Source organism: Cottoperca gobio, chromosome 8, assembly GCF_900634415.1.
Source record: "Cottoperca gobio chromosome 8, fCotGob3.1, whole genome shotgun sequence".
Taxonomy (NCBI): Eukaryota; Metazoa; Chordata; class Actinopteri; order Perciformes; family Bovichtidae; genus Cottoperca; species Cottoperca gobio.
Window position 1 is genome coordinate 7,397,395 of NC_041362.1, and position 71,240 is coordinate 7,468,634.

Genomic DNA, 71,240 nt, shown 5'->3' on the forward strand with positions numbered 1-71,240 from the left:
GACCACCACTCTTCCAGCCAAGCCCTTCACTTCCAGTGCCAGCCCCTCTACCATCCGCCCTCTGGCCCCCACCTCACGCCCAATCGGCTCCATCAACAAGCACCCTGATCTTCGACCAATCACAGCCACTGTGCCTGTCACCCGCCGACCACCCCTCTCTCCTCAAGGCCCGGAGCCCCATGTCTGTGATCCCAAGCTGGTCCGTGGTGTGCAGTGGCCCACCACGCAGCGAGGAGAAACAGTAGATCGTCCTTGTCCCAAAGGATCTCTAGGTGAGGACATCTGCATGTGTGTATTTTTAAACGTGTGTGATTTCTTCCACTCCATGAAACAAACATGTCTGTTTCATGTTGAAGCGGGTATGTCCTGTTTGTGCGTGCAGTATATCTCTCAGCATGTGCCCACGTGATCAGCATGTTTGTGCTTTCACGCATGTTATTTTCCACTGTTGTCTTCGCCTGTCCCTACGTTGATCCCACCAGCAGGCACGGTCCCTGTGGACTTGCAGATGAAAGCCCGTCCTCCACATATGAAAGGCTCATCTCCCACAGAAACAGAGCTGATTGAAAGTGGTGAATAATGAAATGAAAGGCTAGACAACACAGGCTTCCCCCCCCTTCATGTTAGTTTCTTTACCTCTAAACATGCAGCAATCAAAAAGCTGTCTTAAGCCACAACAATATAAATATCTCCCTCCATCTTCCTCTCAAACACCTTTCCCTGTTTCTGTATGTTCTCTTTGTGAACGGCAGTAACATTAAATTAGCAGCTGGCTTAATCGCCACGTCTTGGCAAAGCTCTCAAACCCAATCTGTGGTCGATGGAGGAGGAGAGAAAAATCAGTGGGAGAGAGAGAGAGAAGAAGGGGGTATGAGATGCCACGCCACATCTGCTCTGATCCTTCTACAACTGTGAAGCGTTACTGCATTGTCTCTGTCATCTCTGCGTTTTTCTTCTCCTTCTCTCTCTCTCTCTCTCTCTCTCTCTCTCTCTCTCTCTCTCTCTCTCTCTCACTCTGTTGTCTCTCTTCTCCCTTTTCCCCCTGCCTTGTATTTGTGACATGACGTTGGTTATTTGTGTTAGCAGCAGCATATAGACCATTTTCTGGCTTTATCCCTGTGTGGTGTCCTTTCTCTGAACCCAGGTAACTAGAAAAACGTAGCTGGAAATGAAGGTTGGGGGAAGGTGCTTCACTTTAGGTGTTTTTATTTGACAGTGAGGTATCATACCTGATGTCTTCAGTGTGTGTGTCCGTGTGCGCACAGTAAATGTTATGTTGTACGTCTGTATGTATTTATTTGAAACTGTTCCTTTCAGAGCATAAAAGCACGGTCCGCCCCTGCCGTCTTCTTCTTCCTCCCTTTCTCTTCCCTCCCTTTCTCACTGCCTTACACTCCATTATTGAACCTTTTCCACTTCTGACCCATTTTTACTCTGCCTCCTCCCTCCGTCTTCCCTCTCATCTTCAAACACTTTGTGCGTTACATTTTTAAAATTAATTTCATTCCGTTTCCGAGTAGAAAAGAATTTATATCGTTTTTATTTTTTTTGCTCATCCCTCTCTTCCACACTTTCCTCTCTAATTGCAGACACCTAATGCTTATTATCTCTCCATTACTTCCCCCTCCTCTGTTTCCTCTCTCTTTTGCTCGTATCCAGGCATTGCTTCGTTCCAGTGCTTGGTGGAGCAGGTCATGTGGAACCCACGGGGTCCTGACCTTAGTAACTGCACCTCCCCGTGGGTCAACCAGGTGGCCCAGAAGGTGAGACCTGGAGCCCCCTTCCTCTGCCCCACTGCCCCGACCATCCTCCCTGTCCACCTCCATACACACATTAACATATCTCCAAGGCTGGCCTGATTAAAATACAGACTAATTTCAACCGACCCTTTATTACAAGGCATCTGCTCTTGATACTTAATTAACTCTCATTTTTTCAGTAATATACTTTAATCACAGCTAGGTTAAATTATTTTTAAAAATCAGGCTGAGAGCTCCACCGCTTGCAAAGTACTCTGCCACTTCTATTTCTCCATTACGGTCTCACATAATGCATTATACCTGTGTGGTAGCTAAACATCATGGTCTCTAGATGATGCACAATGATATTACCTTAGCTCACTGCTATTTAAATGGCCAAACAGTGTTACTATATACACTGTAGTAATCTGATCAATCCAGATTTGGGCAGTAATCAGATTTCAGTCCATATAAATGTGAAGTCAAATTAAGCTGGTTAACGCGGCTTCAATTATGAAGAAGAACACCCTGATTACTTAGCCACGCCTTCCCCTCATCGACTCTCTTAAAGGTTTTCAAAGTGTGTGCCTGGTAGGGAAAGCAGCATCCCAGTGAAAAGTAACATCGTTGGAAGAATCCATTATACCTTCTCCTTTAGGCAAAAATCAATTCCAATTGCAAAGTGGTTGCTAAGGGTGTGATTTGTAAGTGAAACAGCACCAGGGAGAATAAAAAGTTCACAATGTGTTCTACAAGGTCCATCTTTGATTACAAATGATGTAAGAGGGGCTGATAATTAAGATACTCTTTTTGGAGGGGGTCTGGGGAAATCTGATCGCTGAACACACTAGTCTAATATTGAGAGTAACTTAAAATGTGGTTTCTTGTAATGTTAATGTACATATAAACATTTAATAGACTAATTAAAGCAGATGTGTTTGTATCATACTTACACTATCGCTGTATGTAAGCATGCATGCGTTCGTTTGCGTGTGTGTTCACGTGCAGATCAAGAGCGGTGAGAATGCCGCCAACATAGCTGGAGAGCTGGTGAACCACACTCGGGGCCGGATCCAGGCCGGTGATGTCAGCTCGTCCGTGCGACTGATTGAGCAACTGCTGGACATACTGGACGCCCAGCTTCAGGCCCTGAGGCCCGGAAACAAAGAGTCCGCTGCACGGAACTACAACAAGGTAAAAGAAAGGGTAAACAGACGCATACAAACACACACACACACACACACACACACACACACACACACACACACACACACACACACACACACACACACAAACATATAAATTTAATTTAAGCATTAGAAAGGGATGCTGAGGTTAATGCGAGTTTACCCCCCTAGTGCACATGCAAGGATGAGTGAGTTTTTAATTTACAGTTTTTTTTATTTTGCTGTTTAATTCCATGCTTTGTTTTCTCCCTTCCAGCTCCAGAAGCGAGAGCGGACCTGTCGCGCGTACATCCAGGTAGCGTTTCTCTTTTATCTGCCTGCTTTACATGCCTGTGGAGTAGCACTGCTCTGCGACTTAGAATAACTGAGGGAAGATAAATCCTTGAGTAGACTAGGTTTGTGGATGAGATTATTTGGCTCAATGCTCTGTATAATGATTTATATGGCCTTTGGAATAATAATAATTACTTATAGAGGGTGTTTTTTCTTGAAGAGCAGCGTGAGTTTTGGTATAACCCCTGGCAGACGTTGGTGTAGTATTTCCCAGAGCAATGAAAGCTGATTGGTAATTTTTCAATTTTCTCATGGTGTACATGCGTTTGAAATATGGGTTCATTTTATGTGAAACTCATCGCTCATAGATGTAATCTAAGTTTTGTTGGACTGTGATTGAGCCTAAGTGTATAATATTGGCCGCGGCATCAGTGTGTTGCACAATACGACACGATATCTGTGGCTCTGAGAAGATGCAATTTGACGATAGTACTGTATGAAAGGCAACAGTTTGTGTTACTACGCCCTTCTGTTGTTTTCCAATATTTGTGCAATATCTCTGCTTCTGAGAAAGCCGTAATCTAATATCATGAAAAGGCCTCGTGTATGCTTCTCTGTAATGATGAAATGCGGCGCTCTGCAGCACACAGTCTTTCGTGTATCTTGACCTGTCTGCAGAATGCTGTAATATGACGCCACATCTTCTGATCTCCGTTGGTGCAAGATGAATTTAAAGGCTGCTGTGTAGTATGTAACCAGCCATTACTTTTTGTCATTCGCTGCAAGTTACCTCAGTTCTGTTCTGAGGATAAACCAAAAACACCCTCTGTCTTTTTCTTTTTTGGAGTAGATAGAGTGCATTCTGATGCTAAATTCATTTTGTGAACGGCAATGGTCTTTATTCCACACAGCAGTCAATCTTTCATTTTGAGAGGCCTGAGCAAGAGAATTACATGATTCATCAAGCAGGCTACTCCAATAAATTGGATAGCTGATACAGCCGTCAAAATTGCCATTAAATGAATTGTAAGTGTGAAATAGAAAGGTAATATGTCTGACATAGCTCAGTAATAAATGTAGTGCAGAGGAGTGGAGAGTTTCTCGGAAATTACAGTGGAATCTGAGTAGCTTTGTACATTAAAGTGGTCAGGTAATAGGGTTTCACTTAACAACGAGGTACACAAAAAGAGTAATTAAAAAGGAACGGGAGACAAACAAATCAAGCACTAACAGATAATTACTGAATTATTAATAGCTAATAGCACTTCCTTCAAAACCTCTTTAGATTGTCTAATGAATAGTTATTACTGAAGTGGTAGAATCTGCATACTAACCCATTTCTTTAAGCAATTGTTCCAGATTTACTTCCCGAACATTAGGAACATGTGATTTTGTGTCCCATCATGTGCAGTACTTCTTGATTAACTTACCATTACTTACATTTTATGTGTCTCCTCACATAAAGTAGAGCAAAATCCCAGTGAACTGAGAAATAGCTTCTAAAAATTAATTGGGAATGAGCTGTTACTTCTCGAATTACCCAAGGATGAGAAAGAATACTAAAAAGATTTTTTTTTAAGACAAATAAAACATCATTATTTAGAGCATTTACTCATGTATTCACACCACATCTGTAACTATGAACGGGCGATTCATTAGTTATTAGTTCCTGATTAGTTTGTTACTCCTTCATCAGCTAATCAGGTGTGTGCATCTTGTAGTGAAGTGTTCTCAGTGATAGTAATGAATGCTACGCCTCCTGCGTCTGCCAGGCGGTGGTGCAGACAGTGGACAACTTGCTGCGTCCCGAAGCCCTGGAGTCATGGCAGGACATGAACAGCACAGAGCAAGCCCACACTGCCACCATGCTACTGGACGTCCTGGAAAAAGGAGCTTTCCTGCTGGCCAACAACATGTATGGGAATCGCTTCTCTGATCGAGCGCCAAGCATTGGTAAGAAACCAATTTTGATGGTGCTAATTATGGTGGGTGTATGAATAGGCCTGTCACCAATACTGATTTTGTTGGACAATATATTGTCCCAGAAATAAACAATATTATTGTCATTTTAAGACCGTTTTATACCACGTTTTATATTAATGGTAATATAAAAGCATAATAATGCAAGAGACAAAAAAGCAATCCACTTCCTAATTATTATAATAAAGTATATTCAGATTTCGGAAATTGGAATGTGAAAAGAATGAAATGGACTCTCTGGCTTTGTTAACAAAAACGTCTCTGCCCACGTCTTATAATGTTAGAAAAAACCCTGCTGTTTATTGTTGCATCAAGGCCATGTCCATATATGGTATGATAAGTCGATATGGTATGGATGTTCCACATGTTCTGACCACTGTTTGTGTAATTAAACCTCCAGTTGTGTTTCCTCCACCAGATCTCGAGGTGCATGTCCTGAACACAGAGATGGACCTGCAGGACTTGTCCTTCCCACAGAACTATGCCAGCGACAGCACCATCCATCTTTCAGCCTCCACTATCAAACAGTACAGTCGCAACGGTCAGCCTCCCTTGCCTCACCCCATCCTCACCCCAAGGCCTGAAAGATGTTACTGTCCTGTGTAGCCCGCTCTTATGTTTCCCTTTCATTTTCCGTGCAAGCTTAAAACAATCTGCATGCAGTTGACTAAGTTATTGGTTCATAATAATAGGCTAATCAGATTAACAAAAGTGCTGAGACAATTTCTTTTCTTGATGGTTTCTTAACAGCAGTCTTAATAGAATAGCTGGGGAGGCGTGTAGATTACAATCGTCCCCAGTCTGACAGAGCAATCTCAGCACTCCCTCTCTCTCCTCTCTTCCCCATTCCATTCCCTCGCTCCGTCTCTTCGCCATCTTATCCCCCTCTCTCATCTCTCTTTTTTCTAACCCCCCCCCCCCCGCCCCTCTCCCCCCACACCTCTGTCATCCCCCCCCCCTCTCCATCGCTCCCCTCCTCCCTCCGTGGCCCCTCATCCCATTCCCTTTTCTGTTTTCTGTCTCCGCTCGGCTCTGCAGTGGGAACGAGATTAGAATGATTGAAACAAACGCACATGAAATATTCATATGGAATAATAAGAGATCTGTGAATGCTTGAGGGATGAATGTTCCATTGCCCTCCACATTAAATCTCGCTCTCTTCCACCAGTCAAAATGAAACGGTCCTTACCATCATTCTAACCTTCACTAACTCTCTCTCTCTGTCTCCCTCTCGCTCACCCTGTCACTCCCCACTCTCTATCTCTGCCACTCTCGCCGCCATTACCATATTATGCCCCCATTTCTGTATTTGGTCTTTCGCATCCCCCCCCCCCCCCACCCTCCTTCCACTCCTCTTTATTGCTCTGTCTGCATCTCTGTTTTCATATAACGGCTACCTTATTTATTTATTTTTTGCTTCCTTTCTCTTCGGTCTTGTACTCACATTTTCTCTCTTTCATTCTCCTCCTCTTCATCATTCTCTACTCTTCACGTGCAGGACAAGTCAAGGTGGTGTTCATTCTCTATAAGAACTTGGGATCCTTCCTGTCCACTGAGAACGCCACAGTGAAGATGGAAGTGGATGTGCCAAGCCACGATAAGAGGCGCCTGGCGGTCAACTCCCATGTAATTGCTGCCTCCATCAACAAAGAGTCCAGCAGAGTGTTTCTCATTGACCCGGTGGTCTTCACACTCAAACACCTACAGGTGGCCTAATTCAGTCGTTATCGTGCTTAATTCACATTCTATCTCGTAGAATACTCTCGACATTTTCCATCATCCCTCTCTATGTTTTCCTTTTTCCGCAGTTGGATAATTATTACTCTCCAAATTGTTCCTTCTGGAATTACTCTGAGCGCTCCATGACGGGCCAGTGGTCGTCGCAGGGCTGCAAGCTGCTGGACACCAACAGCACACACACCACCTGCTCCTGCAGCCACCTCACCAACTTCGCCGTGCTCATGGCTCATCACGAGCCCGATGTAAGTAAACAAGGGCGTGGCAGGCGCACGGTTAAAACGGAAGCCGTGTAATTTATGCAGACGTTCATTCGTGCGAGCATTAGCGTTCGCTCACTCTCAGTCACACACCCTCACACACATGCACATTAATGTACCCACTCAAGGCTGACAAGCTCTTTGTTTTGAATTTTCTCTTTTCCTCCTTTCACTCCGACATTCAGGGAGGCACATGCTTACAAATTCATGTCCTGCTACTTCGAGCTGACATTCACATCAATTTGAATGTCATGTATTTTTTCAGGACGTCTTGTCTCTTGTCTCTACACTTTAGCTCCTTGCATATATTTACAAATATTAAATAAAGCAATTTTGCTCTTTTTCTCCCCTCCCCTTGTTCTGTCTATCTAACCCCCTATTGTTTCTTCTCCCATCTATCTCTGTACTCCTCACCTCCCATTCCCCCGCCTTGTCCAATATCTTTCCCTCTTTATTTGTCTGATTCTGCTACGTATCTGTGTCCCTCTGCCCTCTGTTTTCATCCTATTCCCCTCCACACTCTCAACCCCCCCCACCCCACCATCTTTGTTTACGCGACACGACCCGGACTTCAGTACCAGGGGCGAATGCATGAACTGATCCTGTTTGTGATCACCTGGGTGGGGATTGTCATCTCCCTAGTGTGTCTAGCCATCTGCATCTCCACTTTCTGCTTCCTGCGGGGCCTGCAGACCGACCGCAACACCATCCACAAGAACCTCTGCATCAACCTCTTCATCGCCGAGCTGCTCTTCCTCATCGGCATCGACAAGACAGAATACCACGTGAGTTCGTAGCCGCGTGTTAGATACCTGCCGAAGACGTTGGGGTCTGACTCATGAGATTGCTTGTTTTCTTTTATAAAGTCCCCTTCTTTAAAGCTCAGTTTATGAAAGTGAGTCACTAGATAAGGTCAGTTTCTTGAAACTGACAAAGAAAGTTCCAACATAACACAAATGTCAACTTTCTTTATTATATTAATAGTAACTGCGAAACTAAAATTGATGCAGTGTCTTACTACTTTACTAAAATATGTCCTGCCCTAAGTAATGAATTACCGCTCAATACAAACCCAGGTGGCTGCTCTTTATTTCTTCTCTGTGAATGGGATCTTCTTCCTGATAGTTCCTCTGTTCTGTCCTCTCCGGTTATACGCCTTGATCTTAACTGTTTCTCTTTCTTCATTTTAATATTCTCATTCGTCCTCTTCTTCTATTCTCTCCCTTGCTGCTGGTCTCAGATTGCCTGTCCCATCTTTGCTGGCCTTCTGCATTTCTTCTTCTTGGCTGCCTTCTCCTGGATGTGTCTGGAGGGTGTGCAACTCTATCTCATGCTGGTGGAGGTCTTTGAGAGCGAGTACTCCCGCAAAAAGTACTACTATCTGTGCGGCTACTGCTTCCCCGCACTGGTGGTGGGCATCTCTGCAGCCATAGACTACAGGAGCTATGGGACCAAGAAAGCGTACGTGTGAAGACAGATCTTTTGCACCTGCAGATTGAGAAGTAGGATTATGCTATTCCCCCAGCTGGAAATGTAATATGCAGTGCTGTGTGAACGGCTCTTGCACCTCCCTGCGGACTGGCTTTTCTGAACACACTTAGCCAAAGCCTGATGATTAGCCTTCATAAGATAATCCGCTGAGACAGGGAAATAATGTCTGCATGCCTGAATGTGTGTGCGTGCGTGCCCATGTGTGTGTCCGTGAGCTTAGTTGTGTGTAACTCTCTCTCCTCCTTTGTGCCACTCCAGATGCTGGCTGCGAGTGGATAACTACTTCATCTGGAGCTTCATTGGACCTGTTTCATTTGTTATTATGGTATTAGCTTTACTGTCAGACAGTATTATTCCCTTCTCCATTTTGATGTTACCCAGTTGAACCAAATGTATTTCACCACGCTTGCTTTATGAGGTTATTAACATTGCAAAGTCAGTATTTTTGGAGCAGACTGTAAAGTTCACGACACATTTATTTGATTCTTCCTATCTTCCAGCTCAACCTCATTTTCCTCATGATCACTTTACACAAGATGATTCGCAACTCTTCAGCACTCAAACCTGACTCCAGCCGCCTGGATAACATTAAGTGAGTTCAGTTTTTTTTAATTGGAGTCACACTGGAGTTTTAAAAGCAGAACATAAGCTCATGATAAATAAACCAAATTGTTTTAGTTTCCTGTGAACATTCCTTTGTCCACCTCCCTCAGGTCATGGGCTCTGGGGGCCATTGCTCTGCTTTTCCTGCTGGGGATGACGTGGGCCTTTGGCCTCCTCTTTATCAATGAGAACACGGTAATCATGGCCTACCTCTTCACCACCTTCAACGCCTTCCAGGGCATGTTCATCTTCATCTTCCACTGCGCCCTGCAAAAGAAGGTAATACTACAAGGCTTTGAAGACTTACTATTAATGGATGTAATTATAATTAAGCAGATGAACTATTGTGAAGATGGATAGATATGCATGTGTGGTTAATATTAAGCATCCATGTTTGATTGCATTTTGCTATCGCCCTGGGTTAAAAGCTTCACGTTGGGTCCAGGCTGTTGAAACTAAGTGTTTGGGTTTATGAGTGGCTTTAAAACCTGTGCCCGCTGTGCTGGTGGTGTTATTTCTTTACAGGTCCATAAGGAGTACAGCAAGTGTCTGCGTCACTCCTACTGCTGCAGCCGCACCTCCACCACCAGCTCCCACGGCTCCCTGAAGAACTCGGGCTTGCGTGCCAACAACCGCTACTACAGCGGCAGCCAAGCTCGCCACGCAGCGGCCCACCGGCAGGTGCGAGCAGGGCAGACCCACACACACACACACAAAGCAGTGAACACACGATGCAGGCACACTTGTTTGTTCATCTTTACAGATCCACCAGACCACTGTTGAGTTTTAAAATAGTTTTTTTCTCTGAACAAATGAAGAGTATATCTGCCTCTGCTTTCAGTGGCAATCAGCTTGTTTTGGTGAAATGAAACGAAAAATCAATGTTCTTGAATCAAATGACTCTCTTGATACTCACTGACTTTCTTTTTTAGAACACTGTCAAACAGGGTGTCAAAACAAAATAAATAGCTTTGGAAACAAGGGGACATTTTAAAAGCTCCGTTATGTAAGGTTTTAGAGTACAAAATGATAGCGCCTGCGAGGGTTTGATTGCTGATCAATAACAATGAGTCAGCGATTACTTTGCAAAGCATTTGAATTGACTTTAACTTTTCAGACCACAGTCGCGTTATTTCCATTTGCCCATGAAAAAAGATGTGCAGAAGGTGAAACACCGTCGTTACGAAACATTTTGTTCTCCGTGACAGAGCGGTATTAAAGTATGTTACATCATTATATGTGACGTGTTCATTAGATCTTTCTGTTGCACAGCCGCTCTAATTAGCCGGCTTGCTCACTGTCTGTTGTAAAGTTTTTACTTTTTTGTTTCCGTCCATTACTGGCAGCCCTGTGCTTACCAGAGTAGATGACTCATTAAAAAAGATATCGTTTGAAGTCCATGTGCTATATATAAACACAAGCCCCACACAAGACATTTGGAAATTGCTGTGAGCTCTATGGCACAGACACATACTACACACACATTGACACTCCACACAATCAACAAACAAGCTTTCCCACACTGTAATGAGACGCTTCTAAATAACAATAGAATCAGCTACTGCAATCATGTCTGACACAGCTCGAGTTTATTAGCCCGCCTCATGATAACATGACATAGCTGTGTGCCTCTTTACCCAACGCCTCAATCTCTTTGTCTACCATGTTTGCCTTTTGTTCTTTACGGATTAGAGCGAGCCCCACAGTTTTGATTACAGCAGCCCCACTGAGTTACAACGTCTACCCGTCGCGTTTCTATATTTATCTTGTTGTCTGTTTGCTGCCACTCACTGAGCTCTGCTCCTTCTTCCAGAGTCGGATCCGCAGGATGTGGAACGACACGGTTCGAAAGCAGACGGAATCTTCTTTCATGGCGGGAGATATCAATAGCACCCCAACACTCAACCGCGGTGAGGCCTCCCTCCATCACTGCTCTGCTTCCCCTCCTTTACCTTATACACACTTAAATGCACACACACACGCATAGATTCTAGCACACACACATTTAGACTTACACAAGTGAACACAAATAAATAAAGCATTGGAATAGAGTGGACAGAGCCAAGGCAAAGCGTTGTTATCCATGTGCACATGTGACAGTATACAAGATGATGAAATATATGTTCCCATGCTCGGTGTATTAAGGTTAACTAATGATTCAGATTGCCTTGCAGCAACTGGGCCAGCCAGCAAATAGCAGTTAGCAGCAGTAATAGCTTAAATTGAATAACACAAGGTTGAAGGCTGGTTGATGGGTTTCAGTTCGCAGTGCAGCGGCTGCCTCTGGTCAGTGAAAGCGCTTATGTAGTAAATATATGGAGCTCAAACACTGTGAATATGTGTGTGGGTGGGTCGTAATAAAATCCTCTTACTGAAATTAAGATTTAAATGTATTTCTAATCTTTCAGTATATACAGTTAGTGATAATAATTAACTTAAGGAAAATGGTAGTGTAGCCACTTGACCACATCATAAATCACATTTATCACAGTATAGTTCTTTGACAGGAAAAATAGTTTGCAGCCAGTTGCAGTGAAATCTTTCATTATCGAAGACGATCCGTCTTTGCTCTATTTCTTTATTTACTTTTTTGAGATTTCCAGTTTTTCAATAAATAAAAAAAAGTCATTTGAACAAGGATCGAGACAAATATTCAATATCACAATATAACCACACGTTTCTTTCTACTCATATAGGTTTGAATTCCGCTTTATAAAAATGTTTTTCATTATCTTCCACATAAGTCGTGTCTATATATTATAGAATTGCATGTGTTGTGATACCATTACTATATAAATACATATTGTAATAGCTGCCAGTTAACCTGAGATTGCCAGCACTGGTTTGAACTCTCAGCCTTTTTATAGTATCAAGGGATCGATTGCATCCACATCTTCTTGACCTGAATGCAGTGACGCATGCCTTCTCCTCTGAACTCCACACAGCACATGAATAGTGCACTAGCAATTATTTAACGAGTAAAATAAATAAATAAATGTGTGCGAAGTCACTGACGCTCTCAGCCTCAGCAACTGGTGCCGTCACCGCTGCAGCCATCAGTAACATGGAGACGATCGAGGTTGGCTCAGGTTCCGGATTGGGGGGGGTGGGGGGGTAGGTTGTTGATGATGACAACAGAAGCAGTTGCTAAATCAGCCGTCACTCTCTATGCTAATTTCATCCATTTTGTTTTTAATGAACTGATTAGCGTGTGAGCGAACAGGGGGTAATTATTCTAATTGAGGAGAGTGACAGGAGCAAGGCAGGGGGTGAGAAAGAGGGTGCTACGAGTGAGCTGCATGGATGAGAGGTTTGTGTGTGTGTGTGTGTGTGTGTGTGTGTGTGTGTGTGTGTGTGTGTGTGTGTGTTGGGTTGGATTCCGGGGCTTTTCGTCACGACAGAGCAATCACCAGGGCTGTTGGAGACACACATTGTGGATCATTTCATGTTGTGCTGTCAAACACACAACAACTGTGCTGGAAAGCCTTTATTTTCTGTGCTTCTGAGAGAAGTTTGTCAGTTGGCAGAAAGTGAAAGACGAATGGGAGCGTGAGATGGAGGGAGAGGGAGAGGGAGAGAGAGAGAGAGGCGCTATCATGAAGGAGTAATTAAAGAGGCCAAATCTGGAGAAGATACGCTGCGGCGTTATCACTGGCATCTCGGATCTCTTTGATTTCTCCACTTCACTTCTTTATAAACCGCAATCTCTGAAATAAGTACAATAGTAATGTGTCCAGAAGACAAGGCGTGCAGTACACACACACATACACACGCACACACACACACAGCCTCCCATGATTCCCCTTGCCCTACTTTCTCTCCCCACTTAAAGCTACTTTCTACAGGATATTCCTATGAGATACACAGACAGCTAATCCCAACTAATTTGGTGTTGTTTATAAACATTCTGGCGTGAGGAACTGAGGGAAATGTGGTCGAGTCAAGACACAGCAGAACGAGCCAGAAATGATAGAGAGAGGGTTTGTGTGGCATGCCAAAAAGATGGACAGCGGAAGTGTAAGAGGAGGTAAAATGACAAATAAATAGCTGTGTGTGAGTGCATATTTGACTCTTTTAGAATTCCCTCGCCGTGTGATGAACGGTAGGCGTGAGACCTGAAGGTTGCACTTTGCCTTCGACTACTCTCCGTCATGCTGTCCTATTTTTAATTTCATGGCATTTCTGTTTGAGTTGCCTCAGGCTGGAGCCATACATGGGCATTATACAACATTCTCTCTGTCATTTCTTTGAATTATATTTGTCTTGTAGTGGCATTCACATTGCACTGGGAAATTAACTGTGTTTCAATGGCTGCACACCTCGACTACATAATGACATGCATTACTGTTCTACCCCATCTGACTACACTGTCAGGAGCCAACAGGGAAAAAAATAATGGCAATGCTCCAAACAGTACCTTTCCCCTGCAATTGTATTTTTACTCAAAGGTTACAATCAGCAGTCATAAACATTGAGGAGAACTGTGAAATGCATTACTCCATAAAGCACCGGCATAACTAAAATAACCCCATCTGAATAAACAGTAAATATTTTTATGATGCCAGATGTTATTACTGAGTCGGGAAACCTGAATTTCAGAGTGTTACACCTATTGTGTGCCGTGTTTCTGCTTGTGATTGCTTTGCATACATTTGAGGCAAAGATAAGAGCCTATTTATGATTCTGTTTTATTTTTTAAATGTTTGTGCCTTGCAGCGACCATGGGCAACCACCTTTTGACGAACCCGGTGTTACAGACTCGCACTGGAACCTCTCCTTACAACACTCTGCTGGCCGAGAGCTTCACCCCACCCTCACCTGGCGTCTTCAACTCTACCGGTTAGCTCCTCATAAATACTTTATGCTGTGTGTGCAGTCTTGTCAGCACGTGTGGATATGCAGTATTCAGGCAGCTTGCTTGGCCTCCTGTGCGTTACTACGTCAGTGGTTTGACATCGTACTCGCAAACTCATTAATGTATTTGAGTGATTTTGCACTGTTTGCGTGTTGTTTTTTCCAACTTTGTATCTGTCAGACAGATTCACGAGGCTGAACAGAACAGAGCCAAACAGTGCTTACGGCCTAAACAGCCATCTGGTCAGATCTTGAATCTTGTATGAGAACAGCCACAAATTGATTTGGAAGTTTAGCTACAGCTGTGACTGCCAGAAATCTTGAGGACAGTTTTCCTATTTTCCAAGCAGAATAAGTAGTCTGCTTGAATCATGATGGCCATAGAAAGGGATCGGACAGCTCGGTGTGCCGGGGACGTTCCATCTGGGTGTGGGTCAGGTGTGAGTGCCAGTGTGTGTTTTTATACCTCTCTCTCAGAGTCTCTTTAAACAGCTCGATGGCTGTTTTATCGCATTGCTGCATTCCCATACCCCTCTTAGGGTGCATATAACTGCTGAATTTTAGACATGTTCTGGTAATTGCTCCTCTACAGTCCCAATATACGCTTGGTAAGGGACTGCGTGTGTGTGGTTGCTGGCTGAGCTGTGCACCCGCAGAGTATCAGGCCCCGTGTCTGAGGACTGAAATTTAAGGCGGCGTTTCTGTTAAATATTTTAAAGCCTCTCCGCACAATACGTCAAGCCTGATGGCCACAGGCCTGGCAGCCAAGACATTTTTAGAAGAGAGTGGGAGAGGAAGTATGGAGAGCACTTCATTAGAATGTCTAATTACCCACACCGCCACCGAAGAACGTTGATTAAAGTCATACTACGCATTACATTTTTAAAAATGAACACGCATCTCACTTTTTGGGCGGCTGTGGCTTTTGCTTCGCTGTGTGATGTTATTTGGGAGAAAAAGCACATCTGTGGTGTGTTGAAGGAAAGTCATAAAATAAACATTACTGCTACTGTACAAGGTTTTGCATGAATTATGTATGTATCCAGGTATCAGTGACAGCAGTAAATACATATCCTGAGTATTTTCTGTGGCTTAGATTTAAATGTTGGAGGAATATGGTGTCAAACAAACAGGACCACGTCTGCATAAATCAGAGTTAATGTGACTGTGCATGTGTTTGTGTGTGTGGTAAGAGTTGGAGGGTTTGATGTCGAGTGTGAGGGAGACGGAGAGAAACAAAAGGGGCCAATGGACAATATATTTTATTCTGTTAATGGTTCCCTTTTGAAATGTCTTAAAACGAATACATCAAGTTAATGTTGCGCCATTAAAGAACACTTACTGACGAGTGTCTTTTATTTTATTCACTCCACATGACTTTCTCTGGGACGCACAGGAACCTTCCGTGACCCAAGTAAGTGTAATTCACCTCAGTTAACATCATTTTACCATCTGATATTTCTTCTTCTCCATCTCACACTTGAATCTGACTTTATGATAATAATGCCAAGCCCTTGTGTCTCCTGTGTCTCTTTTATTTGTGTTATGGTCCAGAGAGTACGTTATCAAAGGCCCGCGACCCCTGTGGGATGGAAACCCTTCCCTTGAATGGTAACTTCAACAACAGCTACTCCCTGCGCAGTGGCCCAGGGGGTGTAGGCGGAGGCAGCTGTGACTTCCTTGGTGGTGGGGGAGGAGACAGTCCCCCGCCCCTCATCAATCCCCGCAGCTCAGAGGCACTGGGAGGCGGAGGCATCCGACGAAACCTCTCTGATGCAGCGGCCTTCGAGAAAATGATCATCTCTGAGCTTGTGCACAACAACCTGAGAGGTGGTGGAGGAGGAGTCGACGTAGGAGACAGGGTGTGTGGCAGCCTGGCAAGGGGACGTCCTCATGGCGGGGTTGGTCGGGGGACAACGGGTGCCGGGCCAGAGCCGTCTATGATGGATGAAGACGAGGACTTTATGAGAGAGGGGCGGCAGCGCACCCCGCAAGATGTGGAGCTGCTTTATAAAGCTCTGGAGGAGCCCCTGCTGTTGCAGCGAGCCCAGTCGGTCCTCTACCAAAGCGATCCAGAGGAGTCAGAGAGCTACACGGCCGACCTCACCGAGAGCCTGGGCCACAGCGGCCACAGTGGCCAGAGTGCTGGTGGCCAGGCAGGCAACAGAGCGCCAGACTCCCCTGCCCGTGACTCCCTGTACACCAGCATCACCAACCTGCGAGACTCACCCTACCCCGACAGCAGTCCTGAGCCCCTGGAGGTGGTTCCCCGTTCAGCCCAGCCCCCTGAGGAGCTGTACTACAGCTCTGGGAGGCCCGCCCTGGGCTCTCGTGGGGCCCCCATGCAGACCTTCTACCAGGTCCCACACCGGAGACCGAGTGGGGAGGGACACCAGGCTCAGGAGCCTGCCCATAATGAGGGAGATGGACAGATGCAGCTGGTCACCAGCCTGTGACTGGAGCCTGAAGGAGGAAGTTGGAGACTAATGTGATGGCCAAAGCCACCTCCTAGCCCGCCTCGTTCTCACGTCTCTCCACTTTCTGCTTGTTTGGTTGCCTTTCTTTGTCTTGACTTTTATTTAGCTAACAGATGAGCAAACAGTGACCTTCAGGATGGAGTCGTGGCTGGCTCTGCAGAATCAGCCTTTATCTTTAACCCTCCCCCGTATTCTGGAAATGAGTGATGGGAGTTTTTCCGCAGAGCATTCGTCATGCTCTCTCCAACCCCAGTCCTCCCTAGTTCCTTTGGTACCCTTAGGCCAAGTCCAGCACTCTGAATGTACCACAATCCACCCCGTTTACCTTCAGATATTTCAAAACTTTGTTAAAGTTTTTTATGTAATTTCTCTTTAGACCTGCCTACGGAGATGGGAGTATCATTTTATATTTTATCTCGTTTCCCTTTCGTACCATCCATCGGTCTTTTTTGAGTCATCATTTGATAGGAGTAGTTAGCTGTGGAGACAGGGCATATAGTACACTATTAAAACCTAAAAAGATGTCTCACAGAAAGCTCTTCATTGTTGCCAAAAATATCTTTTATTGAGCCAGAACAGAAACTAGAGCATTCACAAACACACAGACTCACGCACACTCACAATCCAGAAGTGCTCATTACTGAACATCAAAAGTGAGAACCATACTCCATCTAAGTAAAAGGGAACAAGAGCGTATGTTCCAAGCAGGCAGTGGAAGCTGATTCAGAATAGTTGCCTTCATTTTCTTTTGCTGTGAATCGACGACTATGTACAGAAGTGGATTAGAGGCAGAGACGGAGACTCAGGAGGTGCTGCACCACCCCTCCAGAGCAGGAGAACCTGCACCCATAAGACTGGCCAATCCACTCCACTGTTCTCTCTGGTTGTTTGCTTTAGGCATTTGAAAAGTTAAATGACTGCCTTGCTATTGTTTTAAAGAGAGTATTCAATTTGTTGACTGTGGGTCTGCATCCTTTGGGGGCTGCAGAGAGCGGATTGTTGTCGCCCCCTCCCCCTGTACTTTGCTGTTAGAGCCTAGCCAGTTGAAGTGGACTTGTTTCCTGTGTGTGGTTGTGACAAGCAAGACTGTAAACACCGCAAACGCACTGGTCGACCAATTGGTATAGCCGTGTACATAGGAACCACACATGAATTTACTTTATTCCTTCTATGTAAATAGAGACACCAGATGATCAAAAGCAACAAAAAGTAACAAATACTATGAAAAATGACTTCTTGTACTGCAACAAACCAACGAAAGAAAAAAATAAAATGTTTTGGAGTTTGTGAACTGAATGATAAACTCGATCTCTCTCCCCCGTAGCTTGATCTCTCGCTCTTCTGTGCCATTCAGTGGAACATTCTTAAGGGGTCCAATGGAGAGAGAAATGCAGAGAGAGAGAGAGAGACGGATTATAATGTCTAGTAGATTTTATTTATACAAATGGAAAAACTGTAAACAAAAAAAATCCTGGCACAATTTTCATGTAATATAATCCATTACATGTTGTTAATGTTTGACCTTTGACATTCCCAGGGTGGAATTGCCGAAAGCGGCGGGAGGTGCGCGGAAAGCGAGATAGATGTCGCCAAATGTCATACTGTGCCTCACAGGCACGATAAAGCATTGTGGGTGAACAACAGCATCCATAAAGGGATTTGGATTGTTCTTGTATTATTTGGAAGATGCAACCAGATTACATACTTTTAACAACATGAGTTTCCGCATGTATGATATTGACATTTGTTTTCCTATCAGAGAATATTGCATTTTGCTGTTTCTTAAAAAAATAGTTTCAGCACTACTCCAGAGCCTAATGTGACAATTAATTCATTTCCTGTGTGCATGTGTTTGTGTGCATGTGTGTAAGTATGTATGTGTCTGAATGGCCGGTTGTGTGCGTGTCCAGTGTGTGAGTGTGTGTGCGTGCTGTGCACCAGACCTTTGTAAGTGCACACACATTTGAAAGGCTATTTTTTGTGACATGACTTGAATGCTCATCAGACAAGGGGGATACTCATCTCAGAGAGCTGCCATAACTTCTCCGCCTCAAATGAAAGTTTCTCTTGCCGTGCTGTTCAGGTACAAGGAGGACAGGAGAAATAAGACCGCCTCGGGAGACGCGAGATAACCATACACCATGAAAATGACAAGCAGGGTTGACTGATCGGGAGGAACATGTTTCCAATATGCCACCTTATGCAAGCGATACATTTGAGAAATTAGCTGTCAAGAGACAGCCGCTCATGAGGCTCCTTTCATCCAGCTGAAATCTGTCTGACCTTTAAAAAAAACTGAGTTTGCCTTCTCAAACGCTGTATTTATCGGTATTTGTTATGGTTTATTTATCAGTTTTTATGTATGTTTTTGGAATATTTATTCACATTGATGCATTCATGGCATTGTTATTATTTTAATTTTTTTTTAATGTCTCCCTCGTAAACCGGCACCGAGCAAAAGAGTGTGATGTGAGGACGGAACGTGAGCAGAAAATAGATGCGTCCACTGCAGTGTGACATTTGGCTGGGGCCTGACTGTCCCACTTCTAAGAGTACCCAAAGGACAGCTGTTAGCTGCGGCTCCTGTGGCTGAAAGAGAGAGAGGGTTAAAGACAGATAAGGGAGAGGGATTACAAGGATTTGCCATCATGTATTCTTGTTATTCAAATCACTCGTGTAAGTATCATTGTAAGGGCCGCAGAGCGCGACGAGGCTCATAAAGAAGACCCTGGTATCATTGAGCCATAGGGGGAACATGTGCAATACTGCTTTGATGCTATATGACTTTGGATTTGAACTTGGGCATGTCCTGTGTTTACAAATGAAAAGACAATATGCACATGTGTTCTGCTCTGCTGCAGTGCCGGACAATGTGAAGCACGGATCTCGTGGCTCGATGGTGGGCCGCCGCACCGAGGTAGCACCCACAGGTCAACTGAGGACAAATGAATGTATTTTAACAAGCAGGACTGACGATAACACAATTCACTCCGGGCTGGTAGTGTTAATGGGAAACACAAGACGGCCATCATCATCTTTATCCACATCATTCTCATCACCATCATCATTAACTCCATCCCTCCATTAATTGTATTTGACATAATGTGCTGACGCTGATCTCTGCTCAGCTTGGACCCACCCCAGGGAAAAACACTGTTTAGACAGGCGCTCCCCATGAGAGGAGGAATGTGCGTCACCTTGGGCCTGCGTCTCTCTTTTCCAGCACCTCCTACCTCCTTTTCTTTTCCTCCCTCCCTCCCCCCACTCCCATCTCATCCACATTTTAATATCAATCTCAATGGACTCCATTAGTGCAGCACTTTTTTGAGAGTGTTAATTTGTTTTGTCAAAAGCTTTGTTTATCCATGATTAATATCTCAATAAACAGAGAAGTGCTGTACTGTGGTAAATGATAGTGATTATACAGTAGAAGATGCGAGGCCCATGCTGTGGGACAGAGGCTCACACAACGGGAGTTACTCCACCATTCAAAGTCCTCCAAACCTGTGATTACAATAATAACACACAGTGGTTACTAATTTACTGCAGTGAACTCGCCCTCGCTCTCTTTTCTGCTTTCTTTTCCCGCCTCTTGTCTGTTATACAACATTCCTGTTCCATGCTGGTGGCAAGCATGACATGCATGTGCTCCAGTGGTTAGGTAGGGAGTTGTTTAAAAGGTGGGATGCCCAACCTTTGACACATTGCTGTCTCACCCTTGAGGCTTAGTGTCAGTGGAGAGTAAACTATTGCTCAGTCTATCATTAGACAGCGGAGGTCCCAGCAGGCCTACAGCCCGTTTACTCGCAGTCGACCCTTTCACACACAGACATTTTTCTTTTTTTAACCAGTAATTTGTGTGGCCAATATCACACCAGGAGAAAGATTGGGAGGGGGAGAGAGTACTGGTGTGTGAGTTCAACAGCAGCAGGGGAGCAGGGGGTCATTACTGTATGTCTGCAAAGACTGGCCCAAGAGGGGACAGAGTGTGGACAACATCAGCAGAGATGTCACTGATGTCACAAATTCAGAGAGAGAGAGAGAGAGAGAGAGAGGGGGGGGGGGGGGGGGGGGGGGTTACTGTGAGGCTCTGCAGGGCTGGATCTGGAGATAAGGAGATGGATGAGCTGCTTTTTTTTTTGATGGCTTTCTGTTGGTGGTTTGCAGTCCAGAGGTTATCACTTTTTAAATTGATCAAGCTGGCGTGTCAGATCTCACGTTTGTTCATTGAATAAAACAAATCTGCCTGTAGAGGAAGAAAGACAGATGGATGCTTCCTTAAAGAAATGTGAAAATGAATCCACTGCCGCATCAGCCGATTAAAGCGAGATTTTTAGAGTGCTAACAAATGCGACAGGATTTTCCTATACAGATTTTTAAAAAGCAAATGTAAACACTTATAAAGTAGTACTATTTTGTTATCGGTCTCTTGTTACGTGTCCACATGACTACTGAATACAGTACTAATAGAGTAGTTTTAAGAATATATAGGGGTGTGGCAGAAACCCAGTGACGAGGCTTGTGCTGTTTCTCTTTTGTGTTAAATATGTGTCCGTAGAGCTGTGCCAGCAATTCAGGCCATCTTTGATGCACAGGGTGGGACCAACATCAGAGGGGTTTTTTGTGTGGGATGAGCTTCTCCAAATGTTAAACCTGTGAGGCACATTCTACATAGAGACCCCAAGGTCCAAAACCAAAACAAACATATCTTTTGACCCACATACAATTCACATCTTCAATCGGGTTAGGTAGTTTTATACACTGAAGTGAAGACTTGTATCTGCTGTTTACTTGTTAACAACATACAGCAGGAGCAGGCTGAATCTGTAGGCATGTTTCTTTTCTTTCCATATCTTCCTTTTCCTCCACTGAGTCTCTGAAAGTGGTGAGGAGCTGAACTGTGCCTGCATGTGCCTGTCCATGGCTGTAGTGATATCCATCCCATGATCGTCTATGGGACGGGCCAGGAAACGCTGCCCAAGACGATCTGTGTCCATCATCAGCGGTAGAATAGCTGGCTATAGCAGGTGTGAATGGGATAATCTGAGCATCAGCTAAGGGCTGTAATAATTAGCTCAGTACAGTAGAACCTGGTCAGTATTGGACATCCCCGAAATGCTTAAATTTATGGGAATAGACTGGGTGCTAATGGTTTTACGTAACATGCCGTAGGCATTGGTAGAAGCAATGTACTGACATTGTGCCATGTGGGGCTCTACATATAGCACCATTTCCAGAGCTTTCTGTGATTTTTCTATGAAATAAATAATTTATCATGTACCACTGAGACATTTGTAAACTGAGGTTAATATAACACCTTGATACTGTTTCTATTTTCTTTGAGGGATAATGTTCTTTTTGATTTATTTTCTCACGACCATTGCTTTGACAGCTGTCCGGGCCAAAGGGGATAATTTTCTGTGAGTGTTTGCGTCATCGCAGGTCAGACCGACCTTGTATCAGCACATATTAATAAAAAACTATGGAAAATATGCAATGTTTATGCTTCAGGGTTTCTCTGGGAACATCTTAAGGGGGCTCAATATGTGTGTGTGTGTGTGTGTGTGTGTGTGGTTGCACGCTTAGGTTCAGCAGCACAACTGCTTACAGTATGTGCTTATGCGTGTGTCGGTCAAATAAAAGCATAACTGCACACAGAAATTATTCAAAAAATCAATCTCTTGCTGTGCCAGATGCATATAAACTTCAGTATACCTACCTCATGATTCAAACTGGAAATGAAAAGACATCTTTAAAGCACTAATACAGTGGTTATGTTTTATTCATGGCGTGTCCTGCAGGTTACGACAGCATTGTGCTGTACAATGGGAAGCAGGGGACTGAAGCCAAGCAACCCAGCCCCTTCCTGAGTCAGCTCCCCTTTGAACCACACTCTATAGTATGCATATGCAGATTTGTCCTGGTGCTTTGGATGATGATTCTGTCAAATACTGATCTGTCCAAAGCATACTACACAGAGTGATCAAAGCGATGCAGAAAAAAAACAAGCTGTCAGTTTAGGAGACAAAACCCAACACTCTCAGTGTTTGGAGAGGGACTAGTAAGAGCTTTACGTGCCAGGGTGGACGAGAGGGCTGAGAAAAGCGAGGCTTTGTTTCGCTACAGCAACCCTGAGTCGGTAATACCGAGACCAGCTACTGTGACACTTTCAACCATCTCTTATGTATCTGTATGTACACGCAGACCTGTGGGCATACTTGCTCAGCTGGATTCTTCTTTACGAAGCATCAGTCAAGGTTAATTAATCATACAGTGTGGTGTGATCCCCGATGTAATCTTTTAATAACTGCCGCGTGAGTGCAGCTTACTGACTTCTGAATGCAGCACTGTTTGCTCGCAGCTGTCTGTAAAGCTGCAGCAGTACACAACTGTAGGACGCCTTTAGTACACTCCAGAGTAAGCATAAAGATTGTGATCAACTAGAGATCAGTTATGGATAACACAACTAAGTGTCTGGCCTGGGTTATTGCAGCCCATCTAGCTTCCCTTAAGCCTTCGTATCCCCGATGTGGTGCGATCAGTGTTCAGCTTCCACTGACTTTTGTTTCCTTGACTGCTCATAATTCTGTTCACAGAGGAGTGCGATTGGTAACTAATTAGCTAATATGTAATTATTATGTGCATTAGAGCATTCTTCCATAATTACAGCCTCTCCCATGCCCCTTTCTCCCCCATGTCCTACTGTACGCTGTACGTGTATGATGGTATGTGACGAGCCACTCATCCTCTCATCTGCCCAGCGCCTGCTGCCTCGCTCATGTCCCCTCGGTGAAACTCCCTGAGAGAGGAGGCTCTGAAGCCATGACCATTCAATCACCCTCTTTTCACTGGTAGTACAGTAACACTTTAATAAACTGACATACCAAACATGCACAACAAAGCCTCTAACCTCTGGCACAATCTCCTCTTTGTACTCAGTCCATCTGAGAGGTAAAAAGGGGGCTTTTTCAAAGTCATTGAACATTTAGAGAAGCTTAGAATAGAAACATTGACTAACAGCATCTATCAGCAGATCCTATGAGATAGAGCAAAGAGATGGATTCAATTCAGCCCGAACCCCTGTGTGTTTGTGTGTCACTGTGATAACTACAATATATCAAGCCACAGGGGCAACACATCTTTTTAGTACTGTAACATACTTTAAAATTAACAAGTGATGTGTAATGTACTTAATGTTCCTTCAATGGTTTATTAATAAATCCAAACGCTATACTAGAAAATTACAGAGATCAACCGAAACATAAAAACTGAAAAAAAAGAATCAAACAATAGTCAATCAGCAGCAATATTAGGGGGCCTTGATTTATTTAAACAAAAGCATTTGTAGCTCCACCCATTGTGGTTGGTCATAGAAATACAGCATTTAAAATATATATTTCGTAGGTGTAGGTATAATTATAAATCGTGAAGCTATTGCCATCTGGAATAAATCTGCATTAATTGCGTTTGCATCATTCAACAAAAAGTAATAAGAAGTGTAATTATGTTGCCTTGCACCTCAGTGGTGGAGAACCATGACTATTTACTGCCCCCTTGTGGTATGAAGGTGATACTCCAGGTGCAGGGTTGCCTTTAATAGTTTAGGAACCAAGTAAAAAAAGATCAGGCAGTGAAATCCAGGGTGGAGTAAACAATTTATTTAAAACTCATGACAATGCACTCATCATATTTATTCTTATTCATATTTAAATTATAATTATACTGTAATATGTACTCCATTCATGTCATGCAATATCATTTTAATGAGGTATAATATAATAAAGAATATTTTATATAATATGCGTCGGTTCAGTTTATAAATATGTATTCATGTTACATGTTACATATTATAACTGTTATATTGTATATTGTTCCGAGTCTGACAGCTGTGTATGTGGTACGTTTTCTGATATGGTCCGCCCATCCTTTGGTCAAGCCATGCACTTAATATTATCAGTAACAAAACACCCATGTATTTATGTTGTAATAACTAAAGTTAATTTATATGTAATGACGCAAATTAAGATATTTTCTGATTGACTGATCATGTATCAATGAAAAGGCAAACTTTCTGTGAAGAAAAACTTCAACGGAATGATTTAAAGATGTTGTAATTGTATACAACTTGGCACATAGGGCTTGTAAAGAAAAATATATTCTAGCATTGTGAAAAAAGACTAGTGCTCATCACGAGAGAAGAGCATCATGGTGATGTTGAAAATTATCATTTAAACTAAATTGTTGGACTTGATCCCAAAGGCTAGTAAATGTACCACATACCCTGACTGTGAGAACGCTTCATGTCGTATACAATAGTATATTCTTTGTTATTCTAATAATCATCAGTTGTTCCACATGATTCCACATCAGTGAGTCCTGCTGCAAAAAAAAAACAATTCCCAAATCAAACAAAAACAAAATAAACAGCATTTTAACAGAAACTATATACAGTAGAAAGCTTGCACTTACTGGTGCTGTAGAGCACATTCAGGCCTGGTTTGTCAAAGTCGGGCTTGTACACCAAAGCTACGGCTTCACCTCTCATGTCAGAATCTTGGATGGCAGCTCTGGAGACAGAAACAACAAGGAATAGAGACAAGAGCCTCTGCTCAGCAACAGCAAGGCTCGGTTAAAGCTCACTTTCCGAGCAGAGTTCGGAAGTTCAGTTCATAAAGTTACTCCTGACAGCTGTCCGAACAGCAACAACAGGCAAAATAAAGAAGAATAAGCTATGAACGAGGCTGGAAATTGCAGAGCGACAGAAATTCTTTTAAATCTTTGAGCTCTGTTATGAGTGCAGAGTGACAGAGAGCAAGAAGCCTTCTCACCCCTGAGTCGACAGCAGCGGTTGTCCTTCATTCTCATGATCTTCAGGACCAGGTTCCCCAAGAGCACATCCACTGTGCGCCTCCTCGATCCTGGAGAAGAATTCATCAGTTCAAAGATGTGCATAGAAAAACCTCAGGGGGTGAGTACTTGAGCTTATTATGTATGCAAATGTAAAGTTAAATTTGATTTGAGCTTAATCTATAGTCATAAAGAAATAACAGTTATATCTGTCAGCTATCTTATGAAAACGTAGTCCTTGGTTTTGGTATTTTGCATAGTTTGGGTTGGCAGGCTGTTTAAATAGCTCTATGTTTTGTTTTTACAAATGTTCTTGCTTTCATCATATTGTGTCACTGTGGACATTTTCACTTTATTTCATTTTTCTTTTTACTATTTTGTAAACATTCTAGACAGAAGCTAACATTACTCACGGGTTGCTGTAAAATGAATACATTTAATAATACATTTTTGTGACTAATAATCATCTTTAATAGGGCATATTCTCACCTCACACACTCATAAATGACATAAATACAATGCAAAAAGGAAAACATTTAAAAATATCTTTAACTCTGTTACAATATATCTACAATTATCGTTAGAGTACAGACTCACACAACAATGTCTTCTCCTTGGTTGCCATCCATTCCTCCTGGATCATCCGTCAAGCTCATGAGGCAATCAAATACAATAGTTCAATTACAGTGTTGACTGAATAAATAAATGAACACACGTACAATCCATCCAACACCAAAAGCTTACCCGTTCACGGCTCGATGATTAGAGGCTCCGTTAACGTCAAGGGCCCTTGTGTCTCCGCTGCAAAACAAATACTAAATAAGAATGGTACTGAATCTCTTCAGAGAAATCACATTCACTACCTGCCCAGTTGAAGGGACACTTCAGCTAAGTCCTCAAAGGGAAAAAGGCTACAGGCACAAGCAATAGTAAACAATTCTCATTCTCACTTCGGCTGCGTTCCCCCGTTGCTCAAATCACTGTCCAGACTAAAGGGTTGAAGATCAATACGAAAGGAGACAAAGGTAGCTTTTAGCAAATTACAGTCTAGACTTACAATTGCTATTTAAAAAACACTTTGACAGTTTTGACAAATGCTAGTCAGGTCAGTGTGGATGAAGATGTTCTTTTGATAACGTGGCAGCCTAACCTGGGAACATGCACACTTTCAAGTGTGTTAACTTGCTCATTCTCATTTTCACCACTTCCACGGTCAGGAGGAGGTATTTCATTCCGCCTATAATAACAAAGAAAAGACGAGGATGTATTCAACTTCACGTATCTGTGCTGAAAGTAGCTTCTAAATGTTAGCTCTCCCGATAACACCAATTGTTATCGCTTATAGAATAGAACTCACTTTTTCTTCTGGCAGAAATACACCCAGACGATCACACCAATGAGCAGAAGGAGCCCTATCACGCCACATGGTACACCGACTGTACAACAGACCGAATGCAAACATTTATCCTTAAATATTAATTTGAGATATTTCACAGCAAATTCATTGATGGCATTTCAATTTAAACAAAAATGTTGTGAAGCTCTAGAATTACTACCAATTGTCAGAATGAACTTCCACTTACTGATGATGCTGCTTCGGGATCATTGGATCAGGTTAGGTTAGAACAGGATCAGGATCATCCGGCTTCTCTGTTAAGGTAAATAGGTGGGATATATATCATGCATATGATATATGTATATGTGTATATTTATAATCAGTGATGTAAGATAAGGTTGAATAGTATAACAGCTATTTACAACATATTGCTGCCTTACCTGGTTTTAAAGTCCTTACAGGTTTCCTTAATATTATTTTCCTGAAAAGCAAAATCAAAGTTTATACTGTGAGAGTGTGGAGTACATACTTCACATTTAGTTTATGACTTTTATTGATTTAATTTAAATGTACAGAGAGACTGATAGAGGGAGACTCACGCTAAGAAATATGCATCTTATTTCCACGTCACCGCAGTCCTTTGTAACGACTGAATCGTTGTCCATGCTCACCACTTGACCACCTTCCGGATAGTTAAAAGTTTGAGTCTTAAGCATAGCTCTAGCAATCTGAATCTGTTGGGAATATAATAAAAAGTTGACTTTGATTGACTTTAGTGGGAACAAAAAACAACAACATCAGTGTCAAACCTTTACTTTCTTTCTTCAAACACACATAGTAAATGATCATTAAACCTTTTAAAGACATAGCTATTGACTACTACAGAGTGTAAAAGCAAATCACAAATACCTCATTACGTTGTACGTAAATTCCTGATGCCCCAGTACACGGATAAGGGAACCTGTATCCGTCAGCAGATTTAATGTCGTTGCAGGAAATGTTTTTCTGAAGGCATGCTGTGAGACGACATAGTTGTACAGTGTATCATGACAAACTTTTAGCTCTCTATAAACATATTCCGGTTAACGGAAGTAATGAATAACTCTAAAAAACTTTAAAAGCCTGGTGAAAAATACATCTCAATGCTCCATATCTTACCTGATGTTGTTCCGATAAAGAATAACACATTCACGATGCCAAACAGACAGGTTTTAAGGTTCATTTTGTCGACGAAAGGGAGAGAATGAAGTCTCTGCGATCTCTGGAGCACCGGAATGAGGAAAGTTAAAACAGGAAGTTAAAACAGGAAGTGACGTAGTCCAAGGTTCAACAAGACCAAATGTAAAATGCAATGTGAGGATATGGGCTACAATAGTGTGATTTCAAATCAGTTCAAGAGAAGTTTTTCCTCATTTATATTGAAAAACTAATATACATTGCAAGGCCTTTATGCCAGATTGTCTGAGTTATGAATTAATAACTTAAGTATCTAACCTTGTGTCTTCTTGCTGGGACTACTGCGTACATTGCAAACACTCCTTGGATTTGTAGTGTTGCCCTCCCAACACAAGGGGAGGCCCTCGTCTTATAGGTTAGATGCAGGCATTGAACAGACTGCCCTCTTCACACTGATGTAACACAATCACCACAGGGTTTTAATTCCATTCTAGATTTAAAAAATGAAACAAATGTGTTATTAGAAAAGCACATCCTGCAGCCCAGTATATATTCTGTATTGCGGCAGGATGTTTTTACAACTCAGATGGATGAAGGTTGTATTAATCCATGTTTAAGTTTGTGTTCTATCCTCATGTTATCTCTGGAGATGGGTCGTAGACAGAAGATGGCAGTGATCCTGATATATTCTAACCACGAGAGAACAGAGGGAGATCAGAGGCCACTGAGTGTTCAAAAGAGGCCTCTGTCATTTCCCCCTACACACACACACACACACACACACACACACACACAGTGCAAGGATGAAGCAGAAGCTGCCATGCTGCAGCACGCTTCATTTACACTGCATCTTCTCTGGTCCACCGAGAAAACACAGACCATCGACTGTGTCACTCAATACGGGCCTCTCTCTATCTCTTCAACTCCATCTACTTCCTCTCCGTCCCTCTCTGCCTCTCCTTTGCCCTTCCCTGTCTCTCTTACATTGCAGTAGTTCACCAGCGTAGTGAGCAAAAGAGTGCTTCCAAAACATGCTCTCAAGTTGCCACCTTAATTATCACATTGGCTTAGATGTGAGAATAGATATTGAGGCCAAGCAGATTTACTTATTACCAATTTGGTGTGACTAACCAGTTTATGACACTTTGCATCCGTCTTGATTGCTTCATCACTTCTTGGCGAGACCCGCAATTAATAAAAAAATGACAACATCACAAAAAGCATAAATGAGAAGTACAGTACAGAAAATAGACTTGGCTCATCTCCCCTGGTGGGAAGTGGATTGTCCAATCAGCTGATTCATTTGCTATAGATATCAAGTGACAGTGGGAGGCTTGGATATCCTACCATCCCTCTTGCATATCCTCAGAGCCCCTGCATAAACAGAGGAGAGCAGTGATGACGCAGGACAGGCTGAAAACACGCACAAAGCTCTGAACATGCATGTCCCACGGCCCACACTCCCACAAACACTACGCGTCTAGTTCGGAACGAAGGAGTAAATTCCAGCCAGTCTAAACAGGACTTTTAGGGTAAATAATTACAATTCTGCTGCTTTTGAGTCCTCTGCCAATCCGTCTCAAATCTTCCCTTCTTGTTCGTCTCATAAGAGCTCCGATGACAGATAAACAGCCCCTCTTCCCGTCTCACTGCCACCCCCTCAATCCCTCATTTTCTGTCCATGCGGATGAGCAGAGTTTTGACTCTGGAATTTGTACGATTTTCTTATGAAAAAAAAGAAGGACAAGGGTAAATGAACCCCCGTAAAGTTTGTTCAATCCACCATTAGGAACCCAAGTTAAAACAAAGATCTGGGTGCACCATTCAGAGCGTGTGAGTTGTGGAGTCAGAACTGTGGCAAAGCAACACGCTGCGAATCCTGAGTAGCTGTGAAACAATAGTCCTGGCTGCTCAGTACCCTGCTTGGCTTGAGTTCGCGTAGCACCACAACGGTTTCCAAATACACACAGTAGAAAGTCAACTGCAACCAAAGCAGCATACAGGCCAGGAGTGACTCCTTTTAAGAAAACAGTGTCAAATTCACACCCTGACCGTGAGTGCGTTAGACTTTCTTTATACACAACAAATTTCCCAGTTATATTATTCAAGCAGAGAGCAACATCACCGTCAATTACGTGGCCTTTTCCCTGAACCCAAACCGTAGAAGTGATTGAACCGTGGCTAGGCAAAGCTTCGAGTCACTGGGCTTTCAAGTAAAATGGTAATAAGCATAATCCCTCCTTCTGAGTGCAAGACCAAAGGAGAAGTGAGTTTAAAGAGAAGCAAATCGTGCTGGGACTGTTACACGCACTTTGGCCTGTCCAGTCTGCTCAGTGTGAAGCCTGGAAAACCCCCACTTGCACAGGTTGGATATCACAAAGAGGGTATCTACACGTTGCCAATACAGGAAGCACAGCAACACCAACACACACTGACATACTTACTCACACATAGAGAAATACACAGTAATCACATTCATCTGGTGTTTCACCCTCTGGATAGCGATGTGTTCTGTAATACATAAACATTCAATCACGCTTTGTGGTTACAATATGGCACTGGCATACCACAGAAATGAACAGCTAAAAGTGAATTAGCTAAATGAATACTCTCCATGAGTTTCACGAGTGGGAGTGTCATGGATATGAATATGTGAAGTTGCGGGGCCTCACACAATAACATGCACACCCACATCCCACCTACACCTCCCACATACATATTAAAGCCCCTTCCATAGCAGCCCCCCCCCCCTCATTTGCAAAACCACAGCTCCCCGTTACAGAGCTTGGTTAGCCCGGGCACAGCAACCTGATACCGCTGAGAAAGTCTTATAAAATGAAGCTAATAAAACATCGCAATCAAAAATAAACACCTCACCTCCACAGAGCCAACATGAAGGATGTGAAAACTTCTGCCCGAGGGCCTGTCAGTGTTTGAATATAAAGGCTTGTGGAGGCTGCATCATGTACATTATTAGGCCACAAGTTACAATCAGCCACGTCAAAGCTCGAATGCACAGCAGCTCTTTTTCACATGGTGCTGAGGCACATGTTGTGCAATACCAGAGAGCAACTTGGACAGCCTCTATTAATCTGTTTTCCAGCTCAATCTCCTGAGAGGGATCTCTGTCAGAAAACAAGCCTCTCAGTTTAAAGCACGTACTTGTTCAACTTCTGCCTTCCTCGGTCCGTTTTGCTCTCTTTACGCTGTGTTTTCTCCCGCTCTCCCTCTCACTCCACTTTTCTTCCCCTGCCCATCTCTTCCTCCCTCTCATTGCTCTTTGCTCTCCTTCGCCATCGTTTTCTCCTTTGTGTTTTCTTTTCTTTACTCTCTTCATTTCTCCCCCCCCCCCCCCTGTGATTCGTTGCTGGCGTAAGTCTCAGTATTTGGCTGGGCGAACCCAGGGCGAGCGTGTCTTGTTACAGCAGTCCAGGCCCTCTGATAAAGTCCTGCATTGTGAAGGATAATCCCTCAGAAACAATCAGGATTTTTATACCGTGCCCTCTGTTCTTTCTGTCGCTTTATTCTTCAAAATACACACACACGCGCACACACATATATACTATACACACACACAGTTGTTCTGACACCCAAACAAGTACATGTACAAGCACCAGCATGCACTGCATACTAGTGGACTCATGGGAAAGTATGCAAGAAATTCCTATCAAATTATCCTTTTGGTTCATTTTGTTTACACGGTGCTTCTCTGTGCGTGCTTCTTTCTGTCCTTCACAGCAGACTCTAAGACAGTCTCACCTACAGCTACGATAACAAGACCGGAGCTTTAGGGGACAGGGATCTGTTAATGGGGAGTTGCTGAAGTGGTGTAAAATGACAGTTAAGTCAGTATGTCTATCACTGTCATGTTTTGTTAAGACAGCCGTTCTGGAGCTGTTCACACTTGGCTGAGCCCTATTGTTAAATAAACAAAGCCTTGTGTTGGGTTGTGCTGCGGATCAGCGAGGCGATCAGGCGCTCACCTGCAAAATTGAGAGGAGAATGGAAAACAGAGCAAGAGAGCAGCACACTGCGGGAAATGTACACGTCAACACACTTAAAAAACCTAATCATAAGATTAATATGAATGAATATAAAGAATTTTTTGGGGGGCTTTTTGGCTTTATTGGTGTAGCTGAAGACAGGAAGGAAAGGGAGGACGACATGCAGCAAAGGGCAGAGGGTTGGATTTGAACCTGGGCTGTTGTGCTAAGGACTCAGCCTGGTACTCAGCAGCTCACCTGGTAATGGTTAACCCGCTGGACCAGGTTAGCAAACAGGGCAGAGAAGAAATAATACTAACATGGTTACGTGCCTTGGCCAGGGCCCTGGTACCTTTCTGTGCCACAATCTGTGATTTTCCTGCCATGACAAGTCAAACTATCTGCTGCTAAGACTTATTTTATGTGACAATGTCTCTCTCCAGTCTTTGATGTAAGGTCTACTGATCACCAGATCACCACTTCATTACTTTTTTTACATTTTTGAGACATGGTTACTGACTTGTGGAGCTTTGCTTTTCTTTTTTCAGTGTGTGAGATGTGAAGACATCTGTTCAGTGTCTAGACAGGTAGATACCTCTGTGGTTCCAGCTCTGGGATTGTCTCCCTGTCACTGCCTTCATTCCTCATTCTTCCAACAGGAGGTTTCCTTCACCAGCTTTTCCCACTGCCGGCATCATCTGTCGCCACAGCCAAGGGGAAGGAGAAGCATAATTACAGGACAGAGGTAACCATAACTCACCCCCCAGAGGTAGCACTAATAACAATGCATTAGCCAGCAGCCGCAACAGTCAGACTGACATTGTGCAACAATTACACCCAATAACTGCAAACAATACATCGTAAAAAAAAGCTGTTGTAGTCCACCTGCTGCCCAATAGTGCCAGGAAAAAAGAGTTTGATTTAAGATATACTAAGACACACGTAATACAAGGAGAAAAGACGAGCATCAACAGATCTAATAATGAACTATTACTGTTGTTAAAGATAATATCTGCTACTTCCCGTACTGTACTTACTGCCCTCTATCTACCAATTACACAAGCTCTCATTTGCAAGTGATGTTAGTGGATCAGCATTACACACACAAATTACTCGCTAGTTCACCTCATTCATAGTTAGGAATGACATGAATATTTCCAGGTGCCTGCTGCGTGCACGCTCATTACGCTATTGGTTCTACGCTATCATTACACCTACATGCAGAAAAGCATAGATGAAAGGATGTGCATACACATACAGCAGCAGAAAGAGAGAGGCCTGCACTGTATTTAACAGTTTCCTGGGATCCGACAAGCACGTTTCATCGGCTCTCTGATGTGCTGCAGCGTTGTGAGTGCGACCTCAGCACCTCAGCTTTTTTCATTCTCCGTGTTATTCAAGCTGCTTCCTGGGAAGGGCTGTAATTAGGAGCCTCGCACCAGCACTATCCCCACTATCACAGACACGCTCAACTTTATTATCCCACACACTGCACCGTAGCATAACGTCTTACACACACACACACACATTAATCGTATAATCACGTTGGCCCACATCCTTATACATCAAGAAGGAGATAAGGTCAGAACATTTATGGCAATTTTGGTGAATCTTAAGTTCCTTCCTTAAAGCAAGACTTTGCAACTAATGCTGAACAATGAACGCCAATTACAGATAAATGGTACATCCAATTTCCTTTGTTTGTGATGAAACCACTGAAATATGTATCTGTGACATGATACAATGTAGTGTAACAGTACCACAAGAAGAGAAGAGTCATTAAGTCAGTAAACAAACACAGTAATATCAGTTATACAACAATATCTATCTAATGTTTTATAACGTTAGCTCCTATAAAGCTACAAAACCCATGAGAATATTGAAAAGGCTGTTTTTTAATTGTTTCTCAGTACGTAACACACATAGTCATTTCTTCTCACATAAACTCTTTCTGTCTTACCGTCCACACACACATTATGTTAATTCACACACCCCTACTCTCTCTCACACAAACACTTTCATTCTCTCTCCTTCCCTGCTATTTGCTTTTTCGAATCCCACTCACACACACAATAATCCTCTTTTATTAACAGCAATATTTCTCATACAGACCAGTGTTGTATCAGATTTATTACAATAGAGGGTAAAAGGGAAATGTGTGGCCTAAACGACCTCTTGCATACACACACAGATGTGTACACAGGTATGTTTATTCTAACACACTTTTTTAACACATTACCATGCAGTTAAAACACAGAATAAACATACGCAAGAACGCTGCTACACAGATGACGATGCAGGCATACGCTGACCTAAAATGTTTTATACACATAAGAAATGTTTTCACTCCCTTCGCTCATGAGATCATCTCCTTAGAGCCATAGAGTGAGTGCTGAGGTCAGTTGTATACATCGAACTTTATGAGCTTCACTTGAGTCATATACTCTGGGTTGTTTAAGTGATGAATGGGCTGTTTTCATGATTCCCCGGCTTGTATTAACATGGGCTGAGTGTCATGTCATCATAACATTACCACTATGCGAATGTGTGTGTTGAGGGAGACTCAGCGTGTTGACCTTAGAAGCCGGGATCGTCCTCCCACCTCTTCACTGCAGTCGTCACTGACACCTCACGGGTCCTAAATATTGTTTTTATTCATTCCCATGAGCTTGTTTTTGCATTCCTGTCCGCCCTTAGCAGCCTGCAGGTCAAGGAACAAACATGAACACACACACACACACACACTAGACATCTCTCATCCTTCAGCCTGAACAATATAAACAAAGTGCTTTGGTATCTCTATCGACAGCATGTCTTGTCTATGTTCTGGGAGATAAGCTTGTTTTATTGAAGAATGTAGAATTTATGTCAAAGTTTAACTCGTTTGTTATGATTCTGGGTCAAATCTTTAAATCATTATAATGATTTTGTCTGGAAAGTTTAATTGAATGTGTTTACATCTCGTTTGCTTTACAGGTGACAGAGAGACTGAGCACAAGAGAAGCTGCAGGTAGCTCAGGTCACCCTACCCTAAAACATTGAACACAGCACACATTGTGGCGCCAGGTCTTATCAGGTAAACTTTTCCATTGTACTTTACTTATGTAACACCTCACCCTTGTAAAGACAACAATATGACCTCTAAGATAGTTACATGTTTTCTGCTCAATTTGCTGTTAGTCATGACCGGCTTATACAAGGCTAGTAAAAAAGATCTTCAGCCAGAGGCTTTTCAACAAACCCAAGAAAATATAATTAACTGAACTTGTCTCCCAATGAAATGTTCAGCCCTGAGCGCTCGTTAAAAGTTTGATTGTTCTTTTAAAAAAAACTGACATGGAAATTGTGTTCTCAGAGAAGTGATTGCTTTTATAAATTGATTCTGTAACATACTTCTGTGAATTAATCTGTTTATCACTCTCTCATACATGTTCACACAGTTTGCTCAGATGCGAGTCTCTTCATTTCTTTTTCTCTCTCTGCAACTCATTAGCAATCTGTATAAACTTCAAAAATATACTTTAAAAAAGACTCTACTGTGCGAGCACGCTATATGTGGTCGAGTACATAACTGCGTTGATTTGCTAAGTGATTCTATCTTTATCAGATAGGACAATGACACTGTCCTCATCAGATAGTGTGCACTTATCTGTACCTACCATACGTACTGCACTGATAAACTAGGTATGCATTTACTGGAGTGTATGTGAGGAAATGCACAAACATTCACTCAGTGATTGTGGCCTCCACCTGTAGTTCCCGTCAGTTTTGGGATTCAACGAGCCAGCGTGCCTTATTGAAACATCCTAATCCCTGAAGAGCAGAGAGAGAAGAAAGGGGGAAGCAAGGAGATTTATCTAAACAGGAACATGCAAACTAATGCCTTCCACAGACTCATATCGGGACACGATGTGCCCACTTGCAGTCCTAATGGCTGCAGCTAGCGTATTCACTGTGTAATTACTATGGGAGATTCAGAAATATGCAGAGCAGTTCAGGCTGGGGGAGCAAGCCTGAACTTGAGCATACTAAAGAGCCCATTAATCCTTTTTAATTCTATTAAGAAATGGACTACAGCTGGATAAGAGGCCGGCAGAGTTCCAGAGACTAAGTTTGTAATGCCTTGGAGACCCGCAACGAAAAGCTCTTACTTAACAAAAATTAATTTGCAAGGAAATTTCTTTTCCTCTTCGCAGTTGAATCAATTCGCACCCATAAGCTGCTTTTTCTTGGTAGTAAACAGAGATAGGTTGAATTTTGTGAGGGTTTACATCTCCATCAAAAGGACTATTTCCTCGCTTCAACAGGGGCAGAGTTTCACGAATGGAATTTGGCTGCGCTGCAAATGCCTTTATGATGTTATCAATGTCAGAAACAAAACATGTGTGATACAAGTGTCCTTCCCACAGACATGAATAGGTATGTGGGTGAGCTACGTGCCTTCCGCCGCACATGTTATCTGTGTGTTGATTTGGATCAACGCTTGCGAGCTTCCGCCCTGCAATTTTTGCACCTCTTTAATATCACAAAAATCCTAATCTTATCAAGGAATTCCCCTAAATTAAGTGTGGGGGAGAGGGAGAAAGCGGGTTTTCTTTCACAGTGAAGTATGTGCACAGTAATGGCTTTCACCTGTTGAGATAAGAGTTCAAATGCCCCCCCCCCATTCTAAATAACCACAGTGCCGTGCTACTGTGCCTGCTGTGTGCACAGTCACAGAAGAGTAAATAGTGAGGCCTTTCTCCCTGGACCTCAGTAATCTGAACATACAGAATGTGCCTCTGCCTGTCGACCCCCATTCACTTCCATTAGGGCCAAAGGGTTAGTGAGGAGGACGCCAGTCACAGTGTAAACGAGATGTCATGTTTGACAGTGTGTGTGTGTAAGCTCAGCTCAGTGGAGCAGCCTCCCTCTCACTCACCTCAGTCACACACACCTAAACATGAGACAATAACAAGGAGCACAGAAAGACACAGATAGACAAGAACCTGTCACACAAGCACAGACATATACGATTGTCAGGAATGAAACGTGTCTCCTTAGTTACAGTACTATGAAACAAAACAGGCCTGAAAACCACAATCACATTCCTTCCCACCCTGAAACCACACACCCATCACCCTCACTCTCCAATATCTACCGCCCCATCTGTTCTGCCAACTGCTCCATTACTCCTTCCCTTCATTACTGGATCAGTTTTCCTGCTCCTCTGTCCCCCTTACCTCAGCGTTATGCACAAGCCCATTACTAAAGCTCTGCCTCTTTTTCTTTGCCCTCTCTGTCTGATCCGGGCTGTTTTTTATTCTCCTCCCTCAGCCTGGAAGTGGATCGGAGAGAGAAAAAAAGTAATGAAAGAAAACGGCTCAGACGCCCCAACCTGTATCTGGCCAAGCATCTCCATGGTAGCATGACCCCCTGAAACAGCCCATCATGCCTCACTGCACTCTAAAAGGACTGAGAGCAGGGAAGGGGCAAAGCGAATAAGGATGTGAAGGGGAGAGAGAGAGAGAGAGAGAGAGAGAGAGAGAGAGAGAGAGAGAGAGAGAGAGGAGGGAGGGAGAGAGAGAGAGAGAGGGGGGGGGGGGGGGGGGAGGGAGGGAGAGCTGCTGGGAAAAAAAAAACGAGGAGAGCAATAGACTGGAAGCTTCCAAACAAAACAAGAGGTTAAATCACTTATCATTTCAGTGTTTACGTTTTGTTTAAGCCCTTTTATTTTACCTCCTCTCAAAGTCTGGTGTCCTGTTTAAAAATAAATAAAAAGCTGTATTGCAGACTGACTTAAAAATGGGATAATAATAAATAATGTGGGACAGAAGAAGTTAAAAACATTCAACATTCATTTTATTGGTTTGGTTTTTTGAGTACAGTGGTTATTTCTGCCTTTCTGGCATTCACAGACAAAACAAATAACAATAACTGGGAACACAAAAAATATAGCTTTCTGATAATATCTGTGGCTCAGTCTAGTAGTTACAACAGATACAATAGTAACTCTCCGTACCTGATTGACACAAACGTAAATACAAACACTTAATAAACATGTAAAAACTGTCCAAAACTGGAGCTAATACTTTTGAAATTCTGTGTGGTTTATAAAATGACATAGCTATTTACATTCAATTTGAATAATTATCATTTCAAGAAAAACAAATATAGTGTATGAGTCTGACATAAACAAAAAAAATAAACACTGATTATTCAAACTTGTGATAAAATATATAATATTGATTATAATTAGAAGGTTCCATTATGTACGTTCAAGTGCTATTAATAAAGATGCACAGGAGGGCCGCTGGGGTTGCAGCCATGTCGGCGCTCCTGTCAGAGTGGCATAAATCAAGGTGCAGCTCAGAGATTGGAGTTCGGGGGGGGCAAAGGTCAAAGGTTACAAAATTCAGTCAAAACCTCCACCTCTGAGACACAGTCAAAGTGGTTAGTACAGAAAAGTAGTAGTGGTGGGGAAGGGAAGTTACTTGGTCAGATTCCTCCGCATCACTACCTTGGTTACACATAAAGAAAGATAACATTGTATCACAGCTCAAATACAGTTTTTTTTCCTTTGCTTTACGTACAGGTTATTGTTTAGTCATAGCGTTGTAGGGCAGTCTGATTAGAGACGTGGCACATCAGAAGATAAAGATGGTTAGGAGTTGGAGCCAGTGCTTGTTCCTTATCACTTGGTACAGAGCTGTCTTCACATCTGAGGTCTAACGGTCTCAGTTCACAGCTGCTGGGTGATGTTTTCCAGATCAAAAACAAAGAGGAGGCTGGCGTTTTCTCCCCTCTCACCCAAGACCGAGGAGTGACCAGTTCTAACTGCACTGACCAAATGCCTCCATCACAGAAGAAAACTATCGACATTAGCAGCTTCTAAAAGTCCTCTTAAAAATAGACATTTCTTTTTTTTTCATATATTCATATATAAAAAAATAACTGTAATATTACTATGCAGTTCTTTTCACTGGACGGGTTTGACGTACAGTCAAATGTGCTTCTTGTATTTCACGTGTGAGTGTGTGATTAGATTACTGTGTGAATGTATGTGTATCAGTATGCCCTGAAAGAGCAAGTGTGTGTTAGATTGTACTCTTTAATCATATCCTTCTCTTTCCCTTTCTTAAAAAGCGTTTCTCTCTGCTCTCCGCTCCTCACCTGTGCTAGCTGACCTTCTCCCTGTCTGTAGTCCATCCTATCTTTTGACTCCTGGAATGATTGCACGAGCCTGCTAACAGACAGTTTGCTGGCTGGACAGTGGACTCTCCAGGGACATGCTAGTGGGAGACAGGTCTGGACGGGCGCAGGGCTTAAACATGGAGGAGATGTAGAAGGCCTGCAGGCACAGACACAAAACACGTCAGGAAATATACACAGACCACACACGCTGTCAATCATTCACTGTTTATAAACACCATGAGAGATCAGAGTGAGGAAAATCAGGCAGAGAGCCTATTGTTTAAGCTAACGCAGTCAGCGGAGAGCAGAGAGAAACAAATCCGGTAAAGACAGAGATAACTGTTCTTCAAGACTATTTAGTAAACAGAGATGTTCGACATACCACCCAGTATGCGGTGAGTCCTCCTTGGATGAAGCCTGTGAGGACGTCAGTGGGGTGGTGACGGTAGTCTGAGATGCGGCTCAGGCCTGTGTAGATGGCGATCATCACTAACAGGAACTGTATTAGCGGACGCAGCAGCCGAGCTCCTCGCCACGATAACCGCGCCTGCAGATAGAACTGCGAGAGAGAAGATACATATTGTTATTAAAGTGTTAGCGTTACGGACTTTAAAATGACTACAGTAAAGTGAATAGATGCGGGTGCTTGTGTTGTTAATGTACGCCCCGCAAACATGAACTCATACAACATAATCTCATAATTAGACCTTTCAGAGAAACATGGACATCCACTCTACCCAGAGGGGAAAGAGAAGCTTGCCACAAGTCCATTAACACTGTCTGAAACCCATTTCCTCCTTTTGTTCATCCTCGTCTCCTGCCTCGGCGGCGCTGCAGTGCATAATGGATGTTTGTGTCTGTAGAAATGGGGTCACAGGGCGAGTGTGATGCAGATGCAGGGCTAGCTTTATGAGGAGGTATGTCTGGACCCGCCAACCGCCGGGGAGAACGTGGCCTACATTCCAGCGGTGAGGCCGACCCTCACCGGGTCCTTCCCTCCCCTCTCTTATCCCAACTGAGAGCAGGTGTCACTGTTACCTCCTTAAACACTAGCAGCTGGCCACGGCGCGGTGGCATGCAGCTACAGGTACGACACAATCTCTCCAGGTTATCTGCAGTCTCCGTGCAGCACACTTGCTGTGAATGTGTTCCTGCAGTGAGATGTGGAGCGGAGAGGAACGGGGGTAACAAACACTGAGACCCTCGTCTTTTTCTCACACCACTTCTTCCCTTCAGTACATTACCCTTTTATTCGTCTCATTCACTCTCCCCCTACTCATCCATGTTTGGCTCTTCCTGGTCAGAGAGGAGCTGCTTTTCGTTTGGACTTCATTAGCGCACAAGTGCAAATAGGAGAGGCAGTGATTTTCTTTTCTCCTCTCTTTGAATTATGCAAAGCAGCATCCTCACTTCCTTCCATTCATTGTATCTTTACACATTACGATATTCAAGTCACCTCAAACTATAATTGAAGGGGAATAGTTGAGGAATGTGGACATTTTATGGTTAATAATGTGCTTTTATTCTCCTTCTAACTGTCGTTTCTCTCCCACAATGCACCCATGACTACTGGGCAGTGCAGTGTGAGAGAAAGAGAAAGATGAAGAGATGGAGGGGGTTGAGAGGGTGTCTATTGCTGAAAGAAGCCTGTCGATCTCTCAGCAGGCATATTCAGCCCTCCAAGCCCTCGTCTAAATGAGACCCACAACAAGGCCTCCTCTGTCTGCGTAGCCTCTTCATCTATTCATGTTCCCCGTGAAAAAACATTCTCCCTCATTCTCTAACTCCCCCTCTCTCCCCTCCCTCCCTGTCTCTCTGTCTCACCAGCTCTTTCAGCTCGGAGCAGGATGCCTTTGGAGAATTGCTGCTCTCAAAGATCTCCTCCCTCACGATCAGGAAGCGTGAATATATTTAACAGCACACATGTGTTGATGTGTGTTTGCGCATGTTTAATTAGCTAATCTAGGTAATAGTCCCACACAGTTTTCTAATAACTGACATCAAAGTGAGAGTTGTAATATTCCCCCAACATTGTAAACACAGTACCAAACACTGTAATCGCACAACACAGGCTCAGGTGAATGTGAAGGTCACATTACGGATGTGTCTGGGTGTGTGTGTGTGTGTGTGTGTGTGTGTGTGTGTGTTTAAAAGCAGATGTGACTTACCGCCAGGTAGAGCATGGTGTACATGGCGAAGGAAGCGTGGCCGGAAAAAAAAGACTTCCTGAAACAGAAGATCAATAAAAGAGGCCGAAGGTTACACATTACTTGCATGAGTCAAGCTATTGTACACCTCGCCCTTAATAAACAAACCAAATCATTTCACCACACCTTGCTTCCTCCACCATCTTATGATTAGTCTGCCTGCAGTCGACCACGGAAACGTAGCTGCCCGGAGTGCAGTTGATGGAAGCATAAGTGATGTTACAGACAGACAGGAAGTTGGGTCGCAGGCGTCCCACACTTAGCTTGGCCATATTGGTGAGAGACTGACCTACACAGCAACCAAACAGGAAGCTTCCCAGCTCCTTGTACAGGGATGACACATAGCAGTTTCGGACAAAAGCCCGCGAGTGTGCACCTCTAAAACGCACCCGGTAGCATTCGCCCAGTGCGATCTGAGAAGGAAATAAGAGACAAAGAGAAACTGGTTGACATAAGTCACAGAGTACAGCTGCACAAATACTGGATCAGTGAAAGTATATATGTTTTAGTCTTAAATGAAATAAATCACACCACAGCTTTAATTCACTGTGCCAATACAGTGCTGCAGGAATGAGTCTTAAAAATCTGGAAATGAGTTAGCATGTGTGCACTTCCTGTTCCATCGTCTCGAAGTCAAAGGGTTTTTTTGAATGCGATTTTGGTTAGATGCCTGAAATAAGATCTGTGGTTAACAAAGGCTTAAGAGATTTTTGTTCTACAACATAAAGCACGTCAGTAAATACCCCACTCGGGAATGTTGAAGCTTTTGCATGTCTTAAAAACATTGTTGCTAAATGAGACCAGAGAGGATGACAGGGACATTAAACGTCATCAAGCCGAACACGGAAACGCATCTACTCAGGGGTGGTGACGTGCGACAGCGGCCCGTTTACAGCCTAACGCTAGCTTTTCTTTACTAACATTCTTTGCAATTGCATTTATGCTTCAGAAATCTTAAAAGTGGTGTTCATATGTGACATTATTTTCCTTCAGTCTATACTCAACTGCTATTATCGTCTTACCGTTAGGCCAGTGATGGCTATACCACCAGCGATGAGCAGGGTGTCAGGGATTGCCTCTCTCGCAATGTAGGGATAGGTGATGCTGGAGTCTCCACAGAAGAAACCTCGCTTGTACGGAATCACTGCCTTCAACTCACACGCGAAGAATGGGATGGAGGCTGATGAGATGTGGGAGAGACAGGGAGGGGAGGCAGACAAGAAAACAAAAGATGGCTTGATGAATGTCTGTGAGCATGTGGTCTGTGTGCAACAACGATCACAGAGAGAGAGAGAGAGATACAGAGATAGTTGTTACAGTCGGCTAACATAAAGGTGGCCTTCTCCTGTCTCACAGGAGCACGAGGGGAGCAGCTTTAAAGAACATCAGTCATCTGGTGACATGATTTCCAGATTCCCGGGGGATGAAGCATTCCACACATAGCTGCTTCCATCAGACGAGCAGGGAGAAGGAGAGATGACAGACAGACGAGGAGATGGGCATGACAGTGGAGAATTAAATAAGGAAGGAGGAATAAGATGAGAGGACGTGCTACACAGAAAGTGTACCAGTATCAGTGTACCAAAAGGGGACAATAAACCCACTGTAGGAAGAGCCAGGTATATATTTGTTTTAACAATGACGCTCTGTTCCAGTGGAAAACAGTTCAATCCATTTATTGTTACATCAGCCATTGTCCTACATAAGTGTTCACTACGCTTCCTGGCTGGTCACAAATTATAAGAACTTTATGTCAGGTGAAAGTGGGTCAAGGTCTGGCAAGCTTAAGCAAACAAACCTCACAGCTTGATGGGGAAAGTTAAATAAGTCAAAGTTGCGCAACGTTTTAATAAAGACAAATAGTGAGAGTGTGTTTGTATCACTACAAACGGGAGCTGAGCAGCACAGCTTTTTATTCTGTGTTGTACTTCAAACTAATGCTCCATTGCTCTGTCTCGTATCCCATGTCCCCTCGTCACCCCATGGAATGCAGCGAGAACATGGGACTAATCATTAACCTCTGAGCCTCTTCCTGTCATCCCAGGCCTGCTGGTTGGCTGGAACGCACCCAGGCCAAAACATTGCTCCTGCCAGGGAATCTCTGCGACTACGTGACTGTGAACTGCACAGGGTACACACTCTAAATCAGGCAAAAGGAACAACGCACAAACACACACTCAAACTCAAACAGCGGCACGCAAACATGTATTGAAGCGTGATAAATTGACAATTATTAACTGGCAAAAGGGCAGGGCATGGTAGCTATGCTTACTTGAAGATTTGTTCACATTGACTTTGCTTTCACAACCATACAGTCATACTTCTCATTCAGCCTCACTGAGCTGATAAAGGATAACAAGAACATAATCTATAGCTTTGAGGCTATCGGCACAGAAAACACACGAGGAGGCAACTCTTAACAGCTGTGTGAAGAAAGCTGATTAAGAATGTTATACTGAAGTCTAAAGTGTGTCGGTGACCTCTGTAGTCAAAGTCATGCTGCCCCAGCAGAAAGACAAAGCACAGATAAAAGCCAGTCCACTCCCATATAATTTAAGAGGGGCCTTAGTAAGAAAGTGAGGGAAGGAAACACGTTGTAGGCAGATAGGAGAGGCTGTGACGCCAACACAGAGAGAGAGAGAGAGAGAGAGAGAGAGAGAGAGAGAGAGAGAGAGAGAGAGAGAGAGAGATAGGAAACACCACTCATCTGACCCGATCTCTCGTTCATCTCATTCAGTCGCCACGTCTACAGGCGCCTCCTCGCACACACCTACATAAATTACATAAATGTACCTTGTGCAACACACACATCCACATACAGATCACGTACAGGTGCTATCTGTTTTTCTTTAGACAATGGAATTTAATGGATCGTCTGGTCAGAATTCCTGCCTTTATAACAAATGTCAGGTGAATCTTGTCAAACCATTGGATTATAACTATACGTGTATTAGAGACATCAACATATTTTTTATGTGTTGCAACCATAGTAAGAAACAGTAACAGTATACATTTGGGAAAGTCTTTTTTTTCTTGTTAATCTAAAACATTAATGTCCTGGATGTGGGTTTTCCTAGTTCCTTTCTGCCACCTGCATAAAACGCACGCATATCTCTTGATCTCCCAATCGTAATCTATTTATCTGTGTGTCTCATACCTTGGTGGAGACGTGCAGACATGTGGTTTGCTTCATCTCCGGTTCAAATTGAAAGGGTGTTTTCATTTTGGTTATAATCCAATACACTCCATTTTAAATATGTTTTAGACACACAGTTAACAGTTACAGCTTGCTGGCTTGATAAGACTCCTGGTGTGCATGTGAGTATGTCTTTATACTATGGGAGTGTATCAGAAGGGGGGACAGAATGATTGTGCTGTGTGTGTGTGTATGTGCGTACATGTGTGTGCGTGTGCGTGTGTGTGTGTGTGTGTGTGTGTGTGTGTATGATGAAGCAAAATGACAGAATAATCAGTATTTATTGTAATCAATGTATCATTCTAATTTTAATATTCAAAGTAATACTTAGTATTGACATGTTTACTGATTGAGCGATGAACCTTTAAATGTACTGATTGTACAATCACTGGTAAATCTTACCATATGGTAATGTATGGACGATGTAACTGACTTTGTAAGCCATTTACACATGCTGCATTTTCTCCTGAAATGTATTTCTTGATCATATTTCGGGGTGTTTTTTTTGTACTTAAATGTTGCAACATAAAGCACATCATTTACCATTTATTTTGCTATACGTGAACAAGCTGTGAATGTAAGGAGGTCAATTGTGAGGCAAATATTAACAGGACTTTTCTAAATCCCCATCAAACTCCACAATATGGACAGTCCTCTCTCAATAATCAATATTCTGCTGCTCTGGCAGAGAGGTAATGGACAGATTCCCTATTAAGCACCACGCACTCTGCGGTTACAGTAGGAACATGGGCATTTTAAGGGATCGTTTTCAATACATATGGATGTCTAATGGGAACCACAAAGTGCTGAGCCAGATAGCAGTATATTTTATGACCTCAACCTGCCAATGTTGGTCGCTTGTGTTGTTTTCAGATTTTTGCATGAAGTCCACGGACAGACTTGGCACTAATGGCCGTGAACCAAAGATCATTCTGCTGTGGTAAAGCTGTGTGCAAAGCCTATGAATAAAACAAATCCACCAAATTCACCTCGACTGGAGTGTCACAAATTCTCAGCTCTGTACAATAAATAAAAAGCAAAGCAACGGTGCTAGTAGAAACCACATGCAAAGCTGTTCAGTATCCGCACAATCCTATACAAATGACAAGCTCCTGTGTCACAGTCAACCTCTATGACTTACAACTACATTAAGCAGTTTTCACAACAAGACATGAAAACACTCCAGAGACCCTCACATCATCTGTCAGGCAGCTGTGAGCAAATCTCTGCACCTGGCCAAGACATGCTCAAAAGAGCCAGGCCGAGTAGGCCTGCGAGGGGACCCAAAAGGAGGTGGAGGAGTGGGTCGGCTCACACAGCCAGGCCAAAATGTGCTGCTTGCTGGGTCTGACACTCAAAGCAGGAATGCTTTCAAATAGTCAAAAGGGCCAGAAAGAAAGAAGGGGGGAAAGAAGAGAAGGAGGGAGGGAGGAGAAGAGAAGAGAAGGAATGAGAGCAGAGGGGATATGTGCCTCACTCTGAGAAACTCTTCTGGTTCTAATTTACACATCTATGACCACAGCCCAGAATGAGCTCACTCTGAGAGGAGAACAACAACAACCAAAAGCAAGAAATACAAAAAAGAAAGTGCAACGAAATAGGGCAGATGACATGTTATTCATCGAAAAGCTTTACGTCGACAAGCTTCAACTTAAAAGCTACGCTGAAATGCACGGCCGGGAGGATAGAAAACTGGCAAATGGGGGTGAGGGTGGTAATACTGGGGTGAGAAAAAACTGGAGAGATGGAGCCAAGAGAGATGCAGCAAGGGTTTCTCCACAGAGAACAACAGACGGAGGCGATTAGTGGTGGTTCTGGAATGTGAGGGTCAGAGATCTGAGCTCTGTTGGGACCCGCTCTGTAAACACGACCCCACGTCAACCAGCAGAATATCCCCAGCACACAAACAGACTCAACACATTCACATAAAAACCACACTGGGATGCAAAGAAACCAAACCCACAGTCACATAGACTAACAGACAACCAAACAAACCCACCAGCACCTCGGGAAAAAAAAAACTAACCAACCAAATAAACCACGCAAGAGCCAAACAGACGTGCACTGAAGCAAACAGCCTATTCACTATCACACACTTAAATGAACTGCTGGATGCTGCTGCTGTCAGACAAACAGCCTGTGCATCCTAATAGATGTGCATGACACTTGGCCTAAAGCTATATCTGAGCCACAGCAATGACCATCTGCTTCATCACGCTCAATAATGTTTGGCTGTGCAGCCTTGTTCTACGTTCGCCCTCTGATGAAACTGTAGGACAGACAATTAGTGAGTGACCTGTCATCACAGGTCCATTTGGCCTGCAGTTCAGGACTAGGCTTGCTACGGAACCCTTCAGGGGTGGTCCACCCTCGCCGGGCCCCTCACCATCTTGCATGTGCCAATGTTTCCCATCTAAAGTTTAGGATGCTTGTTTACCTTCAAGTCAACCTTGCAAAAGAAAACAGTAAACCGAACTGAACCCTGAAGTGTCGTAAATTAAATCTTTGCGAGCGCAAACCCTGGTAACGACATTACAAGAGGCAGTGTGACGGCCTGCCTAACATGCTCATAAATAGTGGTCTCCAGTTGGGCTGGGTGGGCTTGTACAATTATTTGCGCCATAATGACTTTAACTGCACAAAGCTGTCTCCATGAGCTAGCCTTGATCTGTTCTTCTCAAGTCTTTTATGTTTCACCTGATGTTAAAAAAAAGTCTTTGTTTGAAGAGGCAGTCAGTGAAGAGACTGTATGCACCATCACACAAGCTCAAGCACACAAAAGAGCACACAGACACTGTTGTAGTCGGGCAGGTAACACAAACACAGGAGGTGAAGTCATCCGCACTAAGGCTGTGATTATGACTGCCAACCATAAACTGCCACAAACTCAATTAAAGCACTGTGTGTGTATGTGAGTGTCCTAAAAGGTGGTTAATCCTGTTCATCCTTGGTGGCTGAATCCAGGTAGTGGAGAGGTGGGTTAAGGGTGAGTTGTTGCCCCCTGTACTGACACACACCCATTCATTTTTTCCCAGAATAAGATGGATCGTTCAGGAGAGTTTTGTCTGCCCTGATGGCAGCACAAAGAGACTAATCAGTGAATAACAAAGAGGGACTGAGAAGCCACAACAGTCTTGGCTCTTTGTTAACCATCTGCTATCATCAGCGTCTACTCTTGCTGGACTCCATACAACCTGTTTAAGTATAAACCCGCTGCTTCATTTATCATATCAGGTGTGTGTAAACTAAAATGTTTCTTGTGAGCAAGGTATTTCCAACTGCCTTTGTTGCTTTACACTTCACCATTGCACCAGGAGAGCTCTTGCATGCCCCTTCCACTGTTTCTCTTGCAGCTGGCCAGTGGAGACATGCTTCCCACAGCTGCTTCTGTTCTCTCCACACTTCACTGGCCTGCTTCCTGGAGCCCGGTTCTGGAGCTCAGGGCAAGAGTGGTGAGGTTTGAAGTGGGCTGTCTGTATGTCTGTCTGTCTGTCTGTCTGTCTGTCTGTCTGTCTGTCTGTCTGTCTGCCTGTCTGCCTGCCTGTCTGCCTGTCTGCCTGTCTGCCTGTCTGTCTGTCTGTCTGCCTGTCTGATTCAGAAGGGAAAAGAAACTCTGGTATGTACCTTGGAAAACTTTAAAGGGGCTCTGGTGGTTTCTGCGGTATGAAGGTGCGCAGTGAGATGAGGGCTGACGGTCTGCCATGTGAGAACAACAGAGGGTTGTAATTGTGACTGGGGGGAGAGGATGGGGGGATTTGGCATGGAGCAGCCTGATTGTGTTTTGGTTAGCAGGGGAACATGTAGTTGGAACAACTTCAGAGCGGAGTTTGAGAGGATGAAGGAAGGGAAGGCTCATGCAGGTGAGCTTTGACACGCTGATACAATGGTGCAGATGATGGGTAACCACACCATGGCGCCAAGGGGGGCTGTCTATGTCTCCTTATGGAGGGGGGGGGGGACAGACAGAAGAGTACAAGTCATTAGTTCTGACAGACGCAAAGGCGGGGCCTGTATTCCGATTCAGGTACATACTTCCATGCTAAGCTTTCCAAACCCATTCTAGCTAATGAGCACTGAACATTAGCGTTCTATACACATCTTTGTTTAGTCATTACGGCTAATACCTATGGACCACCCTGGGAACTTATGGAACCGTCATCGAGTAGACGATTGCAGCAGCCTCATTAAAAGTACATTTGAAGCTATTTGCTGCCTATACTTCTCAGTGCTACTTCCTCACGAGGACATAAACAGACAGCTGTTGATAAGATCCCTCGGGCGCCCCTGGGTCTGACCTCCGACCCCTACTGTAGATCCTTAAGCTGTTCTACGCCTGACTTTGCTCTCCCACCTCAGGGCGGTTCACTCTTTTAGGCTCTTACTTGCCGCTCAGCCTTCAGGCAACTGAGACATTTCCACGACCTGAACCGGCCCCGGTGTGCTAATGAGTGAAGGAAGACGTATTGACAGCAAAGTACATGTGCCCATATAGTCTGTCTAAGGAAGGGTGCAGCTAATGGATTCCTGAACCTCTGCAGTGCTGTCAGATGGGAAGGAGATGCATTAGTACGCTAACAAGAGAGAGTAAGTGAAATCACTTCTTCCACTCCCTAATGATTTCACTGAGCCATTTTTAATGGCCCTCCATCTGTCAGCCACAGAGTGACGCCAGTGTGTTCCATAACTTCAGAGCGTGTTTGATCAGGGCCTAAAATGCGCAGCAACACAGGACCGGCAAATTTGTCAACAAACAGCGCGCACATGGCAGCTGTAGTAGTGTGTCTGTGTTAGCTGCCACGATGACGCATACACACAAACTCCCACACCCACACTACACTCATAAGAATGCACACACATAAATACACACACATAGGAGTTAATATTCCTGGCCCTATACGCACTGACATGCTGTGACATGCTGGCCTGTTGCTGCCTCACTCACTTGGCAGCTTTCTCTGCCAAAAGAACAGAACCAAGAATCATAAACTCCTCGCCCTCCCAAAACACACATGAAGACGTAAAACACACACACTCACACACCTCACTACATTGCTGGAACACCTTCAGGCTCAAAATAGAGTTTGTCTGAAGAAAAGAAGAGGGAAAAGGAGAGGCTGGCAAATGATAGAAAGAGGGAGACCTATTAGAATTCAGATCACTCAGGTAGATACCGGCCGTCTCGTCCTGGCATGCTGCTTCACGTCTAGAACAACAACACACACTTGCACATAACAGCAATCAACCGATTCCATTTTTCCCTTTCTATAGTATCCAAAAATAAATCTGGTTTTACTATAGAATTAAATCATTTTCTTTAAAAAAACAAAAACAAATCTATGCAGTTTATCAACCATCATTTTCTCTTTTGTATTTTTGTAAGCTAGCCAAACCTCTCGTGCATATCAAGTATGAAACTATTTTTAATTAACCTCTACAAGAAGGTCAAGCCTTGTGGCCATCATTGTGTTCCTTTAAGCTGTAGAAGATAATAGTGGGGCTTCAAGTGCCACTTCCAATCATTTCCCAATTACTCTTAAGAGAGCAAATAACTGGCTTTATTGGGCTGTCGACAGAGTAAGGACCACCTGTGTAGGAGGGAAACAGCAGTGCGGGCTGCGAGGCCTGTCCCTGCATGCTCTGATATGACAAACAACCGACACCTCCTGACCCCTGGGTGGCTGGACGCTAGATCTTAGATGCAGCCACAGGGCGTAGATTCTGTCAGCTCTGTCCCAGGAAAACCCCTACAGTCCTATCAGGAATTCATGCACGCACTACAAGCAAACACTTGCAACCTGCAGCTTTACGTGGAACTTACTGACACTGAGCTGAACCAGAACAATCCATCTCTGTGCAGCATCCATCATGTACATGTCAGAACAACGCCATAAACAACACTGCTTTGTTACTGGAGCACAACACTGTTTAAGCAAGCCCGGTGTTGAGTAAGAGTATGATCAGGTAACCTGAGTCAAAGCCTCAGTTAATGTCCTCAATATCCCAGCATTCCACAGCACACTAATTAAAAGGGAATTCATAATGCCTCGAACTTTATGCCACCACTTTAAATGTGGCATAAACTGACACAAAAGGAGAGGCTGTGAAAACATCAGATCGCTGTGGAATCCCTCTTCAGCTGATAACATAATGAGGACAGGGAAGCTTCAGGGTGAAATTCCACAGTTACAGTAGTGAATGAGCCTCTTTAACAGGATGAGTAATGCCGGCGGGTCAACCGTCTGAGGGAATCTGGTGAGGGCATTTTTAAGGGAAATTTGGGTTAGTCAGAGATAAGAGGGTTTAGCTAAATAAAGGGACCAATTCATCTCCACAAAGTGAAGGCATTCACTGTTGAAAGCCCACATATGAGTCAAGGTCAGACTTCTGGCTGGTAACTGACATGATGGTTAACAGAGCAGAGACAGGCATGATGGAGGCAGACCGTCAGAAATCTGTAAGTCATCTAATAGACAATTAGATCTCCCGGCAGCGAGAAAAAGGGAGTAAGAATACATTGCATTGTATTATGTTGTCAAATATTATGCTCTCATTTCAGGACACATAGTGAACATTTCCCCACATGTGATGTTTAACGAGTGTTGCAACTATCGACCTGAGATGACTGAAACGACTATTTTTGTCAGCACATCTGATTGTGCTTGATAAAAAAAGCACTTTTTTTTCTTTAGTTTATTTTTGCTGCAGATCAAACCTTACCTTATGCTTTTATAATGTTGAAAATCATAAATTGTAAATGGAAATGTGGTCATCAAATCCAACCAGAACTTTTGCGATTGTTACATCCATGGCAAGAAGGTGGAATCCTTTAACTATACAAAGGAAGACTAAGTGACTCTCTAAGTCCTCTCAGCTGTGACCAGTTTGAAGCTCAGTGAGTCAGTCTCAGTGTTGTAATCTAGTCCGAGGGGGAATAAGAAGGGTCAGGGCACGCAATTTTGCGAGAAAGCAAGTGGCGTGCCGAGTGTGAGTCTTAGGAGGAGAACTGAAAGAGACCATTTCCTCCTTGTGCTGACTGATGCCATATCGCTTACCACTTCCTTAACATAAAACAAAGCTGCTGAGAAGTGTGCAGAGTGAACAGCTAATAGCATACCTGCAGGGGTTAAGAATAACGGCAATGAAGCTGTCTGCCTCGCACTGTCGTTTTGTCTTCTGGCTTACTTTCTATGATTTAACTGCCAACAAGGCTGAGACCTGTCAGTCTGCCTGGACGGGTTCCGGCTCTCGTGCTTGCTGCCGGTCCGCTTAACAACTCAAACAACACTTGTTTTTTTCCTTCTTTTAGCACTCACACAACCCTATCATAGTCATGCGAGATGACAACATGCAACTGATGACATTTTACAATCTCAATGAATACCACAATCAAGTACAGCAGGAACCACCGGTTGGCTTTCAGGGATTACCCCGATTACATCCTGTAAGAGTCCAATACAATTCTGAAGGTACTGGCTATTCACTGGAGTATTCACAGTTTAGCCACAACATTTAAGAGAGAAATATTGTTTCTGTGTCTCCTCTACATTTCTGTGACATTACAAATGAAAGTTCCTATAATATGATGCTATTCTGTAGTTTGAACTAAAACAGTTCTACCAAGCATTACATGAACAAACTACAGGTCACCAAAAAATACATTAATAATACAATTTAACTTATTTGGGACTTATTTTAACTTACTTATGGGCACTAATCTTAATGCTAATAATTAACACATTTATGTAACTAAAGGATTGGAAACTTTTTCTTATTACAGTAATACATTAACTATGAAGGCATCATCATATTAAATCTCAACTCATACGACTGTGGTAGTTCTAGCTAACATAATGTCAATGTGCTGCTCGATATTGAATCAAAACTTGATACAATTTCCCACAGAGGTCACACAGGCCTCTGATATTATATGTGTACATGATGGATAGTGATTCGGATTCGTTTGACAGCAGTATCATCTATATATTGTTTGCCGTTTATAAAGTAAACATACTAAACATTTGCTTGTTTTCCTCCATTATAAGTTTAAATTATATATATATATATATATATATATATATATATATATATATATATATATATATATATATATATTTATATAGAGAATAAAAAGAGCTCTGGTTAAACAAAATAAGTAAAAAGTCATCATGTTGTGATAGAAAATAGTCTTTAGTTTTGAACATTTTAAAAGTAGACGATAAAATGAAAAAGAAACGATTGTTGAATTACTTTATGACAAAAACAATTATTACTTGTCACAATTAGCTTTTCAAATCCACTGTCAAGCGTAATCTATTAGTAACTTCAATGTCATTATAGACTAATAGCGAAACTAATTTTGACCACTCCTTTATTATGGTTATGTCAGTGGCCTCTGAGTTGTTGTCCACATGTTCTTACTGATGTTTCTAATTGTCCTTGTGAAAACTGGTGGTTCATTTTATTATGAATTATAAACCTGTGCAGCCTTCCAGCTGAGCACTGTAAAAGATGTGTGGCTGACATTCAGTGACGCTGCAGTGAGAGGGGTCTCGAGGGTGGGGGAGTGGTGGGGGGGGGGGGGGGGCTCAGTGAACAGAGGTAATTTTCGGCACGAGAACACAAGCATGTTTTTTATCCCCAATTCCCACGTTCTTCTCCCGGGAACTTTGGGAGTAACCATGGGAACAGATGAATTCCCGGGACAACTCAGCTCCTGCCAGCTGAAGCCCCCCCCCTCCCTCCTGCCCCCACGTGCACAGAGTGGAACGAGCTGAAAGTTTTCAGTTTTCGTTTGAACAGTTTCCATTTGACTTCTGGAAAAATGCTTTGCAGCTTCGTTAACTTTAACAAATCCCCATGCAATGTGTTTTTCTCCTGGAAGCCAACTTCGTTTAACCTCCTTATAACCTCTAAAGATTTGATCTACAAAGCTCGTGTTGACACATCAATTAACAGACAAGAAGTGTGTGGGTCTTTTAAAAAAACATTAAAAGTTCATTAGTGAATATTAAAAGCTTTAAAAAGGACAAGTGATTAAGTGTTTTCAGTGTATTTATATTAGTAGTTAAACAAACAACCTGTTTGCCTAAGGTCAAAAACATTGATTTGAAAATAAGTAAATACACATATTCTTACCAACACAAAGGCATATAACATCCAAACCGACAAGCATTCTCCTCTTGGTGCAAAACGAGCTTTCCTCCTCAGGTTGGGAGAGGAAATGCTTCCCACCGCCGTTCTCCTTCCCGTCCCCGGCTCCTCCACTGTCAGCTAACCGCAGCTGGAGCTCCGCGTCCCGGGGCAGCGTGTTGCAGTGGGTACCGGAGGAATTCAACTTCTGCATGTCTTATTGTAAAAAAAAAAAAAAAGTTAATGACAGCTTATTTAAAAAAAAAGGTCCGTTTTGTTGAAGCTCGCTGGTGAATGATGGTAATTCCCAAACTTTTCAGTCCGTCCTTCGTCGGTGCAACAAATCCATGTCAACGAAAGTTTGACAGCAGCACCCTGGTTAACAAAACCAACCGCTAGTTGAGGTTACACGTTTGTCATCAAAAAGCAAAAGTGCAGAGAAAGAAGATGGAGGCTAATTGGAAATTAAGAGGGAACACAAACATCCGAGTAAACTTCAACTCTTGTTACACCTCTCAACAAACTTCTTCTGAGTGGGAGCGTGTTGTACTCTGCTCTCAAAACGTCCTGAACACACCAGCATTCACATGTACGTCAAACAAACATGAATGAAAAATAAAACGTTTGCTTCAAACTTTCAAAATAAAGTTCGAACTTTGTGATTGTTACCTTGGCCGGCGGTGGAGTAAATGTGAAACCTTTATTTTGGTAGAAAATTGGATCGTTTCCGGTGTTATTCTGTTTGACTTGACGCAGCTGCAGCCCGCGGTAAAAACCAACAAAATCAATGTGTAACGATGAGTCTGGACCTCACAACATGTTCGATCCAGCTGACCTGACAGCTGGGTAATGACTGCTGCTCTTCACGAGATGTCCCTGTCCTATTAAACTGTCCTACCCACGTGAGGACACGTCCCACATACAGCTTCTGACCTTCTCCAGATATATAACGCAGATTTAAGCAGATTTTGTTTTGGTTTGCGAAAATCCTGCTGGAAAGAAACACCAGCAACACTTTTCAATAGGCTGACACCCCTAACATCGATAACCTGTATAATCTACACTAACAATTAATATAGCCTAGGTAGGCTACTCAGAGGGGAGAAAAGTTAGTAGTTTAAACTAAATTAAATCCTATTTATTGCACCATCTGTGCCCTTATACATAGAAGAGTGTCTGGCAATTACATTTTTATTTTCCACAATATTGACTGCTGTTTGATTGTCTGCCAATGCACTACACACTATTCCACAGGGGATCCGCGACCCCTAGGGGGTTCTCATAGTTACTGCAAGGGGGCCACCAAAATATAGTTTTATAATGTTTTGAAAGTTGAACAGTTTTTTTCTGAAAATACACATTACACTCACATGAATCCAATCTGCAAATAATAAGCTAAGAAATTGATCTTAAGGATACACTATGCTTTATGTTTAACATTAGACATGATGTAGGCTATACATATATGAATCTGTCCATAATTATTATTTTAATAGCTTAGTATTGTATGCATCATGCAAAGGTGTGTGTAAACTCAGCACATCAGGCCACCCGATATTATAGGCCCAGTTTAATATGTAACTCTGCTTTATACATCTGTAGTAGGGGGTCGCTGCTCCGTCTCTCTTTCGTTTACATGGATTTATTGCATATATAGATGAGATGTATTGTGTGTCCTGTCTATTGATACATTTTTGTATTCAATTTGAGTCACTGGGTCACATTACATGGAAGTTATTTGGGTGAACATTTCAAATTTTTTCATTATAATATTTATATAAAATAGAGCACTAAAATCCCACACGAATAGAGGTGTCCTGTGTGTCCAGTGTAGTGGTCCCTTTTGGTATTACATTCAAATAGTTGGATCATGTTACATGGAAGCTATTAGAAAGAACTGACATTATTTTTCTTTAAAATATTTATATAAAATTAACAAATAACACATTAGCAATGAGAATACGTGTACTACATCAGACCAATTTATTATAATATGTTTTATTATAATTTTTACTTTCAGCGTGAAGGTATTGAAAAAACAGCGGTTTCACTTCACCGTGGCCGTTATTAGTTATGTCTTTGCTCTCTGTGTGTAGCAGACTGTGGGTAAGAGGATTCTTGCCATCTGGTGTGAAGACAGAAGCACAGCTGCTTTAGCTTCTCAAAGGTTTCTCAGCGTTTTGAAACTGCGAAACTTGAAACTGCCTCTTGTTGTTTCCACACATGAATTGGGGCTTCAACTAACAATTATTATAATTGTTTATTAATCAATATATTGTTTGGTCTATAAAATAGTATTTTCTGCCACTATGAGGAATTATTGGTCCATTATGAAATGCCTAATACATTGAAAAAGGCATTTGATATTATAGTAGCAAACAAATAAACAACACTCTGAGAAAGTTTAAATTTAAACTTGAAATAGAAAATGGGAAAGGAAGACACTGTATTTAGCAAAATGAAAAATGTTCTCATGTTTGTTTATGAGTTTATTTATGAGTTGTATATAAAATAATAGACTATAAAGTCCAGAGCTTCCTCGCAAAACTAATTGCTAATGCTAATGTAAAGCACCAACATGTCAAAATCTACCTGCTGGTATAGCCCCTACTTTCAAAATAAATGGTTGTTTTCAATTCCTGTTTTTTAAAGATGGTGTGCAGCTGATGAAACGTGTATTGATATTTACAAAAAACCTGTAAATAAGAAAAAGAAAGTGACGGATGGAAAAGAAAAAAGAGGAAGGGAAGTGAAAAAAGATTTCATTCTCCATTACAGCTTGTAGACACACGTAAGCATGTCATTTCTAAAGGTGACATATAGAGTTACAGAGTTGTACATATATTAATCAGAAAATGTATTTTCTATTACTTTTCATGCACGTATAAGCAGCTTTGTAAACAAGTGTCTGCGCCACAGCTGTGTTACCACCTGCGGCTTGTTTTAGGAGAATCCCTCACTGATGTAGTAAAAGCAGTGAAACACCAGGTAACACTTTTACATAGAGTGATAAAGCATAAAGCATAAAGCATATTCTAATTAGTTTCATTGCCTCATCATTTTCATGTCTTCGTTGTCTGACTGTCTGTCTGTTTTGTCCACTAGGTGGCTGTAAATCATCATTTAGTGGTCTGTAAATCAGAGGAAGTAAACATACTGTATCAACAGTGAAGTCACTAAACAGTTGACCTAAAATGGTTGGAGTCACAACGATTCCTCCTCTACTAATTTGATGAAATGTTGTGATGTGTATTAAAGAACGTCAAATTAGGGATTAGGGACAGATGGTGTAGTAATGTATTTAACGTCTCCACCATGTGTTTTGTTTAGTACGTGTATTGCAGTCACTGTCAGTCTATGACAATATATATGATGGTGTCATCACCCAAGCTGGTTTTCCATCCTCCTTTGCCACGACACGTCACTGTTTCCGCTATTTATTAGGCCAATCATCCCAAGTATCCATCTTCACCCACTCGGAAATATACTGTTTGATGAGATTTCCTTTTGAAAAAAAGTTTTGAATTACACCAGGGTTCCTCTGTGCCACTTATATGATTCATTCAGGGTTATCACATTTGGTCTAGCGTTTTTTTTCCATGAGTATTTCATCACTCGAAAATGCAGAGATAAGCTCCAAAAATTGCTGAAACAATCTAATTTCCCTCGTTGTTTTCGTCAAGGAAATCTCACTATGACTTAAATGTGCTTGACTCAATACTGCTGACTCGCTCTTCTGCTTTTCCCGTCTGATTCATATGATATTCCTAATATTCTTCAGTGCACATCAAGGGCTTGAACCACTGTGAATGAACACGTCTGGGGATGTTGTTTGTTATTGTGATACTTGACCACTGCCAGTAATAAAAGTAACCTAACGCAGGTGTCATTTTGTCTTCAAGTCCTATAGTCAGTCTGATGATGACACATACCTGAACTGAAGCCCATCCTGTTTTGCTGCTGTGAAACTTTCCCCAAGCAAAGTACAAACATAAAAAGTGAAACCAAGTTCACTGACCTTAACCAGAAGTCAGATGCAGGTGGGAATTTAGTAAACACCATATCATGACATTTTGTGAGTACCACTGTGTATGAGTGTGACATTTAGTTTGACATTATTCACTACATGTTGTTAATTGAACATTTAAAGAAGCTTTCACACAGTCAGGGAGTAACTTCCTCCTGGGATGCAATAGATTCTGAAGTTCTCATGTCCATGATTTTCACCATAGTTTATTTTCATATACTTTGTATTCATTTGATCTCTACAGAGATCTTTCTACTGTGAAAAAAAAAAAGAGAAATAAGCTGCGAAAATCTAGCATTACTGTTTGAAAGCATAAATAATTCAATGCTGAATTAATACATTTCATTCTTGTTTTATTGTTCTAATCAATCCCTACCTCACATTCTGGATATTATGCTGAGCTTTAAGTATGGTAAATACTATTATTCTACCATATTTAATATAAAGACATACAGAGAAAAAAGGGAAATGATAATGGATAACAACTCGTCATAAAGTCTCATCATAAATAAGGAACTCAATGACACTTTTTGGAATGGATTTATGTCAAAGTTCTTCACTACTTCTCCTCCTACAAGTTGTGTTCCTCATTTGTGCATAAATTGTGGTGAGTAAGAGTAAAGGGCAAGTCCCAAGATGCAGATAGAATCTGGGCCTTCTGTGTTTGCCTTCAATAACATAGAGGGGAAGTACCGTCTGTATTCCTCTGTGTTCTATAGATACTCAGGGCACAGCAGAACACAGTCAGACATCAATGCATCATCATCATATGCATACACTGAGCTCAGGAAGCAACCACACACACACACACAATCACAAACACACACTGCTTTGGTGCACAGAGGAAACTCAGGACCTGCACAGTCGTCAGCTCTTCACATCTGTCTTCGTGCTCTCCCCAGGCTCAGGCCGCTCTGAGCTCTGCCGTCGGACTGACGATGCCTCAGCATACCCAGCATTCCCTTATCCATGTCCTCCTGTTGTGGATCACCGTCCTTTCCATTGTCCAGGTTGTGTTCATCACCCTGTTCTTCACAGCCGGACATCACAGCCCGGTAAGACCTCTTAGAAATATCCTCAGGTTGAATTCACAGAACTGTATGGGTGTTAACGATGAGATACAAACTTTACTTTGAAAAACGTGTACACTGGTTGTACCATCACATTTGAATGAATTAACAGAGCATTGGATGAATGTCAGCACTGGTATGTTAAAACACCTGTGCAGTGCGGCTGTTCTTGTGGTCTTGGTAGTAGCACAGCTGGTGAGAAAGACACCCCTGCCTGTGGTCTGCAGCTGGTGACAGATACCCCCAATGTATGACTCCTTAACCGTGGAAGCTCTTACATAATGTTCAGATAGAAATGTTAGAAACTGTTCTTTGTGTGTTGCACTTATATTGGTTTGGCTTATGTGTAGCTAATAGTTGAATTTGTATTCTATTGTTTCTGTATTTGGCTTATTTGAAGCTATTGTTCTGCACATAAAGGATTTGACCTATTTGAAGCTGATGTACCTGCAATGGAGCATCATTTAAAGGAAATGTATGTCTAGCGTTCTGGTGACTACTAAGCAAATGTGTTAACTGTCAGTGTAGAGTAAATACTTGACAGGAGATTGCTTTTGATAAACTCTGCTTTGCATGTTGTTTAAGCATTGACACATTTAGCGATGCCATTCAGAGATGCACCTCGAATCAGGTCAACCTTCAGTCACTTTTGTTTTTCAAAAACCCTCTTGTAACATCATGAATCATTATTTCTTTCTTTCTATGAGCATGTTTTGTGCTTCTGTTTCCTTCTCCAGGTTCAGAACAGTAGTACTGTAGCACCAGCGCGCCCAATGCAATTCCAGGCCAACAATACAATTTCGGTAAGATATATATACGTTTATGCTTCTCCTATTGACCTTACTGTGGTGTCTATTATATATCTTCACAATCTCAATACACACGTTCATGGTGATTAAGACAAATATTGCAGACCAGTCAGCTCTATCAAATAACTTTTCTTCTTGAGTTACTTATGACAGGCAGTCTAACCGCTCTCCTCCATTCTTGGAGGAAGCACAGTGACGTCATTACCACATTCGGGGAAATGCCACTAAACTAAACTGTAGTCTCTTCATTTTCCTTCTGAAGATACTGTATGATCTATTCTCTTCTCACTTTTAAAATGGAGGTAGTAGTCTCATCTCCACGTTTAAAAAGAAATGTAACTTCTATGTAGTTGGTCTGTCACTGTCGGAGCCCTGTGGGCATCACGCTTCACAGTTAAAATTCTGAGATTAATGGATCTCTTTCTCTTTCAACAGTCCCCCTCCAAGCATAGGCTTCTCTTGGGCAATGTCGAAATGCTCACCTTTAAGGCTGCTGAAGGTAAAGCTATTTCTTTTTAAGTATTTCCATACTCAGGTCAGGTACACATAATGTCTAGCAGATAAAAGGTCATCTCATGTCATTTCATCACACATTTCAGCATGGCAGGTGATCATTACTGCCTCACAGGATATTCAGAATGCAGTTAAAACAAAACTGATTCACGGCTAATAGCAACGTTTGTGTCACCCACAGTCAACAGGAAAATAACATGGGTAACAAGGAATGAAGATCAAAGCCTGGTTTCAAAAGAAAACGGAGGAACCGTTCTGAAAATAAAGGAGGATGGATATTTCTTCCTAAATCTTCAGGTGACACTGTCTACATGTAATCAAACATGGGGATCAAAGTACACAGTCATTCTGAAGTCCAAAGACAAAGTCATCCTGCAGGGATGGACTAACAGGAACACCTGCAGCACAGGCCTCCTCGGCAAAGTAGAAGAGCTTTATGACGGTGACACGCTGGAGGTCATCGTCAATCGGCCAACCACTGATGAAATCATTGATGATACAGAATCTCTTACCCACCTGGATATCATTTTCTTGAAAAGGCCTAAGATGCAGCTCTGATACAATACATATCTATAGTCTAAAATCCTTGCCATGTTCCAGGGCGTCTTCCCAGCTCTGGGATCTGCTCAGGTGCAAAGATGGTAGAATGTACTTATTGTTCTCTTGTTACCAAACACACATCTGTGATTGCCTCTGGATGATCAAATCAGCAAATCAGTGTGTTGACTGAGTCACAGAGAATGCATGACAGGGCTGGATTCAACATTGAAGGCCACCTCACACCCTTTAGATTCTGGTCTACTAAAAAAAAAAGAAAAATCCACCCTAAAACATCATTTAAAATTGATTCAATGTCTAATTATGTTTGGCAAGTAAAGTAAATATATAGCAGCATGAGGATTGGTCTGTGGTTGATGTCATCACTACAAATCCGCTCCACTGCTAAGTGCAAGTAAAGACCTGTTCAAAGTCACACTCAGCTTTTGTAAGTAAATAGATTAGAAAAGCAAAATTCTCATTGCTTCTCAAATAACTGTGACCAAGGAGGACATTTTAGTCAGTGAAGCAGGTGTTCAGAGTGAACCCACCCCCTCCCCCGCCTTGTTGGAGTTTCTTATCTTTGAAATGTGTAGTAGTTGAATGTATTATTCTGAAGTGCCACATCTACTAGGCAGAACTGTGTTATTTTGCACCACAGCTTCTATTTGCGACTTGCTGATTTATTTCTTGATATCTTTTGAACTGTATGAACTATATATTTATCTTCTATTTATTTATTGTTTGGACCTAAAATATATACCGTACACATGCTATATTTAACAAAGTTCCATGCTGGTCAGCGAATAACCAATGAATGTATGTCACTGTGTGGCACCGTATGTCATTATGTGACATATATTGTTAGTCAGTCACTGGAATGTATGTAAGAGTTTTCTTTATTAATAATAATTAATAATATATTTGTTTGTTTAGACATGGTATTATGGAAATATTATGGTCTTTTGACAATCTGTATTGATTTTTTTTTTTTTAAATGAATTCATTTTTTTATTCATGTGCATTCAAGAACCAGGTTTACATACATTCGTTTTCTATTTTCATAATCTAAATTTAAAGTGAAAAGTGAAAAGACAAAAGAAAAATCTCCTTCACTACCTGTATCACACATTCTGACACGTGAAATCACTCGTGGTGGTTTATACGGATTGTTTCATGTGTTGAATGCAACAAGGAACTAGTCGCAGCCCTGATGATGTGTGTCCGTTACTGGCATTATGTACTCAATTATTATTTTTTAGGCAATTGCTTCTTTACATCTGGTTACATCAACATATGCTGTAACTGCTGCCACAAAAAACATTTTCTAATAAAGAAGATATATTTTCTTCATACTGTGTATCTTATTAAAAGGGCTTAAATGCCCCAATATGGCGCTCAACAGAGCGAATGAAATTACAAAGATGAATTTGTGCTTTTGACTGTGAGTCATTTTCGAGACCCTTAGATAAAAAGTGAAAGTGAGAGGTCATAAGTTGAAAGTGGGACCCCGCAGATAATGAGTCACGATCAGAACGATGGGGCGGAGGGGCACCCTCCCTGGGCGGGGCGGGGGGCGGGACCCTCCCTGCCGTATGCTGTCGAAGAATATTCCCTCCAGACTGACAAAGCAAAATAAAAAGTCTGCACCTCACACAAACATCCAACATCATATCTGATCTACATCACAATAGAGATGCACGACACAAAAGGTCATTGGAACATGATATTAGTCATCACTGCTGAGCCCAGACACATTTTCCAAGTTATTGAGGTAACAGAAACCTATTAGCTGTTGCTACCGCAGCTTTCGATCACAGAGGAGGAGAGGTCCTGGGCGTTGAATTCAAATTTCTATAACAATTTCCCACCCACTCTGTTTCATTTATTAGGGGCATCTGCATGAGTTGATTTGTTCCCACCTTTGCTTTGCACTTCCTGATGTCGAAGCAGATGTACAGGAGCTGTGTATCCGCGTAAAGAATGTGTGCCAGCTTCTGTGAAAACTCTCCTTTCCACCCAAACGACACTGAGAGAGCTTGTGTGTGATGTCAGACATGTTTTCAATGTGTAATCATTGAATGACATGCTCTTTCAGGCTCGCCAGTAACTGCTAGTAAAACATGTCACACTACCACTACAATTCAAGATTTGTGAGATGATTGATGAAAAATGGATTTTACGATCAAGCCCGTGTAAGCAAAAGGTATGCATTTGTTGTGTTAAGGGTGTTTTACGTAAACTCAGCAGCCAAGTGGACCCACTTTACCTGATCTACAGACCAACACAAGGGGACAGTGTTTAGCTGTGTGCTGTGCTGCGTAGCATGACCACCTTTTAGTTTTGCTTTGCACAAAACATGTTGCTCAAGACATCACGCATTGTTCAGTGTGGAAACAAGGCTTCTGAGTGACAAATAAGTAGCAGTGCATTTCCAAGGAAAGTGTAAAACATGTTGACAGTTTCTCCACAGATAGATAGCTGATAACACAACCCTGCTTTGTTATAATTAGATTGAGATCATAGGCAGATGTCATCCCACACAAGTTCTCTATAAAAGTCATGTCTAGACCAAATCCGAAAAACCCCAACATGAATCCTAACCACAGGTGATACTGCTCCCCCTCCTGTGCTACTATACAGGCTCTCACACAGGTCAACCAGCGTCGGAAGATAATGACTTACACTATGCATCAAGAAGCATTCATGAAAGGAGACTGTATAAAAAGTGTGAGTCAAGGCCGCCCACGATTTGACAGATAATTTGACATTGACAGAAGTTTACTTATGAATTCAGTCTATAAATAGCAAACACTTCTGAACTGTAATTAGTCTCAAGGCAGAGTGTTTTACTCAGGGAAAATAAATCTCTCACACACACACACACACACACACACACACACACACACACACACACACACACACACACACACACACACACACACACACACACACAGACACACACGCACACACACACACACACAGTCCTGCTCACCATCCACTGCTCTCTGGGTCTGGGGTTGGAAAGTGAGTCAGACAATCTGCTGCCCCCCCCACACACACAGCGTCCCCCACTTCCACTTCCTGTTCAGTTTACAAATATACAACTCTGTGGGTGTTCTTTCTTCGAACAGATACAGCTGAAGGGAAAGCATAACTGCATGAGATACAGAAGAGAGAGAGAGAAAAACACTTACAAGAGTGATAAAGCCTTTTGTTTGTACAAGGCGTCTCAGCATGCGTGTCACCATGGTGATGCATTGAAAACAATCATCCATATCATTACATTAGAAAAGTTTTCTGATCTGAATGTGTGGTATACTCATATTGTGTTTAATCTCACTTTAATCTCAGTGATTTTACGATCTCTTTGCCAAAAGAGATCTGAGAACAAGAAACATTTAAAAAGGAATAAAATGAGAACGCTCTTTCTTCTCGACTGTAAGGACGTCCATCCCTCTCAACACTTGAGCTCAAGTACAGTCATATATGTTAAAGCAGTAGGACAGCACGAACACATTCTTGTTCAATTGTCACGTTGCTGTTATGTGTCACTGTGCGATTAAAAGAAAGACTTTCTCTACTGTGAGAGTTGTGCGGTTGGACAGAGTGGGTGAAACTGCTACTCCTGAGGCCCCTCAGCAAACACTGCTGCACGACTCATCTGGCAGAGCAGCAGGAAGTGAGCTCAGCTACATGACGACCTCAGAAAAGGCTTGAGGAAACCAACAAACAGGACTTTTAAATCACTATCTGTTTATTTCAATAGTTTGTATACATTGTTGTACATAAATATGGCAGAATCATATAATATCATTCATTTTACCACTGGAGCAAAACATATTAGTGTGCCGTGTTTGTTACAGCAAGAATGAAAATAAATGTGTGAGGAGACAGTTTGTATGTTTTTAAGCCTGGATATGACACACACAATATGAAGGTAAGACAATATCAGAATCAGAATCAGAAATCCTTTATTTGTCCCACGACGGGGAAATTTACATTGTTACAAACAAAGAGAGTAAAGTGACGAGTAACAATTAAATAGAATATATGAAAGTTGTTGTTTTAAAAAATAAAATCCATCTATGACGAGTCGTTTTGTAACATTCAGACAATTACGTTTAAAATAAGTACAAAATAAGCAAATAAACAGGAAATAGGACATATACTGTGAATCATACTTTAGCATTAAAGACTGTAAAACCCCAATAAGAAAACCAGCACGGTCCGGACCCTCCTTACACTCAAAGAGGCACGAAGAGGTTTTCACATCGTTCTGGTTATCGACCTACTTTTTCTTTACTAAGAGAATCATTAATCCTCGAAAGGATTCTATCATATATACATATATATAGAGATTTTTCTTTCTTTTATTTACTTTTTTTTGCAAATGTTCAGATTCCTGGTGAAATATCAATGTGATATTTATATCATAAATATACCGAAGACGTTCTCAAAGGGTTTGTTTCGCACAATTTTTGTGGTATTGCTCACTTCTACAAAAATGGCATCACCTACTGTGAGGTGAAACACTCCCCCGATGTAACTGTTGGATCGCTTTTCCCTGGACATCTCTGTGTATCTTTTGGACATCAGGAGGGGAATACTTTTCCCAACGTACCGATCAGTTTTCCGATTAACAGAGTGGTGGAATCCATCAAAGTCTAAGAAATAAACCTTGGAATAGACATAGTAATACCCCTCCTTCTGAATGACGATACATCTGTTTTTGTAGTCCATTTCATAGAGGAGAGGCTCTGCATCCATGCTCCATGCCATGATTTCCTTTCCATGAACCACATCTTGTCCACCTGGGAAAAACAACAGCAACAACATGAAGTCTGATTCTTTATTTTATTCATGAAATGTACTCATATATGTATTTTATTTAAGCATTATGGTAATAGAAAGAACATCAACACTGGTCACACCTGTCAGATGTGCAACCGGTTTGGAAGGAGGAAGAACAAGACTGTGAATTTCAGTGGGAGAAGTAACTTCTTGACCTGTGTGAGGAAAAGACATAATGTCACTGATGTGGATGAAGTAACTGAAGTGATGTTCATCGAGTAAAAAGTGCAGAGACATACCTGCAATGAGCTTAGAGGACGATGCTGAGTCGGCCTGCAATGAAAAGAACAATGCTTTACTACTCAGTTGTATATTTGTAAACTGAACAGGAAGTGTGTGTGTGTGTGTGTGTGTGTGTGTGTGTGTGTGTGTGTGTGTGTGTGTGTGTGTGTGTGTGTGTGTGTGTGTGTGTGTGTGTGTGTGTGTGTGTGCAGATGCAATCATCACTGCAGGACATGCGACCAAGTTGTTAAAATAGGATGTAAAAAAACTACGATCTCGCTAAATCATAAAATTTAAATTCTTCTTAAGGACCCCTTTTGGTTTTTCTATGATGTTATGTTCCTGCAGAACAATGTAGGACAGGTCTATCTTTCTGGTAATGAACAAAAAGTAGATCATGCTACAGGAAATAGACCACTTCCTTGTCTCCCCCGATGTCTACAATTGCTTTTACCAGCGATTCGATGTTAAAAGGTCTGGTCATATACCCTGTGACTGCTGGCCACAGGAAACTGAGTCATACAGTGAAAACACTGACCATCCAGCATCCTGAAACATCAAGTCTGCATGATCCTGTCGACCGTGGAACGTCAGTGGAGTTTTTTTGTAAATGGGCCGGACTTCTCCATCTCTACTCTCGTTCCCATAATAATGAAATTATTTCACGGTCAGCATTCTTTCAGAAAAAATCATATGATTGGAATAAATTTCCGTTTTGTTCCCATCACGAGTCTTTTGCTTCACTAAACCTAAGATCCCCATACTGAAATCTTGTGTAATAAGTTTTTTTTGCATAAATAAAAAAGAATCATCACACCATAACTCCATCATGACACTATGGGAACATCTTTAATCACAAATTGACTCTTGGACTGTAGGAGTTTCCGCTTTGGTTATCGCAGGCCTATGAAAGCAAAGCAGGCAGTTTCCCACACGTAGCATGTGACTCTGTCATAAGCATATATTAAAAAGCTACGAGATGGTGATTGTCCTTGACTTTCTACTTTGTATTGTATATTTAATCAATAAAAGTCACAAAGTTAAGTAACTTTCTCATCACTAACACATGAAGGGTGCTGCTCGAATGATTCTTCATGATGATGTTGCATATTCCGAGGTCACATATTTTTATATCTTTATTTATTTATATCTTTATATTTTATCTTTGTCTAAAGACTTTACCTTAATAGTATCAATATGTATTCAATTCACTTCAAATAATTCCATTTGTGCATATAAATATGTAATACTGAAAAAAGCAAGATGTTGCTGAGAAAAGCAGAATAATTAAATTAAAGTTATCGACAAAACCCCAACAAGACGAGTTTTGGGTTTGAGGGTGACGGAAAGCAAGTAAGAGTAAACAGTTAGACAATAAGAAAAGAAAACTGGAAGTGAAAATAAGATGTTGAAGCTGAATTTCATACTCAAAGATTGTGGTAATACTCACATTATCAGTTTGATAGAGATGATAGATGAAGCAGGCTTCTATGGCCATGCCACACAACGCCATGCTCACCAGCAGGATCAGCAGGATCTGAGTCGCCCCGGCATGCCGTCGTCTCTGGCTCAGCTTAGGCGGCAATGGAGGCCGGGTGGCATAGGCGTCCACCACAAACACAGGAGGATATCCACTCGTGGACATACCTGCAGTGCTCTCTCTGTATCTCTCTGTGTAGAAATATCCCCTAGAAGTTGTCAGAGCTTGTTGGTTCAACGACAAATAGACTTGAGAGACAGAGAGACGTGAAGAAGCAGCAAAATGGATGGGCTCACTTGTAGTTGGTTCAAGCGGAGATGTCTCCGAGGCAGTCAGAGAAAGAACAGACTGAGATACAGAACTCTTGAGATGGATCACCAAAGCTGAGATGCTTTGATGACCTGTCTGCACTGAGTAACTACACACATCAAAATGATACTGTATGTTTCCAATGCAGCTGCAGAACCTCACAGTGGATCAGTTACGAAGACTCAAGGTAGAAGGCGACAATCACCAAGTGCGAGACCAACCACAATGCACTTTATCCCCCCCCCCCCCCCCCCCCTATTCACACCCTCCCACTTCACTGTAATAGCAATGTTGAAATATCTGCGTTCACACTTCCTCTCTCTCTCACTAGATGATAGTGACAGCAACAGATATTGAACTAAATGGAGTTTAAATCTTAATAAAATGATAACTCTGTTATCCACAATGTTAAACCGTTGAGCCTTGTTGCAGAGGATAGAGCAGAGCTGAATAAACTGAACTGAAAACCGGGTTCGATACCCGGCCCGTGCGGTCAACATGTCAAAGTGTCCTTGGGAAAGATACTGAACCCCAAATTGCTCCCGATGGCCAACGGTGTGTGAGTGTGTGTGAATGTATATCAGTCCTGATGAGCAGGTGGCACCTTGTGTGGTAGCCTCTGCGTGAATGGGTTATATATATATATATATATATATATATATATATATATATATATATATATATATTTACATTAATTTGTTTATCTGCTCTTATAGCAATTGCCAGATGCTCTATTGCCAATGTAAAAAAGAAAGCAGATTGTTAGTCAGAATTTGAGTTGTAAGACTAAACGACAATCTAATCCAATTACAAAATTCTTTCCAACACCAAAATGAGAGATTATATCAAGAGAGACCAATCGACTCTATCAAAGACCTTTTCTACATCAAGCGAGAGAAGGACTGTGTCTGGTTTGTCATTATATAAAATATTTAATACCCTTCTACAATAAAAAATACATTTTATTCCTGATGCGTGTCAAAAAGAGATATCACCACCTTATCCTTAAACGTTGTTGTCTATATGTCAATTTTTAAAATGCATATCATTTGCTCTAATCTATTGTAGAGTTGCTTTTATGGACACTACAATAGCAGGAACAGGGTTGGATGTTGTCAAATTCTTTAATTAAAAAATAAAATGATCAAATAGTTTTCTAGTCCTCATATGGGTACTATCCATTCCACAAGACTAGGGATGAAGGGTGCAGTTGAAATCTCCCACCACGATATATTTGCCTGACAGTGTAGAGAGCTTTAAAAGTAAATTGTTGTAATGTTTCAAGTAATTTGTGATGTATAAATATTATTCTTACTGCCAATAAAATATCTCTTTGAGCTTGATGTATATTAACTGTATATAAGCTACTATACAGGACCAATGCATGATGACAAGTTCCTGCGCTATTATATATATATATATATATATATATATAACTGTGGTTTAATTAAAAGCATTAATTGATGACTCATTAAACATGAACTAATTATCCAGACTGACTTGATCATATTTGGTGGGGAAAAAAGAACTCACTACATTAATTCAGTCATTAAATCATCATGATTCATGGATTAGGTATGCATCAGTTCAGCATGTGCATTGTACCCTACAGGATCTTCTGCAAATTGTTCACTTACCCATATTAAGTTCTGCTTAATGCCTATGTCGAGGCCGTATGGTCAGCTTCTTGTCTGTGTTTACCCATAGCTCCCTCTACAGAATATAAGAGGACACGACAAGTACACCATTTGTAAGAAGGAACTCATAATGTAGAAATAAACTAATATTTTGAAGAAAAAGTCAGAGGAAGTGATTCAAAAATATTACAAAAGGTACCTACTCACTGTACAGGCCTTTATACTCCAGGCATCATCATGCAGCATCAGGCTCATCATGTCGTGTGTATTGCACCTTGTCACCCCGTGTCAGTTCTGCATGTGGCTGCAGTCCAGACAGCAGAGCGCTATTGGTCGACACAGATAGCGGCTCCACTCATTCAGGCTATTTTCTAACTGTCGGAGTATGAGAGTCAGCGATTGCAGATATACAGTAAAGTTGCTTTATTGTGCATGTGTGACATAGAACAAAGCTGCTCAAAGTTGGTGCAAGTGGATTACATGGACATATGCGCTGCGAGCGGAGGATGACGAGTGTGTCTGCAGAGCTCTGTTTGCTGGCTTGTTTAATTCTGACTGTAGACTTGACTTTGGGTTTGGGGCTAAACAAAGACATGGAGTTTACGTTTCTATTATCTGCTGGCAGCAAAGAGTGTTTTTACCAAACCACAGCGAAGAACGACAGCATTGATGTTGGATACCAGGTAAAATGATACATGTCTCTCTATCGTGTCTGTCTGGTACAGTGACGGTGTTATGTTGTTTTTAGAAGTTTTCAATAGCTTTATTCAAGTTTGCGAATAATGACTAACTGAAAAACAAGTGAGCAAGCCTTGGACTTTGGTCTTGAAGGCAGAGAGATAAGAAAAGCTGCTGTTGCTGAAGACACTTGTACTGAGATAAGGAAGAAGAGGTGGAAAAACTCTCCTTCTCCACGCACTGCAAAAACTCTCATCAAACATGACATGATGCTTTAGAAATATATAGCCACCATAATTAACTTCAAATGCTCAATACAAAGTCATAGTTCTTCCCGTTTTTGATTTGTTCAAACATAGCACTAAGCCTACCAAGCTTCAATTTCAAAATCACAATTATCCTCAAGTGTCTTATAACGCGTTATGATCTCTGACCTTTGCATTGCACAGTCATCATACTACTGCTGCACCCTGGCAGCTGCAGGGTTGTATTAGGGTGAAGGCTGCCCTGCAGTGGGGTTTCTGAGCGTGGAGTCAGATAAGAGCCTGGCAGGAATTACTGGGTCATCATCACTTGAGCAGTTCACACAGCGTAGAGGTCTTTTTCACCCATCTGCTGCCTTTTAACAAAGTCAACACACAGTCTATATTCCTACAGTGGCTCGAAGGATGCTTCATGTTGTGGAGCTGTACTCTCTGACACAACTTTTGAGAATATTGCAGCCAAAACAAGTCAGTTGAGAAAGTCAAGGAATCCCTTTAAGGACTTTTGAACTGCGTCTGACATTGTGCTCTTCTTTTACTACAGGGCAAAGAGTGGGCAGTAGTGCATAGCGAAAAAGAGAGTTTCCCTAACCCAAACCCTTTTATGTCAGCAAAGTTATTGCTCAGTATATATGAGGGCTTTAATTTGAATATAAAATAGCTTGAGCTGCATGCCTGGAGTGAAAATGTGAGTGAGTTCTGGGTAAGTGAGCTCGACCTCCTCTGTTTGTTTTACAGGTGATAGCTGGGTCAGGTCTGGATGTTGGCTTTGCCATCATCTCACCCAGCGGACACCGGCTGGTCTCTGACTTCAGGAGTTCTGATGGCATTCACACGTGGGTCACTTAAATGCTCTCCAACAACATCTTGCTTTTGATGTAATGCTATATGTAACACTCTTTCAGTCAAGAGTTAATTCCTCTACATTCATAAAGATTTTAAAATTGACACCTTGTTTTTTTTCCTGCAGGGTGGATCCCACAGAGGATGGGGACTACGGGTTGTGTTTCGACAACAGCTTCAGTAAACTCTCAGAGAAGATGGTGTTCTTTGAGGTGACCATTAATAGTCAGAGCGGTGTAGGCGGAGGCCAAGATGTGTGGGGGGAAGAGGCTGCGACAGAGAGCATGGTGGAGTACAAACTAGAGGACATCAGGGTGAGAGGGAAAAGAGCTATTGCACATGATTTCTAA

At 42.3% G+C, this 71,240-nt stretch overlaps 5 protein-coding genes across 9 annotated transcripts in view; 3 read left to right on the plus strand and 2 right to left on the minus strand.

Annotated features, from left to right (window-relative positions):
* adgrl1a (adhesion G protein-coupled receptor L1a) overlaps positions 1-20,643 on the plus strand; it is a 52,642-nt gene extending 31,999 nt beyond the window's left edge. The window contains 18 exon segments of the mRNA XM_029436854.1: positions 1-272; positions 1,660-1,763; positions 2,748-2,933; positions 3,183-3,221; positions 4,972-5,152; positions 5,598-5,720; positions 6,678-6,886; positions 6,988-7,161; positions 7,752-7,961; positions 8,417-8,637; positions 8,926-8,992; positions 9,168-9,259; positions 9,381-9,549; positions 9,796-9,951; positions 11,084-11,180; positions 13,987-14,109; positions 15,521-15,538; positions 15,679-20,643. The exon segment at positions 1-272 is cut by the window's left edge and continues 22 nt beyond it. Coding sequence (XP_029292714.1) covers positions 1-272; positions 1,660-1,763; positions 2,748-2,933; positions 3,183-3,221; positions 4,972-5,152; positions 5,598-5,720; positions 6,678-6,886; positions 6,988-7,161; positions 7,752-7,961; positions 8,417-8,637; positions 8,926-8,992; positions 9,168-9,259; positions 9,381-9,549; positions 9,796-9,951; positions 11,084-11,180; positions 13,987-14,109; positions 15,521-15,538; positions 15,679-16,580 — 3,343 coding nt within the window. The 3' untranslated portion in view covers positions 16,581-20,643.
* A 17,124-nt stretch (positions 20,644-37,767) lies between these two features.
* Positions 37,768-54,437, minus strand: ppap2d (phosphatidic acid phosphatase type 2D). 2 transcript variants are annotated; one of them, XM_029436903.1, is made up of 7 exons: positions 54,318-54,437; positions 53,655-53,864; positions 42,346-42,503; positions 41,450-41,736; positions 41,285-41,342; positions 39,499-39,675; positions 37,768-39,273 (listed from the first exon to the last, which is right to left on the minus strand). In XM_029436903.1, the coding sequence occupies exons 2-7, from the start codon at positions 53,860-53,862 to the stop codon at positions 39,169-39,171; spliced, it is 993 nt and encodes a 330-aa protein (XP_029292763.1). In that variant the 5' UTR covers positions 53,863-53,864; positions 54,318-54,437; the 3' UTR covers positions 37,768-39,168. The 2 variants fall into 2 exon arrangements, with proteins under 2 accessions (XP_029292763.1, XP_029292762.1); XM_029436902.1 differs by lacking the exon at positions 54,318-54,437 and having other exon boundaries at positions 53,655-54,228.
* Positions 54,438-58,466: 4,029 nt separating this feature from the next.
* On the plus strand, positions 58,467-61,469 carry LOC115011704 (uncharacterized). The gene is made up of 4 exons (XM_029436915.1): positions 58,467-58,730; positions 59,483-59,548; positions 59,990-60,053; positions 60,249-61,469. Exons 1-4 carry the CDS (start codon positions 58,614-58,616, stop codon positions 60,623-60,625), a joined length of 624 nt encoding a protein of 207 aa, XP_029292775.1. The 5' UTR covers positions 58,467-58,613; the 3' UTR covers positions 60,626-61,469.
* Positions 61,470-64,343: 2,874 nt separating this feature from the next.
* Positions 64,344-71,240, minus strand: part of tnfsf14 (TNF superfamily member 14) — a 7,679-nt gene continuing 782 nt past the window's right edge. Inside the window, exons 1-5 of one of the 4 annotated variants that reach the window (XM_029436910.1) lie at positions 69,107-69,125; positions 67,131-67,351; positions 65,698-65,731; positions 65,539-65,613; positions 64,344-65,418 (exon numbers count right to left, since the gene is read on the minus strand). In XM_029436910.1, coding sequence (XP_029292770.1) covers positions 65,033-65,418; positions 65,539-65,613; positions 65,698-65,731; positions 67,131-67,351; positions 69,107-69,110 — 720 coding nt within the window. In that variant the 5' untranslated portion in view covers positions 69,111-69,125 and the 3' untranslated portion in view covers positions 64,344-65,032. Of the gene's footprint in view, positions 65,419-65,538; positions 65,614-65,697; positions 65,732-67,130; positions 67,369-67,456; positions 67,677-69,106; positions 69,126-71,240 lie in introns of those variants that run through there. The other 3 variants (XM_029436912.1, XM_029436911.1, XM_029436913.1) reach the window with 3 other exon arrangements.
* The window catches only part of LOC115011765 (transmembrane emp24 domain-containing protein 1-like), a 2,386-nt gene continuing 740 nt past the window's right edge, over positions 69,595-71,240 (plus strand). Inside the window, exons 1-3 of the mRNA XM_029436991.1 lie at positions 69,595-69,789; positions 70,786-70,883; positions 71,018-71,204. Of these exons, the coding sequence (XP_029292851.1) occupies positions 69,595-69,789; positions 70,786-70,883; positions 71,018-71,204 (480 nt within the window). The remainder of the gene's footprint in view (positions 69,790-70,785; positions 70,884-71,017; positions 71,205-71,240) is intronic.

Coding starts and splice junctions, on each gene's coding strand:
- LOC115011704 (XM_029436915.1), top strand. CDS start 58,614: ATGCCTCAGCATACCCAGCATTCCCTTATCCATGTCCTCCTGTTGTGG. Junction 58,731..59,482: donor CAGCCGGACATCACAGCCCG/GTAAGACCTCTT, acceptor TTCCTTCTCCAG/GTTCAGAACAGTAGTACTGT. Junction 60,054..60,248: donor CACCTTTAAGGCTGCTGAAG/GTAAAGCTATTT, acceptor TGTCACCCACAG/TCAACAGGAAAATAACATGG.
- ppap2d (XM_029436903.1), bottom strand. CDS start 53,862: ATGCAGAAGTTGAATTCCTCCGGTACCCACTGCAACACGCTGCCCCGG. Junction 42,504..53,654: donor TGTTATATGCCTTTGTGTTG/GTAAGAATATGT, acceptor ACATCTCATCAG/CCTCCATCCCATTCTTCGCG. Junction 41,343..41,449: donor AAGATGGTGGAGGAAGCAAG/GTGTGGTGAAAT, acceptor CTTCTGTTTCAG/GAAGTCTTTTTTTTCCGGCC.